Raw genomic sequence first — 72,089 nt, 5'->3', positions numbered from 1 at the left:
TGCCTTGACAAATTCAGCTGGGACTTTTTTTTTTTGGCTGCGCCCCACGGCTTGTGGGATCTTAGTTCCCTAACCAGGGATAGAATCTGGGCCTCTGGCAGCGGAAGTGAGGAGTCCTAACCACTGGACTGCCAGTGAATTTCTTCTTGAGGAAAGGTCCATTATCCGGACTTCATAGCCCTGCCACTGGATACCTAGTGAAGTCATTCAGCACTGTGTGTGGAGACAAGTTAGCTGGTTATTGAACTTGGGGAGGCAATATAGGATAAAAGTTAGGTGTAGGAATCAGACTGCTTGGCTTTTACGTTAGCTAGCTGGTTGAATTTGGGAGAGTTATATGACCTCTTTGTGCCCCAGGATTTCTACAGAAAAAAAAAAAATCAGTAATAATATTAGATCTACGTAGTGAGACTTGAAAGAGATAATCCATGTAAGTGCCTGGTATGTCAGTATGAACAAAATCAAAGTCCCCAAACCCATCCCGACCCTGCCTGCACCCACATCTTTGTTTCTGCCATTCTGCTCTTTGGGGATTCCCTGGGCCCAGTCCCCACCAGTCACAGAGGTTAACCTGTGCCTCCTGTTTCTCCATAGTTCACCTCAAACACCACTTCCTCGCAGAGAGCCTCTCGCTCGATCTCTTGTCCCATCAGCCACACAGCACTGTGTTTTTATACTTTTGTGGTATTCATCACATTTTCCCTCCGACTGTATAATGTACAAAGGACCTCAGGTTACTCGCTCTGTTTCATCTCTGTTTCCCTCTGAAGTGCCAAGTGAGAGGCTGCCTGAAAATGAAAGTTGCTCAGTCGTGCCCAACTCTGCAACCCCATGGATTATATAGTCCATGAAATTTTCCAGGCCAGAATACTAGAGTGGGTAGCCTTTCCCTTCTCCAGGGGATCTTCCCAACCCAGGGATCGAACCCAGGTCTCCTGCATTGCAGGCGGGTTCTTAACCAGCTGAGCCACAAGGGGAGTGCCAAATGAGAGGAGGCCTAGACTGAACATATTGGTGTTTCGATGTTTTCCTGTCACAAGGATTCAAAAACCCAGTTCAATTCGACTATGATGTGGAAGGATTTTTCTTTTTTTTTTTTTAGGATTTTTCTTCCTTCCACATTTTTCTTCCTTTCCATGAAATGGAAAATTCCTGAAGAAATACATTCAGGCTTCACGTGTGGTGCCATCAGAGCTCAGGCTCTGTGTCCTGGAATTCCCTCAGCTCTGGTTTCTGAGGTGTCATCTCTGTTCTCAGTACAGCCAGTAGCAACAATCTTCTCAGTTCAAGTCTAGGGAGAGAATGTATTTCTCTAAACAGCAAATGAGAGTCTTTAACTTCACTCTGGTCAGGCCAGTTTACATCAGGTACTCATCCCTTAACCCATGAGAGACAACTGAGGCAAGAGGGTGGGATCCCCCAGTCAGTCAGTTTGCCCTCAAATGAGGCGACATTCAACTCCTCTCAACTCCTGCCGCTCCACACTGGGGACACCAAACACAAGTTAGGGGCTGCGGAAGAAGGAAGAGATACTGGACAGAAAACCCTTTATTACTCACAGAGTACTCAATCCATGCAGATTAAATAAAAGAGCATGGAATAAATAGCAGTGTGTGTATATATATATATATATATATATATATATATATATATATTTATCGATCACACTTGTCTGCTGGTCTTTACAATATCTTTGTCAGGCAGTTTCTGGGTAACTTTTTAGATAACACTTAAGTGCAGCAACAACAATCATTGGCCTTGGAACATTTAGAATTCAACATACCTTATTAAAGTCCATGTCTATATCTTATTTTATTTCATCTTTCAAACCTCAGAAGTAAACATATCCTCATTATTCAGGCAAGTCTCTCCTTTATTTAGTTATTTTTAATCATGTAACAGCACTGGTCATAGCAAACACCCTCTTCCAACAACACAAGAGAAGACTCTACACATGGACATCACCAGATGGTCAACACCGAAATCAGACTGATTATATTCTTTGCAGCCAAAGATGGAGAAGCTCTATACAGTCAATAAAAACAAGACTGGGAGCTGACTGTGGCTCAGATCATGAACTCCTTATTACCAAATTCATACTTAAACTGAAGAAAGTAGGGAAAACCACTAGACCATTCAGGTATGACCTAAATCAAATCCCTTATGATTATACAGTGGAAGTGAGAAATAGATTTAAGGGCCTAGATCTGATAGACAGAGTGCCTGATGAACTATGGAATAAGGTTCGTGACATTGTACAGGAGACAGGGATCAAGACCATCCCCATGGAAAAGAAATGCAAAAAAGCAAAATGGCTGTCTGGGGAGGCCTTACAAATAGCTGTGAAAAGAACAGAAGTGAAAAGCAAAGGAGAAAAGGAAAGATATAAGCATCTGAATGCAGAATTCCAAAGAATAGCAAGAAGAGATAAGAAAGCCTTCCTCAGGGATCAATGCAAAGAAATAGAGGAAAACAACAGAATGGGAAAGACTAGAGATCTCTTCAAGAAAATCAGAGATACCAAGGGGACATTTCATGCAAAGATGGGCTTGATAAAGGACAGAAATGGTATGGACCTAACAGAAGCAGAAGATATTAAGAAGAGGTGGCAAGAATACACAGAAGAACTGTACAAAAAAGATCTTCACAACCCAGATAATCACGATGGTGTGATCACTGACCTAGAGCCAGACATCCTGGAATGTGAAGTCAAGTGGGCCTTAGAAAGCATCACTACAAACAAAGCTAGTGGAGGTGATGGAATTCCAGTTGAGCTCTTCCAAATCCTGAAAGATGATGCTGTGAAAGTGCTGCACTCAATATGCCAGCAAATTTGGAAAATTCAGCAGTGGCCACAGGACTGGAAAAGGTCAGTTTTCATTCCAATCCCAAAGAAAGGCAATGCCAAAGAATGCTCCAACTACCGCACAATTGCACTCATCTCACACGCTAGTAAAGTAATGCTCAAAATTCTCCAAGTCAGGCTTCAGCAATACGTGAACCGTGAACTTCCTGATGTTCAAGCTGGTTTTAGAAAAGGCAGAGGAACCAGAGATCAAATTGCCAAATCTGCTGGATCATGGCAAAAGCAAGAGAGTTCCAGAAAAGCATCTATTTCTGCTTTATTGACTATGTCAAAGCCTTTGACTGTGTGGAACACAATAAACTGTGGAAAATTCTGAAAGAGATGGGAATACCAGACCGCCTGACCTGCCTCTTGAGAAATCTGTATGCAGGACAGGAAGCAACAGTTAGAACTGGACGTGGAACAACAGACTGGTTCCAAATAGGAAAAAGGAGTACGTCGGGCTGTATATTATCACCCTGTTTATTTAACTTATATGCAGAGTACATCATGAGAAACACTGGAGTGGAAGAAGCACAAGCTGGAATCAAGATTGCCAGGAGAAATATCAATAACCTCAGATATGCAGATGACACCACCCTTATGGCAGAAAGTGAAGAGGAACTCAAAAGCCTCTTGATGAAAGTGAAAGTGGAGAGTGAAAAAGTTGGCTTAAAGCTCAACATTCAGAAAACGAAGATCATGGCATCTGGTCCCATCACTTCATGGGAAATAGATGGGGAAACAGTGGAAACAGTGTCAGACTTTATTTTTGGGGGCTCCAAAATCACTGCAGATGGTGACTGCAGCCATGAAATTAAAAGACGCTTACTCCTTGGAAGGAAAGTTATGACCAACCTAGATAGCATATTCAAAAGCAGAGACATTACTTTGCCAACAAAGGTTCATCTAGTCAAGGCTATGGTTTTTCCTGTGGTCGTGTATGGATGTGAGAGTTGGACTGGGAAGAAAGCTGAGCGCCGAAGAATTGATGCTTTTGAGGTGTGGTGTTGGAGAAGACTCTTGAGAGTCCCTTGGACTGCAAGGAGATCAAACCAGTCCTTTCTGAAGGAGATCAGCCCTGGGATTTCTTTGGAAGGAATGATGCTAAAGCTGAAACTCCAGTACTTTGGCCACCTCATGTTAAGAGTTGACTCATTGGAAAAGACTCTGATGCTGGGAGGGATTGGGGGCAGGAGGAGAAGGGGACGACAGAGGATGAGATGGTTGGATGGCATCACTGACTCGATGGACGTGAGTCTGAGTGAACTCTGGGAGTTGATGATGGACAGGGAGGCCTGGCGTGCTGCGATTCATGGGGTCAGGAAGAGTCAGACACGACTGAGCGACTGAGCTGAACAGCACCTATATAGCCACCCCCAAGAGACTCCTGCCTTCCTCCATCTCAAGGAAATTCATCCTGAATCCTGTGTTCTCACTTATTTGCTTGTCTTTTCATATTACTTCATTTCATCTCTATGTATTTCTACAAAGTACATTTTTATTCTAGTCATTTTTAACTGCATCAAAAGGGTCTCATCATGCATGTAATTGTTTGGAATTTATTTTTCATATATGGCTAAGATCCAACCATATTGTTACATGAGGCTGTAGTTCATGTTGTTGTAATTTCTGAATCATATTCCATTGTGGTAATAAAACAGAGCTTATCCATCTACTCTCCTTTTGATTGGCACTTGAGTTGTTTTGGGGTTTTTTGTTAGAGTGAAGAGAACAGATACTTGTAAAAGAAGATCAACAAGGAGAAACTTACTCTGTAGACAACAAAACCTATCATGAAGCTATAGTAGTGAAGCTGTGTAGTGCTGGTTCAGGGACAGACAAACTGACCAATGGAATAGAATGGGATGGTATGAAACTTCGCTGTGTGTCAGAGGTGGTATTTAAGACTAGTGGGGAAAGGAGAGGCTACTCAATAAGTAGAGTTGGATAAAATTATTATCCCAAGTGAAAAAGGATGAAGTCAAATTCCTACCTCAGAGTATAAGCAAATGTAGACATCAAATGGATCAAGATCTTAAATAAAAAAAAATTATTTTTCTCTTTCTGACTTACTTCAGTCTGTATGGCAGATTCTAGGTCCATCCATGTCTCTACATATAACCCTATTTCTTTCCTTTTAGTGGTTGAGTAATATTCCATCATATATATGTACCACATCTTCTTTATCGATTCATCTGTCATTGGACATTAGGTTGTTTCCATGTCTTGCCTGTTCTAAATAGTAATGCAATGAAAAATGGCACAGATGAACCTATTTGTAGGGTAGGAATAGAGGCACAGACATACAGAATGGACATGTGGACACAGAGGGGGAAAGGGAGGGTGGAACAAACTGGGAGATTAGGATCAACATATGTACACTATGGCCGAGAAGGCAATGGCACCCCACTCCAGTACTCTTGCCTGGAAAATCCCATGCATGGAGGAGCCTGGTAGGCTGCAGTCCATGGGGTCGCTAAGAGTTGGGCACGACTGAGCGACTTCACTTTCACTTTTCACTTTCATGCATTGGAGAAGGAAATGGCAGCCCACTCCAGTGTTCTTGCCTGGAGAATCCCAGGGACAGCAGAGCCTGGTGGGTTGCCATCTATGGGGTCGCACAGAGTCGGACACGACTGAAGCGACTTAGCAGCAGCATGTACACTATGGACAAAGCTAGTGGAGGTGATGGAATTCCAGTTGAGCTATTTCAAACCCTGAAAGATGATGCTGTGAAAGTGCTGCACTCAATATGTCAGCAAATTTGGAAAACTCAGCAGTGGCCACAGGACTGGAAAAGGTCAGTTTTCATTCCAATCCCAAAGAAAGTCAATGCCAAGGAATGCTCAAACTACCGCACAATTGCACTCATCTCACATGTCAGTAAAGTAATGCTCAAAATTCTCCAAGCCAGGCTTCAACAGTACATGAACCGTGAACTTCCAGATGTTCAAGCTGGATTTAGAAAGGCAGAGGAACCAGAGGTCAAATTGCCAACATCCATTGGATCATCAAAAAAGCAAGAGAGTTCCAGAAAAACATCTACTTCTGCTTTCTTGACTATGCCAAAGCCTTTGACTGTGTGGACCACAACAAACTCTGGAAAATTCTGAAAGAGATGGAAATACCAGACCACCTGACCTGTCTCCTGAGATATCTGTATGCAGGTCAGGAAGAAACAGTTAGAACTGGACATGGAGCAACAGACTGGTTCCAAATCGGGAAAGCAGTACGCCAAGGCTATATATTATCATCCTGCTTATTTAACTTCTATGCAGAGTACATCATGAGAAATGCTGGGCTGGATGAAGCACAAGCTGGAATCAAGATTGCCAGGAGAAATATCAATAACCTCAGGTATGCAGATAACATCACCCTTATGGCAGAAAGCAAAGAAGAACTAAAGAGCCTCTTGATGAAAGCAGAAGAGGAGAGTGAAAAAGCTGGTTTAAAACTCAACATTCACAAAATGAAGATCATGGCATCTGGTCCCATCACTTCATGGGAAATAGATGGGGAAACAGTGGAATCAGTGAGAGACTTTATGTTTTTGGGCTCCAAAATCACTGCAGATGGTGACTGCAGCCACAAAATTAAAAGACTCTTGTTCCTTGGAAGAAAAGTTATGACCAACCTAGACAGCATATTAAAAAGCAGAGACATTACTTTGCCAATAAAGGTCCATGTAGTCAAACCTATGGTTTTTCCAGTAGTCATGTATGGATGTGAGAGTTGGACTATAAAGAAAGCTGAGCACTGAAGAACTAATGCTTTTGAACTGTGGCGTTGGAGAAGACTCTTGAGAGTCCCTTGGACTGCAAGGAGATCCAAGCAGTCCATCCTAAAGGAAATCAGTCCTGAATATTCATTGGAAGGACTGATGCTGAAGCTGAAACTCCAATACTTTGGCCATCTGATGGGAAGAACTTACTCATTTGAAAAGACCCTGACACTGAGAAAGATGAAGGCAGGAGGAGAAGGGGGCGACAGAGGATGAGATGGTTGGATGGCATCACTGACTCAGTGGACATGGGTTTGGGTAGACTCCAGGAGTTGGTGATGGACAGGGAGGCCTGGCATACTGCGGTTCATGGGGTCGCAAAGAGTCGGACACAACTGAGCAACTGAACTGACTGACTGAAATATATATATGACTGAAATAAATATATACATGTTGCTGATTTACCTTGTGGTATAGCAGAAACTCACACAACTTTGAAAAGTAATTATATTCCAGTTTTTAAAAGTACATAAAAATTCTAATTAGAAAATGCGGGTGAATCTTTTAGAACTTAGAGTTGGAAAAGACTTAAGACACAAAAAGCTTTTAACTAAAAAGGAGAAGCTGATAAATTTGACTACATTCAAGGTAAGAGCATTTGTTTGCCTATAGATTTTAGGCAAACAATTGCCAGGACTAAAGATTATTCTGCTGCTTTAAACCCCACCCCCATGATAAACCTTTTATAACCTGAGATTAGATTTGAATATACATAAAATTGTAGCTGACTTCATCGTCTTAAAGAGAACCATTGTTTCCTGCAAACTGTAAATAATAGTCTTATTGGAGCCAAATGACCCTCTTCAGTGGATGTGGCTCCCCTCAACCAGGCGTTCCCCTCTTGCTTCCTGATTGCTCTCTTACTCCCACTTGAATGTGAACATCAGAGCCTTTACAGGCTTGAAATAGGGTTGGGAGGAAAAAAGATTAAAATCTGCAATATTAAAATAAATGGGATGTTATTCCTATCCCAAAGTAAAAATTTGAAGTTCCTGAAAATAAATTTACTAGGACTTTGCTGGTGGTCCAGTGGTTAAGAATCTGCCCTGCAATGCAGGGGATGTGGGTTTGATCTCTAATCAAGCAACTAAGATCTCACATGCCATGGGGGCAACTAAGCCCTCATGCCGCAATGAAGACACAGCCAAAAGGAAATAAATAAATAAAGTTTCCAACGTGAACGTGAAGTCACTCGGTCATGTCCGACTCTTTGCGACCCCATGGACTGTAGCCTACCAGGCTCCTCTGTCCATGGGATTTTCCAGGCAATAGTACTGGAGTGGATTGCCATTTTCTTCTCCAAGGGATCTTCCCAACCCAGGGATCGAACCCGGGTCTCCCGCATTGTAGACAGACACTTTACCGTCTGAGCCACCAGGGAAGTCTAGTTTCCAAAGAAGGTAATGAAAATTAATAAACTTTCCTTCTTCAAATATTTGTTGAGCACCAATGATCTGTCAGACACTGTGCTAGAAGCTACAAGTACAAAAGTAAATTAGATGCAGCCCTAACCTTAAGGAGACTACAGTCTGTCACAGTAAGACAAGGAGACAATAGGGCAACAAGCATCCTTGGTGCCGTTAGAATTGTCGTAGGGTCCAGTAGGGCACCAAGGAAGAGATGGCCCATCCTACCAGAAGGGGCAGGGAATGTGGAGGAAAAGTAAGCATAGGAGAAGCTTGAAAGACGCAATTTAAGCAAAGACATGAAGGTATGAATAATAGAGTAATTAGGCTGCTGCTAAGTCGCTTCAGTTGTGTCTGATTCTTTGCAACCCTATGGACTGCAGCCTGCCAGACTCTTCTGTCCATGGGATTCTCCAGACAAGAATACTGGAGTAGGTTGCCATTTTTTACTCCAGGAGATCTTCCTGACCCAGGTATCAAACCCTTGTCTCTAACATTGTCTCCTGCATTGGCAGGCGGATTCTTTACCACTAGGGCTACCTGGGAAATCCAAAATAATTATAGAGAAACAAAAGTAGCCAGTATGGCTAAAGCGTAGAGTCCATAGGAAGAGGTTAGATGAGACCACTGTGCAGTGTTAGGCAGAGGCCAGTGGGTGCGTGAAATTTCCCCTGGAAGCCCTAGGTTGCCACGGAAGAGTTTTGAACAGGGAGTGACATCATTAAATTTGGTTTCAGGGAGATAACCTTGGAGTGTGGGTGGAGGGACTGAGAATGGTGGCAGAGACCTCCCCCAGGACAGAGACCATAATGGCTGAAACAAGGTATTAGCATCTGGAGAGGAAGGGCTGGGAGTGGTGTGAAGAATTTGGACACTGATTTGATTTCAAAGAAAAAGTAGCGGTACTTCCAGGAGGCCACTTTTACCCTAAAATAAGTCCTCGATGGTGTCAAAATTACAGCATAGCCCCTCTTGCCTAATGGACAGCAAACAACAATTTCAATGCATAGCACAGTATATACCCAATATTACAACAATCACACAAAGGGATGTACCTTAGGGTGACAGGTGCAGCCCCAACATCTTTATCTGTATTCCATGAATATCCTAGGCATCCAGGATACTCATTTTCATTGGGGTTTTCTTTTTTTGTGGATGTATGACGCAAACACACAAGCCTTTTTCAGATTCGTGCAAATGATAAGAGAATATCATTATGAATTCATAACACAAACATTGACAGGCTGGAACCCAGATTTGTAAAAGGAAAGGCAAAGAAAAGGAATCTGGCAATAAATCTATCAAAGATAAAGACACAACAGAAATGAGTCCCTGAGTTTCCCTGCTCAGCACCCAACAGCCATCTTGAGGCAGGAAGAAGATGCTCAAGACTGACCAAACGTCTACCTGTTTCTTCCCCCACCATCAGTTCTCTTTTAGACGGTGGTTTCTCTGTGATTATTCTGTGAGCACGCCAGGTCATGGTAAACAAGCAGGGAACCAGCTATCCATTCTGCTTCCTCAGCATCTCCCACCTGTTCTCTCCTTTCTGCTTTCATACTGCCTGCAGGCCATCATTCCCTTTGACCTTGGCAAGAGCCTAACGTAGGACCTACTAGTAGGTCTTGATGCTCTGGAATCAGTGTCAGTAGGGAGACCTTCTCAATAAAGGGTGGCTCTTCTGATTGTTTATGCCTCTGATCTCTCTCCAGATTTATTTTTCTGAAATACAGATCTGATCATGTCGCTTCTGTTCAAAACTTGCTGTGGTCTCTCCTTCCTTGTAGACTGAGTTCTGGAAGTCACAGTCTGCTGTTAAAAACCCTATCAATCCCTCTAGACTTTCTCTTCTACAGTTTCTACCATTTTCCCCAGCCTCACGTGCTCTTGCCATGACTCAGACTTCTTGCCCTCCCTGAACCCTGAGCTCTCCTCCTCTGTGCCTTTCTATCAAGTGTGTGTGTGTGTGTGTGTGTGTGCGCGCGTGCGCATGCCTGTGTATTTATCTAATCAACCTATACAAATCTCTCTGTCCAGTCTTTCCCGCACTTAGAAGGTAAGAAATGGCTGTTAAGTTGAATTGAACAATTCACTCACACTGGCAGGTCTCTAAATCTCCAGTATGAGCTACGATGATACAGAGGCTCATCTTGACACAGTAAATTCCTTTGAGTTTATTGACTCTGCAAGTGGGCATGAATAGGACAAGGAATGTCATTGTGTTCACTTATTACCTTATTCCCCAAGAGGCAGAAAAAGAACTTAGCTCACCAGCATTGGTCCTAACAACTTAGAAAAAAAATACGGTGAAGCAGACTTTGATGGTGTGTGGAGAGAAAAAAAATATGTTTGTTTTTTATGAAAGAAAATGAACTTAGCTCCATAATACCCTGAGGAATTGCCTTTGTGTTCAGCGTTTCTGGTTGTTTATTTTGAATCCCCATACATTAATATCTAAGAACTCATACAATTCAATAGCAAAAAAAAAAAAAAATTCCTAAATAATCTGATTTGAAAATGGGCAAAGGATCTGAATAAACATTTTTTTCAAAGAAGATAAATGAATGGCCAGTAGGTACACAAGAAGGATTCATCACACGATCATCAGGGAAATGCAAATCAAAACCACAATGAAATATCACCTCATACCTATTAGAATGACTGTAAACAAAAAGACAAGGGAAAATAAATGCGGTGAGGATGTGGTGAAAAGGGAAACTTTGTGCATTGTTGTTTGGATTATAAACTTGTACAGCCATCATGGAAAATAGTACGGAGGTTCCTCCAAAAATTAAAAATAGAATGACCATATGATCCAGTAATTCTACTTCTGGGAGTATATCTGAAGGAAATGAAAATACCATGTTGAAGAGATAGCTGCACCCCATGTTCATAGTGGCATTATTTACAATAGCCAAGACATGGAAACAACCTAGGTGTCCATCAGTGGATGGATAAAAAAGATGTAGTATATATACAATGGAATATTATTCAGCCATGAAAAAGAAGGAAATCCTGCCATTTGCAACAAAATGATTGGACCTTGAGAGCTAAGTAAAGTAAGTCAGACAGAGAAATATAAATACTGTATGATCTCACTTATACGTAGAATTTTTTAAAAACTCAGAAAAAGAGATCAGATTTGTAGGCAGCAGAGGGGTGGGGTGAATTAGATGAAGGTGGTCAACTGGTCAAATCTCGAGTTTAAGGTAGGTAAGTACTAGGGATGTAACGTATACAACATGATGAGTAGAGTTCTCACTGTTGTGTGGTATATTTGAAAGTTGTTAAGAGAGCAGATCCTTACTAAGAGTTCTCATCATAAGGGAAAAGAAAATTTTTTTGGTATCTATATGAGTTGATGGATGTTAATTAGACTTACTGTGGTAACTGTTTCACAATATATGTGCGACAAACCATGCTGTACTTACACCTTAAACTTACATAGTGCCATGTGCTAAGTCATTTCAGTCGTGTCCAACTCTGGGTGACCCCATTGACTGCAGCCCACCAGGCTCCTCTGTCCACGGGATTCTCCAGGCAAGAATACTGGAATGGGTTGCCATGCCCTCCTCTGGGTGATTTTCCCCACATAGTGCTATAGGTCAATTATAGCTTAATAAAACTGGGTGGAGGGAGTTAGAAACCTCATAATTAGCCACACTTCAGTCTCAGCCTTTTTAAATACTAATCATAGGGCATGCTAATAGGTGAATCTAGAAAAGAAGTTCCATAGTCAAATAAGTTTGTAAGATACTGGATTAAACAAAGACAACAGAATTTCTCAGGGCTTTTATCATGTTAATGAACTTTGAATCTCTAGGAGCCAGCATATGATATTCGAGTGTTCTTAAATTTATTTGAAAATGGAATTCTTTTATAACAGTGCACTGTAGTAACCTAATATTTCATGGAACACATTTTGGGAAGCACTACTCTAATTTAATATTAATATCTGAAGACTGTATATGAGGATAAATATTTATTCATATATTTATTTATGGATGCATCTGGTCTTAGTTGTGGCACGCAGGCTCAGCAGTTGCCGCTCGAAGGCTTAGTTGTTCCATGGCATGTGGGATCTTAGTTCCCTGAACAGAGATCAAATCCATGTCCCCCGCATTGGAAGGCAGATTCTTAACCATTGGACCACCAGGGAAGTCCCTGTATATGAGTTTTTGCATCTCCTATTACTCTTCTTATAAGGTTCAGAGGATTTCAACAGTGATTACAGAAGAAATATACATTTTATAACTTTTATGAATCCTTTATCTAACCCAGATAGATGGACTGTAGATTTTTTGTAAATATTCAGAGGAAAGCTCTCTAGTAATTTATGGAAAATGAGAGAATTTTTGTATCATTTCCAACCTTATCTTTTTATCCAGAATGGCACAGATTGTCTGTCTTTCAAGGCTCTGGGTAATTAAAAGAGAAGTTATGTTTTGAAATCAATGTCATATTATAGTAACAAGGAGGAAGTTGTTTATTTGTACACAAAGCAGTCTGTCTTACCCTCTATTTGAAATATGTTAGAATACAAAAGTTGTTTGGGAAGTGAGCCTAAACAGCCAAGATTTTGACTATGTTTGGAGCTTCCAGGAAACATGCCATTCTGGATAGCTGAGTTTTCTTAATTCCTAGTATTTAACTTATATTCTCATGAGTGTTAAAAATTCTACCTTTTTGGTAGATCTTTTCTAAAATGTGTATCACGCCACCTTGTCATCTTGACTACAGTACACTCCACATAAGGCTTTCACTCTGCTGTGACATAGGAAGATCTTGGTCTATAGTGATGTGTTCCCTTGTTTGACCCATCACAAAATCTTCCCTGGTGTTAGCTTTGTCTTTTTATTTCACTCTGGCCGGCAACTACTACTTCTTGGTTCTTGTCCCCACACCAGCCTCTTGCGGCCCCCAATCTTGTCTCCTTACTTTACAGAATTTGTTGTTGTTGATAAGTCACTAAATCATGTCAGACTCTTTTGCAACCCCTATGGACTCTAACCCACCAGCCTCCCCTGTCCATGAGATTTCCCAGGCAAGAATACTGGAGTGGGTTGCCATTTCCTTCTCAGGGGATCTTCCTGACCCACGGATTGAACTCCAGTCTCCTGCCTTGGTAGGCAGATTCTTTAACATGAATCACCAGGGAAGCCCCTCATACAATTTATTTTATATTAACTTACTAATATTCCATAGCAGACCATTACCCTTCCTAGAATCCTCTTTATTTTTTATAAGATGAAATTTATTTTTTATTTTTAAATTTTATTATTTTTAATTTTGTCTGCACTGGGTCTTCATTGTGGTGCACAGGCTCTCTGGTTGTGGTGCAGGCTTAGTAGCCCCTTGGTATGTAGGATGTTAATTCCCTAACCAGGGATGGAACCCACATCCCCTGCTTTGGAAGGTGGATTCTTAACCACTGGACCAGTGGCATTCCCTTAGAATCCTTTCTAAAACTAAGAGTCTAAGGTTCTACAAGAAAAATTTAGTCTTTAGCTGTATAGAGACTTTGGGGCTTATTTTATTTTTAAAAAGTGTGTTCTTAGGTAGGTGAGTTAGCCAGACAGCTGAGTTATTAAGGAAAATCTAGTTAATTTATTTAACTTAGAAGTTTAATTCAGTTGACCAATGACCCCTGCATTTTAATTAATGAGGTACAACACCTTTCATTCAAAAACTCTCAAAGGATTTCACCATATGAACTTTGACCACACCCTGTGGTACAAACCGGAGAAGGCAATGGCACCCCACTCCAGTACTCTTGCCTGGAAAATCCCATGGATGGAGGAGCCTGGAAGGCTGCAGTCCATGGGGTCGCTGAGGGTCAGACACGACTGAGCGACTTCACTTTCACTTTTCATTTTCATGCATTGGAGAAGGAAATGGCAACCCACTCCAGTGTTCTTGCCTGGAGAATCCCAGGGATGGGGAAGCCTGGTGGGCTGCCGTCTATGGTGTCGTACAGAGTCGGACACAACTGAAGTGACTTAGCATATAGCATAGCATATGTGGTACAAAGATGTGCTTTCCTGGTGGCTCAGATGGTAAAGCATCTGCCCGCAGTGCAGGAGACCCAGCTTCAATCCCTGGGTTGGGAAGATGCCCTGGAGAAGGAAATGGCAACACACTCCAGTACTCTTGCCTGGAAAATTCCATGGACTGAGGAGCCTGGTAGGCTACAGTCCATGGGGTCACAAAAGAGTCTGACATGACTGAGCGACTTCACTTTCACTTTGTGGTACAAGATACATTCTAACAACAGTTGTTGGGTAGCTCTTCAGCCATTTAGAAGCAGATACACAAAGCAGTCAGATGCGTTTCCTGAGTTCACACAGCAAAACCTATGGGGAGTAAGAAATAACCGACCTTTTCTCAGTCAATTTGCCAAATAACATTTCCTCTTCAGGTGCAAAATAAAATAAAATTAGTGAAGTTTCTTTCTTTACTAAAGGTAACTAGTTAATGGATATGATGGTTACTGTTATGTGCCATCTTGACTGGGTCATGAGATGCCCAGACATTTGGTCAGAAGTTATTCTGGGTGTTTCTGGTTGAGATTAACATTTGAAACAGTTGACTGAGCAAAGCAGACTGCTCTCCCTTAGTATGGGTGGGCCCCATCCAATCAGTTGAAGGCCTGAATAGAGTAAAAAGCCTGACCCTCCTCTCAGTAAAGGAGGGCTCCTTTTACCTGGGCTGCCTTCAAATCAGAACATCAGCTTTGTCCTGCCTTTAGACTAGAACCAAAACCTTGGCTCACTTGCTGACCTTCAGTTGAGAACTACACCAGGCTCTCCTGGGTCTCCAGTTTGCCCACTCATCCTGCAGATCTTGTGACTTGTCAGCCTCCTTAATTGTTTGAGGTATGAGCCAATTCTTAACAATAAGTCTCTCTCTCTCTTATATAGTTGCTCTCTGTCTTTCTCTCTCTTTCTCTCTCTATATATATTCTATTCATTTTGTTTCTCTGGAGAATCCTAACACAGTGGACATACACTAATGTCAATTAATTAAAGGAAAAAAATACTTCTAAAGGCTTATCACTTCTCCAGCAGATGGAAAAGAAATGCAAAAAAGCAAAATGGCTGTCTGGGGAGGCCTTACAAATAGCTGTGAAAAGAACAGAAGCGAAAAGCAAAGGAGAAAAGGAAAGATATAAACATCTGAATGCCGAGTTCCAAAGAACAGCAAGAAGAGATAAGAAACCCTTCTTCAGCGATCAATGCAAAGAAATAGAGGAAAACAACAGAATGGGAAAGACTAGAGATCTCTTCAAGAAAATCAGAGATACCAAAGGAACATTCATGCAAAGATGGGCTCGATAAAGGACAGAAATGGTATGGACCTAACAGAAGCAGAAGATATTAAGAAGAGATGGCAAGAATACACAGAAGAACTGTACAAAAAAGATCTTCACGACCCAGATAATCACGATGATGTGATCACTGACCTAGAGCCAGACATCCTGGAATGTGAAGTCAAGTGGGCCTTAGAAAGCATCACTACGAACAAAGCTAGTGGAGGTAATGGAATTCCAGTTGAGCTCTTCCAAACCCTGAAAGATGATGCTGTGAAAGTGCTGCACTCAATATGCCAGCAAATTTGGAAAATTCAGCAGTGGCCACAGGACTGGAAAAGGTCAGTTTTCATTCAAATCCCAAAGAAAGGCAATGCCAAAGAATGCTCAAACTACTGCACAATTGCACTCATCTCACACACTAGTAAAGTAATGCTCAAAATTCTCCAAGTCAGGCTTCAGCAATACGTGAACCGTGAACTTCCTGATGTTCAAGCTGGTTTTAGAAAAGGCAGAGGAACCAGAGGTCAAATTGCCAACATCCGCTGGATCATGGAAAAAGCAAGAGAGTTCCAGAAAAATACCTATTTCTGCTTTATTGACTGTGCCAAAGCCTTTGACTGTGTGGAACACAATAAACTGTGGAAAATTCTGAAAGAGATGGGAATACCAGACCGCCTGACCTGCCTCTTGAGAAATTTGTATGCAGGTCAGGAAGCAACAGGTAGAACTGGACATGGAACAACAGGCTGGTTCCAAATAGGAAAAGGAGTACGTCAAGGCTGTATATTGTCACCCTGTTTATTTAACTTATATGCAGAGTACATCATGAGAAACACTGGAGTGGAAGAAGCACAAGCTGGAATCAAGATTGCCCAGAGAAATATCAGTAACTTCAGGTATGCAGATAACACCACCCTTATGGCAGAAAGTGAAGAGGAACTCAAAAGCCTCTTGATGAAAGTGAAAGTGGAGAGTGAAAAAGTTGGCTTAAAGCTCAACATTCAGAAAACTAAGATCATGGCATCTGGTCCCATCACTTCATGGGAAATAGATGGGGAAACAGTGGAAACAGTGTCAGACTTTATTTTTGGGGGCTCCAAAATCACTGCAGATGGTGACTGCAGCCATGAAATTAAAAGACGCTTACTCCTTGGAAGGAAAGTTATGACCAACCTAGATAGCATATTCAAAAGCAGAGACATTACTTTGCCAACAAAGGTCCGTCTAGTCAAGGCTATGGTTTTTCCTGTGGTCATGTATGGATGTGAGAGTTGGACTGTGCAGAAGGCTGAGCGCCAAAGACTTGATGCTTTTGAACTGTGGTGTTGGAGAAGACTCTTGAGAGTCCCTTGGACTGCAAGGAGATCCAACCAGTCCATTCTGAAGGAGATCAGCCCTGGGATTTCTTTGGAAGGAATGATGCTGAAGCTGAAACTCCAGTACTTTGGCCACCTCATGTGAAGAGTTGACTCATTGGAAAAAACTCTGATGCTGGGAGGGATTGGGGGCAAGAGGAGAAGGGGACGACAGAGGATGAGATGGCTGGATGGCATCACTGACTCGATGATCGTGAGTCTGAGTGAACTCTGGGAGTTGGTGATTGACAGGGAGGCCTGGCGTGCTGCGATTCATGGGGTCGCAAAGAGTCAGACACGACTGAGAGACTGATCTGATCTGAAAGGCTTGGCTATGCAAAATTCATAAAGGATTGCAGATTTCTGTTGACTAGAGAGAAATTAAATTTCAATGTTGAAAAAAATTCCAGTGGTGAGATACTAAATTTCTAGAAGATAGGTGCTGTGTAAGTTTTGCTTTATAGTTCTACTACTGTGAACAGCATGAAAGAAATTCAGCCTTTTTAATATAACAACATTATTTGATGGTGATGTAAGAATGATGATACCAAATAAGCCTTGGGAAGCCACTGTTGGCATGATATGCAAACACGGTAATATCCAGGGCAGTCAGGTGATAGAATTTACTGATCTAAGTCCACCCTGAGTGAAGATGTTTTCTTCTTGCTGATATTACAAAGAGCTAGGCTTCTACATTCAGCACTGACTGTGAGTCCAGCTTTTTATCTCTTCGCTGCGTCTCTACCATATTCTCCTCTTCTGCCCTCTCCAGATCCTTCCCAGCATCAGAGCTAAACACAAACGTCTTCTACCTCTCAACTCCACCTCATCCTTGACGTGTCCTGTTTTCTTCTGTCCAATAAAGGAAGGAGGGTGGAGCTGTGCCTTCACTGGCAGCCAAACATCTTGGGTCCTTGTTTCAGGCTCCACCTCCCACATCAACCACCACCCAGTATGGACTACACAGCTCTTACCCAGAAGCTGTTTTTCCATCCTAGGAGCTGACCTCATTGTTTCTGGGGTTGGAGCCATCTACAAGGCGACACTTGCCAACTGGGGAGTTTATAGCAGTTTTGCGTTTGTGGCTCGGGAAGACTCGGCCTGTACCATTGTCTTTTGTCTTAAGGACAGCATTAACAACCTCCATTCGTCTCCTCTGAGCATAAACATGGCTGAAAACACAGAAGGACGATTTGCATGTCACACGTGGATGTAGTCTGTGAATTCACTAGCTCAGGAGCTTTGCTGTCATTTATGAACATTGCCAGAGTGTACAGCTTTGCTTCCTGTTCTTACAGACCAGCATGATATTCTGGCTCGGTTGAGCCTCTGTCATGGGTTGCCACACAAGCATTGTCTGGTGCTGTCATTTCCTGGTAGTGAACAATTATTCCACATTGCCTCAGAACGCTCTCACAGTGTCCTTCTCGTGGTGGCTGAACCAGTCTTCAAAAAGCAAATGTATAGCTAGAGTCAATCGTTTGGAGAAGATGGGCAGACACAAAGCCCGCGTGGCTTGTTGGAAAGAACACCAAATAGAGTTCTAAGAGCACAGCTACACACTCTTAATAGGAGAGGAACTGGCCCCCACCCACTCACCATTTAGTGTCATAACCCCCCATGTGTCTTCCTGTCTCTTTTCTCCCTACAATGAGGTTGGAAAGGTGGCAGCATTTGTTTCTGTTTTTCCACAACCAGCCTGGCACATAACACCGTCTACTGGAGGCCACCACACACTCAACCATCCAGCCAATCAGCTGTCTTTCTAGATTTTTTTTTTTCCACTGATGTGCACTGTTTTCTTGGCCATAGCCCTAACTTTGGGTACCTTAATTTTCTCATTATTTAAATGTATTCAGTAATTTAATCCAAGTTGAAGCTGCATCTTCAAGAGAGAAAGTGCTCTGTTAGTGCTAACGATGGTGGCACAGTGGTAAAAAATCCACCTGCAAGTGCAAGAGATACAGGAAACGTGGGTTTAATTCCTGGGCCAGGAAGATCCCCTGGAGGAGGATTTAGCAACCCACTCCAGTATTCTTGCCTGGAAAATTCCATGGACAGAGGAGCCTGGTGGGCTAGAGTCCATGGGGTCACAAAGAGTCGGACATGACTGAGCACACACGCAGGCAGGCATGTTTCTTCAGACATGTATTGGGAATAATTAGACTGTCTACCTCAATCCCTGGGTTGGGAATATCCCCTGGAGAAGGAAATGGCAATCCACTCCAGGACTATTGCCTGGAAAACCCCATGGACAGAGGAGCCTGGTAGGCTACAGTCCATGGGGTCGCAAAGAATCCGACACGACTGAACGACTTCACTCACCTTAGTAATTCATCAAATATGCAACTAATATTTATTTAATGCCTACTTTGTGTGTGCCATGGTGCCGCATGCTAAGTGCTTATTGGGAAGATTTAACAACAGATTATATATTACTCAGGAGATTTGTCTTTGAAAAGTTAATAATATTTATTGCATATTTTAAATGACAAATGCCTTTTCAATACTTTTTTTTTAATACTTGGGATTTTTAACAATAGGAATTTAAATGCAAGAAAGGGATAAAGAAGGAACAATTTAATTTAAACTGGAGGTTTTGGAAAGGCTAGATATAATGTTAGTAAAAAACAATGTGGACTTCCCTTGTTAGAAGATAAATACTTGGTGAGACAGTTACTGACTCTGGGGTCACCATGTCACCCACTTTGCAAAACACTGGTCTCTAGCACAGTATTTTTATTATTTTGTGTAATTGTTCTTTATCTCCTGACATTCCCATGGAGGCCCTTTCTCATTTTTCTTCCTATGAAAGTGAAATAAAGACAACGGAATCTGTAACTTCAGAAGTCTTGAAATTCTGTTGTTCATACCACCCGTAAAAATGATTTCTGAATTCTTCGTTGCTTTCCCTTTAGCAGAATTTCATTTGCTAAAGATCTGAGACGCAGAGAATTCGATTCTGTGGGCTGATACAATCGTGCTTAATAGGTACAGATATCTCCTAAGAACCCTTCTATCTCGTGGCTTTTAAATTGTTCAGGATTTTATAAATACCATAACCTCAGCATATTAAAACATTAAGGGATTTCTTCAGATTCCCAGAGCCTTAAAGTTAGACTATGCAAATATGTGCGAGTGTGTTTCCATAGTGCGGAATAAAAGTTATGGCAGGGTTTTTCAGAGCAGCATCACTATAAGCGTCGCTCCTGCCACTGCCTTTCACAAGGGCCCACTTGCTGTGAAATATTTTGAAAACCGAGCTGAAGTGAAGATAACGCAGAGCGCAAACAGGCGGAAATACGAATAAACTGAGCGTGGCTGGCAGAAACCGAGGTTGGCAGTTTCCGCAAAGGAAGAGAAGGCTTGGTAAACCTGGAGGAAAAACCCGCCCAGAGCTGTTGTTTAGAAACCTCCCCACCTCCGTTTCCCTTGCCCCTAGAGTCGGGGAGCTCCCCAGAGCAGAGGAAGCAGCCCCCCAAAACCGCTTCCGCGACTGCAGCTTCCCTTCTCAGGCCCCCAGGGAGCAGCGCCTTCTCAGGCTACGATTCCCTGTGACCCAAAAATAACTACACGGATAGGAGGGAAAGGTCTGAAGCTTGAGGCACAAGGAAGTACTCAGTTACCTTCTTATCGCTTATAGCCAGAACGCTGGAAACTTAACCCCGCGCCAGCCTTTTATAGAGAGTCCCCCGAGCCCCGCCCTAGCAACTTCTCTTAGCAACGCCTCGCCCTGGTGCTCTGCCTTCTTATCGGCCTCAGCCAGGCCCTTCCTTTTCCCCTCCCCCAGTCGGCTTTGCTCGGCTGCTTCAGGTCACGTGACTATCCCCAGGGGAGGGGCGGGGCGGGCAAAAACGTGAGGGGCGGGGCGCTGGGTGAGCGAGCTTACGTCATCAAGATACGCCGGGTGGGTGGTGGTTCTTAGCGCTCCTGGGAGTGCCGAGGTTCTGCGACTGGGTGAGATGGCGGAGACGGCGGCGCTGGTGTGGCTTCGGGGCCCTGGCTTCGGGTGCAAGGCGGTGTGGTGTGGTTCGGCCCCGTGCTCCATACGAGATTTTATCCGTCGACACTGCGAAGATCAGGTGAGGTTTGTGGTTCCTGGAAAGTAGAGGACAGAGGAGGTCGGGGCAGGAATAGGTGCGGTGAGGGTGTGTCGGGGGGTCTATTCTTTGGGGTTTTCAGTTTTTGAGGTTGAGGGTTCCTCAGTTTCAAACTGATAATGAGGGCTTCCGTCGCTTTTGTTTTGTGATGGTTTTGTCTCAGAGAAGGGAGAAAAACCCTTCCGCTCACTGGCGCTATAGTCCGGCCCTCAGTCTGGACTGACAGAATACCCTATGGTATTATTCTCTTCATCCGTAAAGGAGGCATTTGGCCAAGATGATTTTTAAGGCTCACTTCTTACGTTCACTCTACGGATATGTGCATTTTTGTCCTTTGATAGCACAGCCCTGTTAGATCCAACCTAAAGAAGTATGTCATATCCAAAGGATGATTGGGAACGAAATGGATTCTTCTGGTCACTGGTCGTGGCCAAGCATTCACATAGGCCCTGTCGAGAGCATGATTCTTAGGGCCTGTCATTTAGATTATTTCATTAATCATATGATGTTCTTATTTGTCCAGGCGTATTTTTCAAAAACTTATAAAGTTACACATGTGTGGTTTACTTAATTTTGACGTAAGCAAGCTTTTACCAACTATAAGATATTACCTGTTATGTTATTTAAAGAATTAGATGCTCTCCTTGAATCTAATTTTAATTTTGACATTTGACCTCTTACTCTGTTTTTCTTTATAAGTACACCTCCTCCCTGTTTCCCTTGACTTTCTCTGGTTGTTATTTATGAGCTTAACAGATGTTAACACTGCAGTCTAAATCACATCTCTACTTAGACTGGTTCCATGAAGAAGCAATGTGTATTTGCAAATCGTGTAGTTTTTCAGTTTCCCGTTTTCCTCCTATACTTCAGTCCAGTTTAACTGCTGTCAGAACTGACAGTTTCCATCAGTTTGCCATCTGAATGGGGAAATATTTTCCAAAATAGTTGGATTTTAATATCTTTGGAAATAACTCTTATCTCATGAATACAGTTTTCAAACTCATTGACAGTTGATCCAAAGTGGGACCAGAAAAATTTAGACCTTAATTATGAGGAGTCTGGGAAAAAATTTAAAATAAGAAGAAATATGAATGAATGAATTCAGTCATATACTTAAGAAGCATGGCCATAATAAGTATGAACAAAACCACAAAACTTATAAAAGGGCATTTGATGAGATACTGGAATAAATAAAAAGAGCGCAGTTTCACAACTGTGCCTTTTAAGATAAAACTAATCTGACACATGATAAAGTTGGTGTTAGTTCTCCCTGAAGAAATGAAAAATCAGCCCAGCTGTTCATTAGGCTGGGATAACAGACATAGATAGAGCCAGCTGCAAAGTCAATAAGAAGAAACTGTTTCTCCCAAGGACATGGTGCAGTGGTGAAATGTCAAAAATGATTTCCTTGAAAGTCTACTTCTTTTTCATTGTTTTTGAAACCTTACCTTGAAAATCATAGATTATAAGAGTAAACTGCTGTTTGAAGTTGTATCAGTAAGAAGCATCCCACTCTTGCCTTGAGAATCTAAGTCTCTTTGATGTAGAGAAGTACTCTTGATTTCCGGGTGCAGAGCTTCAAATTAAGGGGTTTCTAGACACAACATTGCACATTTATCTTAACTTTGTAGTTTCCGAGGAAACAGGAGCCTGGATCTCCTTCACAGTCTAGACCTGGTATTGACCCTGATACACACAGCCCTGCTTTATTGTGAGCCTTTTAAAACATTGTTTCATTTAAATTTTACCTAAATTCCATCCTAGCCCCCAATCCTATAACTGTATGTTTTTATTTGTTGGTGAGACACCTCATGATTCCTCTGGTGTGCAGTCCCTCTCTTGTAGTGAGTCAAGAAATTTGATTTTGTTTTTCTCTAGTGCCCTTGGCTGATTGGCCCAAGACACATATAATACTTTGTGTTCGAAATGCCTTTTAAAGGTTAAAAACAGTTAAATTGATTCTAAATTTTCTTTTTTTTTCCTACTAGAAAATTGACAAGAATCTTAAGTAGAAAAATGCAATTTTGGTAATCAGTTGTCTGATTAAATAAGCAGTTCTGTTCAGAAATAAAGTATGATGTATAATCTTTGTGCCTTCATATTAAAGTTTTTGAAGTTATTTAGGATTTTAGAAATACCATACTCATTGGATATACAAAATATTAAAAGAAACTAAAGTGGCTCTTAATTTATAAACATTAAATATATAGAAGGTATATTACTTGTCTCGTTTAATTTTGCAGCTTTTTAAAGTAAACAGGATTTTATAGACAAGAATCATCCTTCATGTTAATCACATCATTGTATATGGCCTGAGTTCCCTTCCTCTCTCCTGGTACTATATTTGCCTGGGAAAATGCCAGTCAGTCTAAATCCAGCTCTCCACCTATTTTGAGTGGCATCTAGGCAGTGACCCTGGTAGGGGAACTAATCAGTCTCATGACAAATTCACATACACCAGCCTTAGTGCTGCTTGGCAATTCTACTGTAATTGCATTTGGATTAGAGAAATCCGCTGGATTGCAGGACTGCTGAGAATATTGATCCCGCTAGCCCTTGGGCAGCTGGACAGAACCTGGGGGTGCCCAGAATCTCAACCCATCCTTGGTAACTTTACTCACACTCCCCAGGGTATCATCCAGATATTATTTGTGTTTACCGTGGTATGAAAAGGATTGAGAGGCACTGCTCAGTTCATCACTCTTTCACTCTCCTGGATTACTCTCTCACATCCTCTCTCTTTAAATCTCCAAGACTTATTTCATCTCAAGGACAAACTTTGTATTCAAGCAGTAAGGACAGAATTTTCCTCTCCTCACAGCAGTGCTCTGGTAGGTACCTGCTGTATATTCAGCCTTCTTGTGTGTTACTGTGGATGAACTGTCATTATTTTACAAGTAATGTGCAGTTCTCTTCTACTTTGTAGAGTAACCCCTCCTTCTCACCTACTGAAAGACTTACTTGGCATTAGTGCTTTCTCCCCTGTATTTTCCAGTGTTTTCCCTTTTTCCTGGATCATTCCTACCAGTGTTCAAACATGAGCCCACATCCCTTCCAGCTATCGCTTTATTTTCTCTGATTTTCTTGATTAAAAAAAATATGCTTAAGCATAAAGCTCCTCTCCTTTAGAACCCACTCTAGTTCAGCTTTTCTGTTCCCATCACTTCAACAGCTCTGTGTCATGCTGGTCAGTATCTTCTGTGTGGCCGTATCCAACCATCAGTTTTCAGTTTTCATCTTGCTTGGCCTGTTGGTCTCAGTTTGCACAGTTGACCATTCCCCCCCTTAATACACTTCTCTCACTTGTGCAGAGGACACCCTCAGTTCTCTTCCATCTTGCTGGCCTCTCCTCTCCAGTCTCTCTTGCTCCTTCGTCCTCATCACCCTGAACTCTGAAGTTGGAGGAGCCCCTCCCTCATCCCAGTGGTTTCGTCCATACTCTGGGCTTTCAGTGCCATCAGTGTGCTGATAGCTTTCAAGTGTAAATCTTCAGCACAGACTTCTCCAGACTCCAGACTTGTATAGCACCTGCTCTACTCGGCATCTCCATCTGCTTGTGTAATAAACATCTCACACTAAAATATCCGAAACGAGACTTATTTTCTCTTTCAAATTTCCTTTTCTGTCTTAAAAGGTGGCAACTCTATTTTTCCATTTGTCAAACCAAATTTTTGTAATCTAGTTTCTCTGTTGAGCTCACTCCCTTCACTAGAGCGTTGGCATTTTCGTTCAGAGTGTCCTCAGAATCTCATATTTCTCTTTCACTCTGCCACTACTGCCCTGGTACACATAGAAATGTCTCACCTGGATTATCCCAATGATCTCTCTGCTTCTGTAGTCTTATCTTTACAGTTTAACAGTTTTACAGTTTAAGAGCATGACTCTGATCTCAGTTTGTTCAAAACTCTACAAATAGTTTTATTCAGAGTACCATCCAGAATCCTTAAATGGTTTTGAAGGCCTTATCACTCCCCTTTGTGTACTTCATTCCAGCCATGTTGGCTGTGTTGCTCTTACTTGAATGCTCTAAGCTCATCTCTGTTGCAGTCTTTGCATTTGCTGTTGCCTCTGGAATGCTGTTCCCCCAGACAACCATATGGCTTATTCTCTCACTTTCTTAAATTCTCTGCTTTCTCTGACTGACCATATATATTAACTAGATTACCACCTCACCTATCCACATATTTTAATCCCCTTTACCCTGCATATCACCACTTGACATAATATATAATTTGTCAATTACATAATTATATCAAACATAATATATGTTTGTTCATAATTTGTCTTCCCCCACTAGAATATAAGCATCATGAGGCAGGATTTGCATTCACTGTGGTATTCATGGTAGTATTCCAACACTTAAAAAGTACCATGCTTATAGTAGGCCGCTGAGTGAAGGAATGGGTCCCATTAAAATAGCTGTGTGATGTGCTTCAGAATGAATGTTCATAGTTTCCACTTCAGGACGTTGCCAGAAATGCCTTTTTCCTTTCTATTTGTATTTAGATCACTTTATTCTTCATGTTGCAGATTTAATTGTCAACTTTCTATATAACCTCCTATAAGTTCCATATAACTTTGGAGAATACTCCTCTGTTGTGTTATTTTATGGCATCAGAAACTTGTTTAGGGACTTCCCTGGCAGTCCAGTGGTTAAGACTCTGAGCTTCCACTGCAGAGGGTATGGGTTTGATCTCTGGTTGAGAGCCAAGATCCTACATGCCAAGTGTTGGCGCTTAAAAAAAAAAAAGAAACTTGTTTAGAAAACTTTACGGTATTTATATTTTCTTTACATCACTTGTTCTGACATAGAGTGGGTTTGGGGGGGTATGTGGGCTTCTTCAGAGATTGGCTGGAACTCAGGAAGACGCTGGCAGAAGAGATTAGTTACCAACTGCCAGCTGATTCTAAAACCGTTAAAGCTTATGTAAGTGTATTAAAAACCATATTTTTGTCTCCTCCTCTCCCCTCTTCTTATCCCTATCTACACTTTTCAAGATGTCACTTTTAAATTTTGGGCAACAGTGTTCAACTTGGTATTATTTTTAAAAGAGGAAATGGGACCGTCAGAGTTACTAGATCTGAGCCCTGACTCCTATTTCCTATTAGAGAATGAGAAAGAGCAGTTTTAATTTTCACCCAAGAGGCAGAAAGTTCTTTATATCATGATTAGGTAAGTATTAGGAAAAAGTTATACCTAGAATACATCATAAAAAATGACTTTTTTCTTTTAGTGGTTTTCATTTTTTTTCAATTCAGCAGATATTAACTTATCACATCTACTATCTCCTTGTAACTGAAATAATAAAAAATAAGCTAGGTCCCTTCCTGCAAAAAAACTCATCTCATAAACAGCATTGAAAGAACCCCTCACTGTCTCCAGGTTGTTCCAGTGGAATGCTTCTTTGTGAAGTGCAATGGATCACTCGTTAACACCAGTGACACAGTGCAGCATGGAGCTGTTTACAGTCTGGAACCCAGACTTCGTGGTGGAAAAGGAGGTAGGACGTGAATGTTGACGGCTTAGTAGTAACATATCTGCATTCTGTGGCCAGATGTATTAAATTAACAAACTCCTTGGTCTCTAGTGTACCAGCCTTGATTTGTCTTATGAAGTCCTTTGTTAATTTACCTAGTTTTGAATATTTTCTCTTTTATTCTTTTTGGGGAAGATACAGTATGATAAAATTCCCACCTTTTCCAGCCCAACCAGATCACTCTTTGGCACCCTAGGCTCTCAGTCTTTGGGGAGAATTAGATGAAGAGAGGTTATGGCTGTTCTGTCCAGTTTGCTGATGAGTGTTAGAACAATCAAATTTCCTTTGCTGTTCTCAGCATTTTGTTTGGTTATTCTAGTTCCATGGGAAGTCTGATGTCACTTTATGAAATACAACTGTTTACAGATTGAGGTAGATTAAGGTCCTGGTTGTAGTAACTCGTCTTAGAGAGAAAACAAACTAAAAGAGCAAAAACTGAATATGAACAGTTCTTGGTATTTCTCCTGATAGACTAACATATAATTCTTAGGCTTTCTCAAAATCTGTGGTGACTCGGTTTGGTTTTCAAAGAACTAACATCTCAGATTACAGTCATTCTGCTGTTTGAAATTCTGTCAATATGAAGCTTGTTGTGTCAGCCAGTGACAGATTAAAATTGTTTTATTGCAAAATCTCATCATATAATTTGTAAAATTCTTAATTGTGGAATTTTGGGATTTCTGTCACTAGGTATAGCCCTCTAAAATATCCCAGTGGTATTGCAGAAGTATAAGAGAAAGTGTGACAAGCACGAGATTGAATCACGTTTATCAGTATTCTTACCTTTGCTACCTAGGTTATAATCTTGATGTGCATTTCCTTTAAAACCGAAAAGAAAATAGAGATCACCTTTACTCTTATGATAATCTTATAATATAATAATACTCTTTTCACAAGTTTGGCTTTTGTCCATCCTTGAATACTTAAAAAAATTTTATTTACTTATTTTAATTGGAGGCTAATTACTTGACAATATTGTGGTGGTTTTTGCCATACATTGACATGAATCAGCCACGGGTATACATGTGTCCCTCGCTCCTGAACACCCGCCCTCCCATCCCCATCCCTCTGGGTTGTCCCGGTGCACTGGCTTTGAGTGCCGTCTTTCATGCATCGAACTTGGACTGGTCATCTGTTTCATATATGCTAATATACATGTTTCAATACTATTCTATCAAATCACCCCACCCTCACCTTCTCCCACAGAGTCCAAAAGTCTGTTCTTTACATCTGTGTCTCTTTTGCTGTCTCGCATATAGGGTCATCATTAACATCTTTCTAAATTCCAGATATATGTGTTAATATACTGTATTGGTGTTTTTCTTTCTGACTTACTTCACTCTATATAACAGGCTCCAGTTTCATCCACTTCATTAGAACTGACTATCCTTGAATACTTTTTAACCTGCTTTCTCCAAATACATTTGTTTAGGTTTTGGCTCAATGCTCCGAGCACTCGGTGCTCAGATTGAAAAGACAACCAATCGAGAGGCTTGCCGCGATCTCAGTGGAAGAAGATTACGAGATGTCAATCATGAAAAAGCGTAAGATGCCCCCCTGTTTTGTTTTTTAAAGAGACATAGTTTTCTGTCATTAGTGATGGCACACGAACCACACATATCAGAAATGTGAACTTAAAATACTTACGCTCTAATTTGTTGTTACCAGACTTAACCTTTTTCATGATTGAATAATTATCTTTGGGTTTTAGTCAAGTCCATAGCAGTATGCTAGTAAGCATGGCACGCCTTTCTGAGGGACTATCACAGTGTGAATAAGAGTGCAATAATTTGTATAGGTGGGGTGTTACCTATATAAAAGTACGTGTGTATAATTTAGCCATTTAGTTACATCTCCTCTTTCCCATCTCCAGAATGGCTGAATGGGTAAAACAACAAGCCGAGCGAGAAGCTGAAAAGGAGCAAAAGCGCCTGGAACGACTGCAGCGGAAGCTTGCAGAACCCAGGCACTGCTTCTCCAGCCCCGACTACCAGCAGCAGTGCCATGAGATGGCCGAGCGCCTGGAGGATTCCGTCCTCAAAGGTGAGGAGGAGGGTTCCTTAGTGCCATCCGCAGGCATCCTGGAAGCCAGCTCTTCCACACCAAGGGCAGTTCTTGACCCTTCTTAGGTTACAGACTTATGAGAATCTGATGAAGCTATGAAATTTCTCCACTCAGTAATGAACACAGTATGCCTTACTACACAGAGGGGAAAAACCCACATATCCACACAGCATTTGACATAGTTGATCCCTGAGCTCTGGGGGCTCATGGGCCCCAGGTAAGAATGCTTTTTGTGCTTCCTGGGAATAAGCTAAGTCTTCAGGAGGTACCAGGACTCCCAAATATTTGCTTTCAGTTTTAGATCCCCTTTTAATTAAATGGTTTTTAATGGGAATGATTATTCTTAGCTTTTATGTTTTAGCATCAAAAGCATTATGCTAGGACTATTGTGCATTCAGCTGGATAAGGAGGAGTCTTTTCCATCAAAAGGGAGAAGCTGAAAAGGAGCAAAAGGGGGAAAGATAGTTGTATGCAAATACAGGGATGTATAAGGGGGTGAATTGTTAGGTTTGAGGAGTGTTAGGAATGGATCTGTAAGCTTCAAAGTTACAAATTGGACATAGTGCTTTAAAAATCTGGTTCAAGAGCCAAAATGGTTATTTTAAATCTGTAAATTTAAGATTAGTCTCATTTTAACTGGATTAAATTTTGGTATGCTAAGAAATTTAAATCTAGAGCTTTAGGTTGCAGCTCTTTTTGCAATCCAGATTATTTATAAGTTCTTTAATTAAACTTAGTCCTGATAGTAGAAACTGAGTTGTTAAAATTTGTGGCTAGGCATGCAGGCTGCCTCTAGCAAGATGGTATCGGCAGAAATCGGTGAGAGTCGGAAACGGCCAAACAAATCAAAAACAGACGGAGGAGCCAGTGTAGGGAAAAGGAAATGCTTTTGGTAAGTATGTTCATTTTCATTCCAAATAGATCTTTGAGGACTGAAGAAAAATATTTTTTTCTTTCTGTTTATCCCTCTAGAATGTCTTCTTCTGAAACTTACCTTCTATATTTCTTCCTTGTCTTATCTGGTATAAACACACTTTTAAGTAAAGTCTAATGGAAGCTCAGAAATTTTCCAGAGTGTTTCAGATCAGGTTTCAGTGATTCTCACATTATACACATTAGTAATGGTTTCTGCCGTAAGTGCCCTTAATAGAATCTAAGGGACAGTTTGTTTGCCTTCAGTGAAAAATCACACAAAAAATAGCTTTACACTTGACTTACTATTAGATGTTGAAAGAGGTTAACTTTCAAAGTTCCAGGGGGAAGCCATGGCTTTAGTTTCCAAGTTGTTCTATTTTCTCTGGTTTTTCATAGTCATCACTGAGGTCTTTGGTCACCTTTCCAGACCTCTCTTCATCATTTTGCGCTTGTGGGTGAAAAGCGCAGCGGTACTTTTTTTATCCCCTTTTACTCTTAGTTCCTCCTCCCTTCCCGGCTGGTCCTCTGGTTACCAGCTTAGTTCTCTCGGGCCAAGAGTCGGATCTTGGCTTGTTTGTTGGCTTCCCCTTTGGGGATAGAAAGGTAATTGTTAACTAAACACTATTTAACTCAGTCCAGCATAGACTTTTTTGTGTTCTTTCTGAAATGGAAATTAAATGTTCCTGAGAGAAAATGTAATGGTATTTCCTGTGGGTCTCTTTTTTTAAGCCAGTTTTATTGATATATAATTTATATACAGTAAAATTCACCCTTTTTGAACAGTTCTTCAAGTTTTGAAGTTTATAATACATGATTATGTCAGCATCACCAAATCAAGCTGTAGAATATTTTTGTCAGTCTCAGAGGTTCCCTTGTGCCCTTTTGCAGTTAATTTTCCTCCCCCCACCTCTACCCTGTCAGCCACTGATCACTAGCCTCATGTTTGTTCCTGTGGTTTCTTTTTTTCTAGAATGTCATATAGCTTTTTGTGTCTCTTTCTGTTTTTTTTTTTTAATGCTTCTAAGAGCATTTGTTATCAGATCTAAACTATTAAAGTATTAGCAAGGAGGTATGTTTCCACTGAGTTACTTAACAGTGCATTCCTATAATACAGCCAAGAGATGCACACACATCAGTCAGTTCAGTCCAGTCGCTGAGTCGTGTCCGACTCTTTGTAACCCCGTGGGCTGCAGCATACCAGGTTTCCTTGTCGATCACCAACTCCTGGAGCCTACTCAAACTCATATCCATCAAATTGGTGATGCCATCCCACCATCTCATCTTCTGTCGTCCCCTTCTCCTCCTGCCTTCAACCTTTCCCAGCGTCAGGGTCTTTTCAGATGAGTCATTTCTTCCCATCAGGTGGCTAAAGTATTAGAGTTTCAGCTTCAGCATCAGTCCTTCCAATGAATATTCAGGACTGATTTCCTTTAGGATGGACTGGTTGGAGCTCCTTGTAGTCCAAGGGACTGTCAAGAGTCTTCTCCAACACCACAGTTCAAAAGCATTAGTTCTTTGGTGCTCAGCCTTCTGCACAGTCCAACTCTCACATCCATACCTGACTACTGGAAAAACCATAGGTTTGACTAGATGGGCCTTTGTTGGCAAAGTAATGTCTCTGCTTTTAAATATGCTGTCTAGGTTGGTCATAGCTTTTCTTCCAAGGAGTAAGCGTCTTTTAATTTCATGGCTGCAGTCACCATCTGCAGTGATTTTGGAGCACAAAAAAATAAAGTCTGTCACTGTTTCCATTATTTCCCCATCTATTTGCTTTGAAGTGATGGGACCAGATGTTATGATCTTAGTTTTCTGAATGTTGAGTTTTAAGGCAATTTTTTCACTCTCCTCTTTCACTTTCATCAAGAGGCTCTTTAGTTCTTCTTTACTTTCTGCCATAAGGGTGATATCATCTGCATATCTGAGGTTATTGATATTTCTCCTGGCAATCTTGATTCCAGCTTGTGGTCCACATGTCAATGGTTATCATCAAAATATAAATATGAACACATCCACATACATCCCTCCCTTCCTTCTGTTCTTGTGCTGCCATCCTAAATGAACAAGTCCTGGTGTATATTACTCAGAGACGGTTTAATCCATGTTCAAAATGTTTTTTGTTTTGTTTGTTTAATCAATTATAACAAAAATATTTACAGATTGGTTAATTCAGCAGCTCTACTTTTATCATACATTGTCACCTCTGGACATCTAGAAAGCCTCGATGTTGTAAAATAGTGTACCTTGTCTACAATAAACATAGTTCAGTTCAGTTCAGTTGCTCAGTCCTGTCCGACTCTGCGACCCCATGAATCGCAGCACGCCAGGCCTCCCTGTCCATCACCAACTCCCGGAGTTCACTCAGACTCACGTCCATCGAGTCAGTGATGCCATCCAGCCATCTCATCCTCTGTCGTCCCCTTCTCCTCCTGCCCCCAATCCCTCCCTGCATCAGAGTCTTTTCCAATGAGTCAGCTCTTCGCATGAGGTGGCCAAAGTACTGGAGTTTCAGCTTCAGCATCATTCCTTCCAAAGAACACCCAGGGCTGATCTCCTTCAGAATGGACCGGTTGGATCTCCTTGCAGTCCAAGGGACTCTCCAGAGTCTTCTCCAACACCACAGTTCAAAAGCATCAATTCTTTGGCACTCAGCCTTCTTCACAGTCCAACTCTCACATCCGTACATGACCACAGGAAAAACCATAGCCTTGACTAGACGAACCTTTGTTGGCAAAGTAATGTCTCTGCTTTTGAATATGCTATCTAGGTTGGTCATAACTTTTCTTCCAAGAAGTAAGTGTCTTTTAATTTCATGGCTGCAGTCACCATCTGCAGTGATTTTGGAGCCCCCAAAAATAAAGTCTGACACTGTTTCCACTGTTTCCCCATCTATTTCCCATGAAGTGATGGGACCGGATGCCATGATCTTCATTTTCTGAATGTTGAGTTTTAAGCCAACTTTTTCACTCTCCTCTTTCACCTTCATCAAGAGGCTTTTGAGTTCCTCTTCACTTTCTGCCATAAGGGTGGTGTCATCTACATATCTGAGGTTATTGATATTTCTCCTGGCAATCTTGATTCCAGCTTGTGCTTCTTCCACTCCAGCGTTTCTCATGATGTACTCTGCATATAAGTTAAAAAAGCAGGGTGACAATATACAGCCTTGACGCACTCCTTTTCCTATTTGGAAGCAGTCTGTTTTTCCATGTCCAGTAAACATAGGTACCTTACAAAAATGCACATACAGACCCATGGTTGTAACTTAAAACTGTCTTCTAGATAATGGAGATATTAGCCAAGAGCCCTTCCTCTCACCCTGCCTCTTACTCCTGTCTTCAGCATTTCAGTGACAAAGTAGCAGATTACATTTAGTTCCAAGAGGTGGATTAACATACACAGTCCCAGAAGACACAGCCCTTCATTATTATAGGAAGGGCTGGGCCTTCTTTTTTCACTTAGCATAATGCTTTTGAGACCAATAGGTGGTGTTATATGTATAGATAGTTCATTCCTTTCTATTGCCAAGTGTTGTTGCCTGGTATGGCTGTACCACAACCTGTTTATCCATTCTTTAGTTGTTAGGCATTTGGGTAGTTTCCAGTCTGGGGCAGTTATGAGTAAAACTGGATTTTCTTTTAACTGTTCACTTTTTTATCTAATTTCCAACAGTTAAAATTCATACAATATTAGGAAAAAGGCTTTAAGCAAAATCAATTAAAGAGAGTCACATATTTTAAAGAGCGATCTTTAGGATCTTTGGAATGTTGTTCTCAGTCTCACTGAAATGTTTTTTTGCTTCTGTTTATACCTTTGGGATATCTTGTTCTGAAACTTACCTACTCTCCATCTCCATCTCAAATAGCAGGTATCCTTATTCAGAGTCTGTTTCCTGGACTAACTGCAGCTCTCTCTTTTAATTTTTTTTTGAAGTTGAAGCTGTAAATGGCATTAAATCTTTCTATTACTTTCTGATAGGATGGGCATGGAAGGACTAGGGACCTCAGAGGGGTCCAGCTCTGAGAACTCTGACGATGACAGTGAAGAAGCACCTGGTACTTCTGGAATGAGCTTTCATGTTTCTCAAAATGGCTGTGATGGTGTTGACACGGCAGCTGAAATTCCGAGTAGTTCTCAGCAGGCAAGAGTATTGAATACAGACTGTAGATCACCAGAAAAACTACAGAGCCCTTTGACTGACTCTGGGAACAGTATTTCAGAAGACTTGTGTGCTGAGCTGGGGGAGACACCTACCCAGGAGTACATGGAGAGGAAGAGGGCTGTAGAAACAGAGAACACCCGGGAGAAAAAGGAGGCAGAGGGTAGAGAGCCCTTAGAAAAGGAAGCAGCTGGAGGTGGGCAGAATACAGAGCAGGAAACAAAAGAAATGACTGATGGGGAGCGAGCTGCCAAGGGAGCACCTGGAGAAGATAGGCAAAACATTGCCGTTGCCAAGCTGGAGGCCAGCCAGTTAGGAAACACGGTAAGTAAATTTTAGGAGTCGATGTCTAAAGCCAAGTCAGTTTTTTTCCTTTAAACCTTTTATTTTGTATTGGGGTATACTCGATTAACAGTTTTTGATAAATTCAGGAAGCAACAAAGGGACTCAACCATACATATACATGTATGCATTCCCCCCCAACCCCCCTGATATCCAGGCTGCCACATAACACTGAGCAGAGTTCCATGTTAAAGCCAAGTCAATTTAATCTCTGCAGTAGGTCATTAAAATGAAAACATGTGCTTTTCCCCATCAGCTGCTTAGTAGAAGGGCTTGTTTAATAATCAGAAGTAGATGATAGTGAAGCTTGTCGTGTCTCCCCCCGACCCTATCCCCCAAAAGAAAAATCCCTGGATTTTTTTGTTTTTAATCTGTGGAATTGGTATTATTTTGCCACTAGGTGGTGTCCTTGGTTCTATATTTCATCTATTCTAGGATGCACATTTTTCACATTTTAGTGTCTCTGAGTTTGGATATATATCACATTACAGTTTGCTTGGTATGATCTATTCTTTCTTAATAATACAGGCAGTAGTAAGGCATATTATGATAGATGTCACTTTTAGATTTGATGAAATGTACCCATTTTCCTATCACTACATTTCTTGTTAGTTTTTCTTTCTCAGGTGAGTTACTGTTTGAACACAGTTGTCAGTTGGATGTGAACACCTTTCCTGCAGAAGAGGAGCAGTTCCTTTTAAATTTATCATTAAATCTTAAGCCCTACACTCAGCTTTTTAAAAACTCATTTTCATTATGCATGCTTTCCCTTAAATAGTTATTTGCTATCGTCAATGGACTGACTTCAGCAAAAATCTTTAACGTTTATTTTTCAGTCTAATGATTTCTTTTTTAGGACAGATGAAACCTGACTTGGCTTCCTTTGATAAACACAAAGCTTACCATTATTTATTTAAAGCATCTTCCCTACTCCCAGGAAATAAGCAGAAATGCATATATTGCTCTTTCTAGGGGAGATAGTGAAATTTTTTGAGCTAAGGGCTTTAAATTGACCCTCACACCATCTCTGGAGTTATAACAATATTCAGCTTTTACGTAACTCATATATGCTAGGAGTTTATCCTGAGCAAAGTCTTAGAAAAATGAAAAAGGAAAATAGAATAAAACCTGATTTGACTTTTAATCTTTGAGCTTTTAACTGTGGAAATTTTGTTCTTGATGTAGTTGTAGCTGTTGTATTCATAATAACTCTGTGCAGCCATGTGTGATTCTCCAGAGACACATGGTGGGTTAGGATTTGGCCATATATAAAGAAGTCAAGATGCACTCTAGAAATCTAACAAAATAACGTTAAAAAAACAGATCAACTAGAAAGATAATCTATCTGTAGACTTGTTCAATATTTTTTTATTTTATTATTATTTTTTTTAATTTTATTTTTTAACTTTACAATATTGTATTGGTTTTGCCATATATCAGCATGAATCTGCCACAGGTATACACGTGTTCCCCATCCCGAACCCTCCTCTCTCCTCCCTGTCCCAATATTTTTTTAAAAACAACTTAACTTTGAGAGAATTATTATCCTTTGAATATGCCGACAAAGGTCTGTCTAGTCAAAGCTGTGGTTTTTCCAGTAGTCATGTATGGATGTGAGAGTTGGACCATAAAGAAAGCTGAGCACCGAAGAACTGATGCTTTTGAACTGTGGTGTTGGAGAAGGCTCTTGAGAATTCCTTGGACTGCAAGGAGATCCAACCAGTCAATCCTAAAGGAAATCAGTCCTGAATATTCACTGGAAGGACTGATGCTGAAGCTGAAGCTCCAATACTTTGGCCACCTGATGGGAAGAACTGACTCATTTGAAAAGACCCTGATGCTGGGAAAGATTGAAGGCGGGAGAAGGGGACGACAGAGGATGAGATGGTTGGATGGCATCACCGATTTGATGGATATGAGTTTGAGCAAGCTCCGGGAGTTGGTGATGGACAGGGAAGCCTGGCATGCTGCAGTCCATTGGGTTGCAAAGAGTCAGACATGACTGAGTGACTGAACTGAACTGAATATGTTTTTTAAAAAACTAAAAAAACAAACAAACTCCTAGGTGAGGGACTTCCCTGGTGGTCCAGTGGTTAAGAATCCCCCTTCCAATGCAGGGGACGTGGGTTCAGTCCCTGGTTGGGGAACTAAGAACCCACATGCCTGGGGGCAACTAAGCCCTTGGCACCACAACTGGAGAAAGCTGATGGGCTGCAACAAAGACCCAGTGCAGCAAAACAAAAACAAAAACAAAAAAACCCTAGATGAACACTCGCATTCTTGGCAGAGCATCCGGCATTAGAAGTATTTAATTTTGTGTAAGTCTATAAAGTTACTTGGTTGATAGAACATTTACAGGTCTTTTGAACAGCATTTAAATTTGTCAAGTGAGAACTTTGACAATCATGATTATTTGATTAGAATAGAAAGCTTAAGATTATGGGGTTAGGGAACTTCCCCTGGTGGTTCAGTGGCTAAGACTCCACGCTCCCAGGGCAGGGGCCTGGATTCCATCCCTGGTCAGGGAACTAGATCCCTCACGCCACAATGATGAAGGTCCCATGTGTGACAACCAAGACTTGATACAGCCAAATAAATATTTTTTAAAAAGATGATGGGGTTAATATCAGTAGAGTCATAGGCATAGGATTCTCATTAAAATGAACCTTTATAGTATGCTGCTTTTTCCTCCAGTCATAGTGCAAAGGGTAGGCGAGGTAGGTGAAGTATGTTTTGCTGTTTGAATTTTTACTAGATAAGTCAAAAAAGAAAAGTTATGTTCATACATATTAAGATTTATCTGTTTAGGAATCTTACCACTTATGTTGTTATTCTGAATACCTGTTTCTAAGTATATAGATTAAAAATTAATGTTTACTTGAATTGAGAACATGTATAGAATAACATGATTATTAGGATTCAGTAGTAAGATATGGCATATTAAATAAAAATTTCTTGAAAAATAGGATGTCAGTGACAGTTGAAGAAAGTTTTAATTAGAGACAAAAGAATGGATGACTTACTTAAAATTTCTGTCTTTTTTTTTCTTTTTCTCAGGATATCAGTCAGGAAACTTTCGATTTACTGGCAATCAGTTCTGTTGCAGAAATGGAGTTGCTGGGCTTGGAGAAGCTCAAGTGTGAACTCATGGCCCGGGGACTGAAGTGTGGGGGCACTCTCCAGGAGCGGGCAGCGAGGCTCTTCTCTGTCAGAGGACTGGCAAAGGAGCAGATAGATCCAGCTTTATTTGCCAAGCCTTCAAAAGGGAAGAAGAAGTGAATTTCATCAGAGCTGATTTTCTGTTTCTTTATAGTCTAGTGCTTATAACCTGTATAATGTTGACTCTTGAACGTTATTCCTTTTGCTATTAAAGGTGACTTTTTAATAATACAGTTCTAACTATCCTCTTTTTCATTATTAGATTTATGGAATTAATTTGTGAAACCATCTGAGCCTGAAGATTTTTTTTGTGGGAAGCTTTTTTATAGCTCATTTCTTTAATAAATATAGGGCTATTCAGAGTTTGGGTTTCATTTTGTGTCTTTTAGATAAGTTGTACTTTAAAAGATTTGTGGACATAAGATTATTCATAATATAGTCTTTTCTATCCTGTAATATCTGTAGGAGCTGTAGTGGTAATTTCTTTTTAATTCTCATACTGGTAATTTCTGTTTTTCTTGATCAGTCTAGGTAGAAGTTTATTGTTTGTTGATCTGTTCTCAAAGAACCACCTTTTGGCTTTGTTGCTTTTTCTTAATTGTTTTTAATTTCACTGATTTCTACTCTTTATCCTTTCTTCTAGTTTGCTTGGGTTTACTTTTCTCTTTTTTGTTTTTCTTCTTAAGGTATGTGCCCAGTCACTGATTAGACTTTGTCTAGTATAAATATTTAAAGCTGTGAGTTTTTCTTTAAGCACTATTTTGACTCCATCTCAGAATTTTTAATATATTTTCATTTTCATTCAGTTTAAAATATTTTCTAACTTTCTTATGAAGTCTTCTTTGACCTATGGATTATCTAGAAGTATGTTGTCTAATTAGCAAATTTTAAAACTTCAATTTATTTAAACTAAAAAAAATAGTTTACCCATTTCTCCCATCCTGTACTCCCTGCCTCTGACAACCACCAATCATTTCTCTGTAGCCATGAAGTTGGGGTTAGATTCCACATGTAAGAGAGGTCATACAGTATTTGTCTGTATCTTACTTAATTCACTGAGCAAAGTGCCCTCAGGATCCATTCATATTCTGAAAATGGCAAAATTTAATTCTTTGTTAACGGCTGAATAATACTGCATCGTGAATATTGTTCATTTGTCATCCATTTATGTGTACTTAGGTTGTTTTCATATCTTGGCTATTATAAATAATGCTGCAGTTAGTATTGGAGTGTACATAGCTTTTCAAGTTTTTGTTTTCCGTTTTTATCATTATTTATTTATTTACTTTTGGCTGTGGCTCATGGCTTGTAGGAGCTTAGTTCCCAGACCAGGGATTGAAACCCAGGTCCTCAGCAGTGAAAGTGCAGAATCCAAATCATGGGACTGCCAGAGAATTGCCTTTTTTTTTTTTTTTAGTAAAGAGTGGGTGGATGGTGCACTTTCTGAACCCTCACATATCTGGCAGTGTTTTTCTGTTACTTTTGCATATATGATAACCTTGACTGGATATCAAATCCTAGTTTGCAGTCTTCTTTAAAAACAATAGATATTTGCTCTTGTTTTCTGGGATATAATATTGCAGTAGAGAAGCTTTTGATTCTGATTTTGAGTTTCTTAATGTGAATTTTTTTCCTTGAATAGATACTGCTTTTTCTTTATGCTTTAAATTTTAAAATGTCACCATGTTATTTCTAGGTATGGTCTCTTCCTTAATATTTCTTAGTATTAGGTGACTTTTTTCCAGTCTAAAGACTGGCCTTTTAATTTTACACCATTATTTTCCTATTATTTGATTGTTGCCTTTATTCTTTGTTTCCATGGAACATGATTTTTGCCATATCCAATCTGCTGTTTACCACTCTTGTATTGGTAAACAATTAGGCTTTTCCCTTAGAAAATCTTTATTATTTTCAGATTAGTCCATGCTTACTTGCTTCTGTTTTTAAATATGTTCTCTTGGAACTTGGTATGCAAATGCTTTGGGGTCTTCTGTGTTTTCTGTTTCTCTTTGATAAGGGCACCTTTCCTCGAATTCCTCAAATTGATTTCCTTATAATTTTTAGGCTTTTAGTGTGTCTGCATGTGCATACATTTAGATCTTCTAGGATAGGATTAGCTATACAAGAGATTTATTGGGGGCTGGGAACTGGTGTAGGAGAAGGCAGGGGAGAAGCTTCAGGTGTCGGTTTGATACCATAGAAGGAGAGGGAACAAAGGAGGGTTAGGAAGAATCTCGGACTCCAGTCCAAGGAAGGTTGGGCCAAGCACATGGGGAGTTCTCAAGCCACAGTCATCTGTGGAATCCAGCATCTCGCTGAACAGGCCTGCCTTACTAATCCCACTGCACCCATCGGCTAGAAAAGAGTCCCCTGGAAGTGAAGGTTGGGTGGATCTGTGGATCCAGAGGGGCAGCCAATGGGACCATTGGTCAATGATGTTCTCCACCAGGGGATCTGAAGGGTATTTATTCATGGTTGCTTAGGATTATTTTTTTGGCTCAGGTAGTTGAAATCAGTTTTCTTCAAATTATATGGGTACTTGTGCAAATATATATTTTTAATATTTATCTGACTGTGACCGGGTTTTAGTTGTGACAATTTGATCTTTGTTGTGGTATGCAGGCATGTGGGATCTTACCTGACCAAGGATCCAACTCAGGCCTCCTGCATTGGGAGTGTGGATTCTTAGCCACTGGACCACTAGGGAAGTCCCCTTTGCAAATCTTAAAAAGCACACTCAAAAGGGAAAGGGGAGAGTTTAGATTTAGTGGAAGATTTACTTTGTCAGATTAGAGGTTCTTGTATGTGTGTGAGATTTGGGCAGCCATGTCCAGAGACTTTCTTTTCTGTTGTGGCAACATGAAGTTGGCTGCTCAGTGCCCCTTTCCTGATTGGCATGGCTGTGCCCTTCAGTTGCCAGTTCAAGCTGTGCTCTGCTTCATTTAGTGTGGAAGTGTGAGCAGCCCTCACCCTGCTCCCCACAGCAAGTAGACCTTCACTGGCAAAGTAAAAAAACCCCATAATTCTGAAATTGTCCCTTGGAGCATTAAAGGAAGTAAGGAGGTTCACAACGCACAGAGACTGTCTTGAGATCATCATTTGTGGCTGTGGTTTGTCCAGCTTTCACTGGTGCACATGTGGGATGGTAATGGGCTTCTGTTGGGGTTCATTTCAATGGCTTAATCTTTCCCCCCCCTGCTTGATTGAGAAATAATTGACATACATCACTGTTTAAGTTGAAGACATACAGCATGATGATTTGATGTACATATTTTGTGAAATGATGGCCATGATAGTTTTAACTAACATCTGTCTTCCCAAATATATACAATAAAAAGAAAAGAAAAAAAAGGAAAAATACTCTCGTGATGAGAGCTCTTAGGATTTACTCTCTTAACTTTCCTACGTACCACACAGCTGTGTGGAGTAAGAGGTGATTTAAATGTGTTTCGAGTGTACAGCAAAGAGATTCAATTATACATACACATATATTCATTCTTTTTTAGATTTTTTTCTTACATAGGTTATCACAGCCTAGTACTTTTTAATCCTAAAAGTATGTACCTTTTAACTATCTTCCTCCAGTTCTCCCTTCCCCACCCTCCACCTCTGGTAACCTCTCTTTTTTAATGAGTTTGATTTTCTTTGTAGGGTTCCACATATAAGTGAGATTATGAATTTGCCTTTCTCTGACTCAGTTTTACTTACTTGCTCACAGTTTGATTTTGAGGTGCTAACCTTTCCCCTCATTCCTAGTACTGCTACAGAGCTTCCTTGTATTCCTTTACTCACTTCAGTGGGGGTTGGCAGGAAGGGGTTCAGTGTGCGTCCTCAGCTGACCATCCTGCACCAGTCCCTGTTAGTGGATTTTCTAAATCAAAAGTGCCTCCCAGAAAGTTCAATGACTTAGTAGCAGATGTTAACAACTCTAGGCTGGCTCTGATCAAAATCAGTAAGGTGCCAACTGTTCAACTTCATGACACCCCTTGTGTGTCTGAACTAGCACATGGAGGAGGTGGCACTGTGTCACATGGGCCCTCGCGCTCAGCCATCTGTCGACCTGTTTCTGGGGAGAAGTCTGGTTCAGGTCTACTTTCCTTCACAAGTAGTAAGGAAAAGAAGTGAGGAATTAGGAGTGTAGACAAATAATGAAAACAGGCATTCAGTACTGAGAAGGCCCCCAGGGCTGGATATCTCAGTTTACAACTAGATCACTTGCTACACTTCCAGCATAGGGAGGCTTGTCAGGTCTCTGCCTGTTGAAGTTCTCATCTTTCCAGACAGCTCACATTACCTCCTGCAACTGTGAGTCTCTGTGAAAGGAAACAGTGGGCTGATCTTAAGGGTTTATTCTACAGACCTACAGTTTCTGAACATTGTTAATTGTGCATGTCTATCAGTAAAACTTTTGGGGTGTACACCTCAGATGATATCACTCATTTATTTAGAGCTCCATTGGCCTTTGACTAAAAAGCCCAAGGGCTGGCTTACTATCCCTGGCAACCCCTTCACAGTCTACGCCCTCATCCGGTTCTGACCTTGTCTGCTCCTGCCTCACTCCATCTCAGCCAAGGCAGCCTCCTTGCTATTGCTTGGGTAAACCGAATCCACCAAAGGCACTCTGCTTCCACAGTTCTGCACTCACTTCCTTCTCTCTGGAAGATTCCATCTCTGGTTGTCCACAGGTGTGCCTCTCACTTCTCTAATTTAAAATAGCAGCTACTCCTCTCCCCATAGACATCCCTATCTTTCTTTCCTGCCTGTTGTTTTTCATAGTACCAATTTCATGCTATATATTTTCTTGTTTATTATATGTTGTTCCCCGCCCTCCCCACTACTTACCATAGAGATAACCTCCATCAGGGCAGAAATATTTGTTTTGCTAAAGCTTGGTACATAGAAGCTGCTCAAAAAACATTTACTGAATGAATGAATGTACTGCTGTCCTAATATGATGTGTTTTATGAAACAATAAGCAATTCCAAGTATATTTGCCATCCATCCATGTATTGCATGGCATATCCCATGGTGTACCTTTGAAACCTTTGCTTGTAGACTTAGGGTGCCTTTGAAGGTCGTTGTGGAAAATGATTGGAACTGAATATTTTATCAAAATAAAATATTTTTATATTTTATCAAATATTTTGAATAGTTGAAGTCAGGGCAGGAAGGGCAACCCTACAGAAAGGGATTCTATTGCTCAGCACCTGCCGGGCAACAAAACGCTGCCAATTTGTGGAGGAAGAAAGACTTTTCCTGTTGCCAGTAGAGGGCGCTGGTCACCAACGAATGTGAGCAGGAGCAGAGGCAGGAAGGGAATCTGCTCCGAGGTGAGGTGACACAGATGCTGGCCTGATTTGACCAGACTCTGTCCTTTCTGATCCTGGGATTCCCATATTTCACTTCAGCTTTCACTCTACCAGGTGTGAATAAATCATGTATGAAGTGAAGTGAAGTCGCTCAGTCGTGTCCGACTCTTTCCGAGTCCATGGACTGTAGCCTACCAGGCTCCTCCCTCCATGGGATTCTCCAGGCAACAGTACTGGAGTGGGTTGCCATTTCCTTCTCCAGGGGATCTTCCCGATCCAGGGATCAAACCCGGGTCTCCCGCATTCCAGGCAGACTCTTGAACCTCTGAGCCACGAGGGAAGCCCTGGTTAAATCATGTATAGGCTTGCTGAATGAGGGCTTCGCCAGTGACTCGGTGGTAAAAAATCTGCCTGGCAAAGGAGACACGAGTTCAATCCCTGGGTGGGGAAGAACCGCTGACGAAGGAAATGGCAACCCACTCCAGTATTCTTGCCTGGAGAATTCCGTGGACAGAGGAGCCTGGCAGTTTACAGTCCAAGGGATCGCAACGAGTTGAACACGAATGAGCGATCGATCACTTGTGCACAAGGCTTGCTGAATATCCCAGAAAACTGTTACTTTTCAACAAACAGCTCTTTCCTAATCACTTGCTGCTGTTTTCTGATGGAGGAATTTGAGTATCTAATTTGAGTAACAACCGCTTTGTTTTTGTGTTATAAAAAAATTAGGAGGACTTTTCTGACGATCCGGTGGTTAAGAGACCGCACCCCCGATTCAAGGGCACGGTTTGATCCCTGGAGGGGGAACAGATCCTGCATGCTAAGCGGCGGAGCCTAAAATAAAAATAAAAAATAGGAGAGGCGGGTACAGCTGTATTTTGTACACCTCTGCCATATTTATTTCTGCTGGCGTCCTCAGGTCACTTTAGTGGGAACTGTGTGCTCTGCTCTTACACCAGCCGGCAGAAGAGGCCTCTGCCCATAGTCCGTCTCCGTCCCCAAACACAGAGACACGAGGAAATATACCATCTTCTCTTCCTTCTCTCTGCAGAAAGGTTGCAAGGAGATTCGACCACAGACTAAGAGCAGACAGCAAAATGAGGACAACAAGGAGACCTCAGGCTGAGAGTCAGGGGGGACAAAACCCCCTCCTCCGCCCTGGAAAATCAGAGATAAGTGGCTACTTCTGTTTAAAGTCAGTCCCCCAACTCACCCTAAGTAGTGTCTAGGCAGACGGGGGTCCCTTAGAGACGCCACTTCCCTCGGCTCACTTGATGGAATTAGGGAGGCTCCTTGGAGAAGGAAGTGGCAACCCACTCCAGTATTCTTGCCTGGAGAATCTCACGGTCAGAAAATCCTGGCAGGCATAGTCCATGGGGTCGGAAGAGTCGGACACGACTTAGCGACTATACCACCACCACCTGGGACTGCCTGGAAATCCAGAGTGGGCACAGCTAGGCATGGGAAGGGAAACCCAACAGGCAGGCTCCTGGGGAGCTGGCGAGTCTGTCCCCTTTTCTCTGTGAAGCCACCACAGAATGCCTGGATGTTCAGGGTGCTGTGATTCTGTGGCTCCTCAGGGGTAATACATCCCTAGGCCCCAGTTTTGTCTTCATCTAAATTGACTTAGTGTGCATGTCAACTGATGTTATCAAAAACAAATACCAGGCCTTTGACTTCGAAAGCAATTTTATTTGAATAAAATACTATCTCTTCGTATATTGAAGTTCTACATAAGATTCAATTTATAAAAACAAGGTTTCTTGATAAAGCAATTTTGAAAGCTTCGAGGCATTAATTCTTTATATTGGTATTTTGGAAATATCATTTTTGGAAAAATGGATAGTCCGGAACAGAATAAAGTGGGGGAAAAAAACAATGAAAAATAACCTTGCAATGTAAGAATGAAATATTGTAACTGTTATAATGTTGAAAGAGACCAGACATAAAAATGGCATTTACAGATTACAAGATTATTATGTAATTTTTGATTTATAATAATGTAAACACAGCTTATCTAGGAAAAAAACGACTGGCAGGAAATACAGGTTAATGTTTACCAACATGATCACTGGAGGCTGTGAAAACAGATTACTCCCTGCTTCTCCCCAGTCTCATAAATTTCCCAAATATTCTATGATCTATGATCAGGTTACTTTTGTTGGGGGGACTACCCACCTGTTCTCTGTATCTATGAGTCATTATTTTGTTTTGTTAGATTCCATGTATAAGAGAGATCATACAGTACTTGTATTTCTCTGATTTATTTCACTTAGCACAATGCCATCAAGGTCCATCCATGTTGTCAAAAATGGCAGGATTTCCTTCTTTTATTGGTTGAATAATATTCCATTGTGTGTATATGTATATACTTTTTATAATAATGAAACATGTTCTGAGTCTTTGCTGGAATATGTCACTGTCTTGATTTTGTTCAAAGAGTACTGGTTGAGCACCTGCCTTGCACTCTGCTCCTGGGATACCTTTCTCATAGAGCTTAAATCCAGCAGCCGCAGTGAATGTTTACAATGTGGTTACAGCAGTTTTCTATGGAGAACGTGCAATAATAAAGCATATTCATGGGCGACGTGGCACGAAAAAGGAGGAATCATTCCATCTGGCAGAGTGAGTCAGGGTCACTGGGGAGACAACTGGGAGCCTGGGCTTTAAAGATAATCCTCTATCCCAGACCAAAAAATGGATATAAACTGAGGGAATTCTTAATAAGAAGTAGTATTTGCAGGCCACACATGATTCAAAAAGTCCTTCCCAGTCCCTTGGCGATGCCAAGGCTGGTGGTGGTGGGGAAGCTTAGCTGTTGCCTTCTGCCCTCCATAACAGAGCCTCCCAGGCCTTCCCAAATAAACAGACAAATCTATGTTGAAAACAATGCTCAAATACTTTATCTAATTTGCTCCTCATCACAACCCTTCCAAGTAGATATTGTTATCATCCTCTTTGCACACAGGAAACTAGAGCTTACAAATAGGAAATGACCAGCCCCAGAGCACACAGCTCTGGAGGGCTGAGCTGGGGATGAAGCTGAGGACTTTGAACCTACACGCTTTCCATCCACCTTCGGGCCTTGTCCACTGACCTTCCCCGAGCCCAGCCTGATAGGGGGATGCCCTGGAGGACCCTTGAGGCCAGGGCGGCACAGCTTCTCCAGACACACTCGTCAGAGGAGACCCAGGCCCTCAGGACCCCTGATTCCTATCTTTCCCCACTGGGCCCAGAGCATTTCAGGATGAGACCCCTTTCACACCTCTTTCTTTCTTTGCTGTGAGGTAGCTCAGTGTCCATCCCCTCTGCCTTGCCTTCAGAATCCACTGGGAATTCCCTGGCTGTCCAAGGTCTGGGACTCCGCACTCCCCATGCAGAGGACCCAACTTCGATCCCTGGTCCAGGATCTGGGTCCCACAGGCCACAACTAAGAGTTCACAACTGAAGATCCTGCAAGCCTCAACTAAAAATAAAAAAGGATTCCTCATGCCTCAACTAAAGTGATCCTGCATGTGGCGACTAAGACCCACCCAGCCAAATAAATAAGTAAATAAATATTAAAATGAAAAAGAACCCACCATGGGCTACTGGGAGATAGTTGCATTTGCCTGGTGGGCAGGGCCCATTCTGCCAGCTGTAGGCAGCAGAGATTCACAGCTTAATCAACCTCTGAAAGGCTCACCATGTCTCTTATTTGTAAAATAGGGACCGTAGTCCCTGCCCCATACAATGATCTCCAGGATTCAATAAGATCACTTTCCTGAAGCACCCATCAGGGTGCCTAGTGCTTTCCAGTGCTCAGAACAGGACTTATTCCCCTCTATTGTCAGGTGAGAGTGGGCAGTCAGCTCCTGAATCAAACCCACTGGAACACAGCCCTGTGGACGGGGGTCTGATGCAGCATCCTGCAAGCTCAGACAGGCTGGACTTGGAGCTGTAAGTGGCCTTCTGTGTGGGTTTTAAGACCTTGCTGGGAAAAAAAAAAAAAAAAAAGATGTATAAATACAACAATGTTAAAGACAATTCTGAAAATGAAAACGTGGACTACTACCCTAGCACAACTTATTTTGCAATGCTTTCTAGTTACTCCATTTCTTATTCTGTTACTGTCACTTGTTAGGTCTCAAACATACTGACCTGTCCCTCCCCTTCTCCCCAGTCCAATCCACGGCCAAGTCCTGAATGATTGGCTGCCCTCAATACTTCAGTCTTCAAAGGTCTCTGAGCTTCCTCTCTGAAGCCCCAGCCCTGCTATTCATCTTTCACAGCAGGCAGAATTATCTTTAAAATGTTTTTCTTTTATTGTGGTAAAGTATATACAACATAAAATTTACTATTTTTAACATTTTAAGTGTACACTTCGGTGGCATTAATTACATGCACATTATTGTGTAACCGTCTACACAGTCTGTCTCCAGAACTTTTTCATCTTCCCAAATGGAAACTCTGAACACTTTGAAGAATAACTCCCCATCTCCCTCCCTTTCCAGCCCCTGGCAACCACCATTCTATTTTCTGTCTCTACTAACTTGAGTACTCTGGGTACCTCCGGTAAGTGGATTCACACAGTAGTTGTCCTTTTGTGACTGGCTTATTTCATTTAGCATAATATCCTCAAAGGTTATAGCTTGTGTTAGAATTTCCACTTTTTTTAAGGCTGAATAATATCCCATTGTACGTGCATGCCACACTTGGTTTATCTGTTAGACTATCTTTTAAAATACAAGTTAGATCATGTCCCTTTTTTGCTTAAAACCCCTCAGTGGCTTCCTGTGGCTCTCAGTCAGAGCCTTCTCACGGCTGGGACCCCCTCTTCCAGCCCTGCACCCTTTGCTCTGGCCACCTGGCCCCTTCCTGATCCCAGAAGAAGCCCTTCCCCGCCCCAAACTCACATCACCCTCTGCCTGGAGCCATCTTCCTGGCTCCCTCTCGCACTGGCTTAGTCTCACTCCAGATGTTGCCTCCCTCCCAGGTGGGGCCTCCCCAGCCATTCTCTCTTCCCTCTCCCTGTTTACTTCCTTCACACTATCTGGCTTCTTTGGTGGCTTGTTTATTGTCTGTCTCCTCTCTTTGGAATAGGAGCTTCACAAGCCGCAGGCCCGGCTGTCTGGGGTGCTGCCGTGGGCTCAGTAAAGATGCTCTGAGAAGTGCCTCATTGACTGGGGGCTGGGGGGCTGTCTGCAGGGGGTGTGGCCTGCTGTGATGTAGTGTCACTTGTTCTAAATACTCATTTATAAAAATATCATACTGATGTTAGGAGGTGGTTATGACCTTGGAAGGGGCTGAACTGGATGGTTAGGAATCCAGGTTTTATCCCTCTCTTCCATGCTGCTGCTGCTAAGTCACTTCAGTCGTGTCCGACTCTGTGCGACCCCATAGACGGCAGCCCAGCATGCTCCCCTGTCCCTGGGATTCTCCAGGCAAGAACACTGGGTATCCAAACCCCTCAATCATGTAGCTGGACTGAAGGTCTCAGTTTCTTCTTAAATCAAACCATGGTGGGGGATGCGGAAAGCACGAATCTCCTGGGTTTCCAGCATGTTGTGATAATGTAAAGAGACAGAGAAATGAAGAATATTGGGTAAACATAAGAGTTTTTTAAAGAAATATATCAAATCCTTCAACCAGAGAAAAAAAGGAACCAAGAGGAACATAAATAATTTGAAAAATTCCCCCAGAGAAAGAGCAGAATTTCCACTCATTTGCATTAAAAAGTTTGTTAATGAGGGAAAATCTGTTCAATAAATAAAAAAAGTAATTTATTTTCAAATTGTACATATCTATAGAAACACATAAAAATGCATAGTTAGAGGAGGAGGAAGAGATTTTAAAAGGCAAAGCCCTTAATTTAGCATGCAAGCAAAGAGCTAAGTGATATATGTACTGGCATATTTTTTCTGTGTTGCAAATATCTCCTCCTACTCTCAGCTTGCCTTTTCATTAACGGTGTCTTAAATATATTACTGAATATAACATGCATACATACAGAAGAGTGACTACATCATACAGTACAATATGAACATTTTTTACACATGAACTGTGTGACCAGCATCCGGATTGAGAACTGACATCACCAGCACCCCAAAGCCCCTTTATGCCTCCTCTGGCCACCATGCTCCAAGGTAACCACTGTCCTGACTTACACACATGGGAGATGAAGTATGTTCTCTTTGGTGTGTGTTTGCATGTGGCATGCAGCACACTGATTTGGGCAGTTGTCATTCACTCATGTTTGTTGCATTGTAGCCGTCTATTACATGACGGTTTATCCGTCGTATGACTGATGGACATTTGGATGGTTTCCAGTTCAGAGGCACTCCAAGTAGTGCTGCTGTGAATGTTCTCATATGTGCATTTGATGAGCACGTATACATGTTTCTATTGGGTATACGCCTATGCTGGTCATATGTATATTATATATATATAATATAGGTGTTTATATTCCGCTTTAGGAGACATTGAGGGAAATATGCCAACACCTGGTTCTTTTTGTCTTTCCATGATATTGATTCTTTTTCATTACAATTGGAGGATGCTCGTATTGTATTATGTTTTATTTTGCATTTCCCTGATGATGAATTAAGCATCTCTTCATATGTTTATTGGCCATCTGGATAGCCTCTTCTGTGACACATCTGTTCTAGTTTATTGCCCATTTTTCTGTTAGATTGTCTGTTCTTGTCTCATTGTCCTTTTTTTATTGACTTTTGGGAAATCTTTATATATCCTGAATACAAGTCCTTTGTTAAAGTATATCTTCTCCCAATCTCTGGCTTAAGTTTACACTCTTTTTTCAAAAATTAAAAAAAAAATTTTCACTCTTAATGGTGGCTTTTGAGGAACAGAAGTCTTAAATTTATCATTTTTTTCCCTTTATGGTTAACATTTCTATTTCTGTTAAATTAAAGTATCTTTGATAAGTAGATATCTCTGATTTTAATATAGTCAAATTGAGAAGTCTTTTATGACATTTTTTAAATTAAAAAATGTATTTATTTATTTTATTTTGGCTGCGCTGGGTCTTTGTCGTGGTGCGTAGTCCCTACAGCGCTTGTGCTCAGTACCTGTGGCACGCAGGCTCCCTAGTGGTGGTGCATGGGCTTAGGTGCCCCGCCCGGCGTGTGGGATGTTAGTCCCTGAGCAGGGGTCAGACCCGAGTCCCCTGCACTGGAAGGCAGATTCTTAATCACTGAACCTCCAGGGAAGTCCCCATGACAGTTATGTGTCCAAGGAACCTTGCCGTACCCTGTGTTCATTAAGATATAAACCCTCTATTCTCTCCTAAAATTTTTTTAGCTGTGCCTCACACATTTAGGTCCATAATCCACCAAGAATTGATTTGAGGGACGGGTGAGGGGAAGGATGGACTGGGAATTGGGGATTGCTGCTGCTGCTGCTAAGTTGCTTCAGTCGTGTCCGACTCTGTGCGACCCCATAGATGGCAGCCCACTAGGCTCCTCTGTCCCCGGGATTCTCCAGGCAAGAACACTGGAGTGGGTTGCCATTGCCTTCTCCAATGCACGAAAGTGAAAAGTGAAAGTGAAGTCGCTCAGTCATGTCCGACTCTTAGCGACCCCATGGACTGCAGCCTACCAGGCTCCCCCATCCATGGGATTTTCCAGGCAAGAGTATTAGCAGATGCAAACTATCACATATAAAATGGATAGACAACAAGGTCCTACTGTATGGCACAGGGAACTATATTCAATATCCTGAGATAAACCATCATGGAAAGAAATATAAAGAAAGAATGTGTGTGTATATATATATATATACACACACACACAAATAAAGAATGTATATATATATAATATACATTCATATATAAATATGAATCTGCTGTACAGCAGAAATTAACACAACATGGTAATTCAATTATACTTCAATTAAAAAAAAGAATTGATTTGTATGATGTGAGATAGGGGTCCGATTTTACTTTTTTCCATATAGATACTTCAAGGAGCACTACTTGTTGAAAAGACCATTCTTTCTTTATTACAATGTTGTACATTTTTAAAATGCATAAATAAATACATAAAATGCATAGATAAATAAATACATAAAAATAAATGTACAAATGCTGTACATTTGTGATAAATCAAGTATTCATACATTCATGGGTCTGTTTTTGACTCTCTCTCTTGTTCTATCGGTGTACCTGTCTTTCCTACCAATACCACATTGTCTTAATTCCATGAACCCTTGCCCCCTGCACTGGAAGCATGATGACTTAACCACTGGACCACCAGGGAAGTTCATACTGTTTTTGTTACTATAGGTTTATGGTGTGGTCTGAGGTCAGGGAGTCTGATTCCTCCAGCTCCATTTTTCTTTCTCAGGATGGATATTTTCTGCAACTGATGTCTAAAATTACCCTTTTTCAACATAATAGAGTCTAGAAGAAATAAAACCCTAAATATGCAAACTAAAATTATAAGGAAGGGCAACTTAAACAATAGTGAGCTGCTAGATTATCAATAGCTACTCAAGAAATCTAGTTTGAAAATTCCCAAAATTTTGGGAAACAGATGCAGTCATTTCATTGCTAGAGACTTAGAAAATGTGAACATTCCTTTTGGAGTGCAAACAGAGCTGCAAAAGGGCCCGTACCACCTGTAAATCTACCCCTACCTCCTCCAGGTCAAAAGAAGAAAAGCGCTGCATGCGTAGAGATGTTTATAATAGCAGGGCTTCCAGTAGTGAAAACGAAACACACTATGGTGTCCCACCTGATGAAACACAGAGCAATCCAAATGAGGTGTATAGTAACTGTGTAAAACAGGGAAGGGTGTGGAATTCTTCTAAGTTAAAAACAAATTCCATCAAACAAGTATAGATTATCTACTAAAATTTGTAAGGGAAAAAAATACTAAAAGTTGTAAGGGAATAAAAGGAGGAATGAAAATTGTAGGATTATAGGCACCGCACCCCATCTTTAAGTTTCAAAATGATCATGAAAAATCTGGCTGTTTGGGTGTTTTCAACTTAAAAGTAAGAGCAGGGAGCAGTGAGTCACCAGACTGGAGCAGTTTACCACTCTTTCCACCACTCTGCCTGGCTGAATCCAGCTCATTCTCCGCATATCATATTAAATGTTAGCTCATCACAGAGACCTGACTCATTGCCCTAAAGTAGAACCCAGATATGCACTTTCATTTTCTCTTAGTGTGCTCTATAATTCACACTTTGCACACTTCTTCCTTCCGTCCAGATGGCTTGAGTTTAAACCTCAAACCCCAAATTACTAACAAGCTACCACTCTGTGCCGCAGGTTCCTCATCTGCGAAATGGGGGCAATGACAGCCCTTCCTGGTGAGGAGTTGGTGAACCGGTGCTTGTAAAATTCACTGTGTTCTGGGTTCACAGTAAGTGCAGCTGTGGATGGAATTGCATCCCCTCAAAATTCATATATGTGAGTCCTAACCCCCAACGTGATGGAATTATGAATTGGGGGTCTTTAGGGATTAATTAGGTTTAGATGAGGTAATGAAGATGAGGCCTTCATAGTGGAATTAATGCGGTTATAAAAGAGGAAGCTGCAACAGAACTCTCTCTCTGCCATGTGAGCACACAGCAAGAAGACAGCCACCTGCAAACCAGGAAGTGGGCTCTCACCAGGGACCAAATCAGCTGGCACCTTGACCTTGAGCCTCCCAACCTCCAGAAGTGTGAGATGATAAGTGTCTGTTGTTTCCACCATCTAGTCTGTGGTATTTTGTTATGCAAGCCTGAGTTAACAAAACCATGTTATAAAAGTGTTGGCTATGATTATTATTTAACTGTGTAGTCATTAAAAATCATGTTTTTGAAGACTTTTATTCCATGCTATAACAACACTAAGTAGAGAACAGGATAAAAATATACAAACACCAACACCTTAAATTTTGAAATAGCATGGAAGAAAACATACCAATATGTGGTAATAGAGGTTAATATCTAGGAGGTATGATTATAGATAACTTAAATATTCTTTTTTATAGTTTTCTGTATTTTCAAATGTTTTCTACATGAGCAATAGGAAAAGTTTAAAAAGCAATGAATTTTTGTAAAATTTTTTTTATGCATTTGACAAGCTCATGTGCTACCCTTTCCTCTCTTACTTTGGGCCTTGTGGCCACTGCCTAAATCCTGCTTGGCTTGAAGTTAGAGCCACAGGTGTTCTCCCCTTGGTGACCCTGGACAAGTTGTGTGACCTCTCTGGTCTTGGTTTCTTCATTTGAGAGGACCCTGTGATCTCACGGGGTTTTAGAGAAGAGAAGACGACCACTGAGCCAAAGTACCTTGGAGATGCTTTGGATGGGCAGGGTAACCCTGTGACTCCCATAACATCAGGTATTCTGCGTCCCTCCTCTACCCGCCAGCAGCCAGCCCAGTCTCAGTGGCAGGGTCAGAGTCAGGAAAAGCTCCCACCACTCCCCTACCTCTGTACTGCCCAGGAGGGCACTGCTCAGAGCTGGGTCAGGGGCTGGTGGGGGTGGGGGTGGGGGGTGGAAAATACAGAAAAATCATAAAGATGACACCAAAAATCACCCAGATTTCTTCAACTCAGTAATGATCAGTGTTGACACACTTGTTAATTTCCTTTTTTCCCCCTTTAGTGTGTTGACTGAAATCATACATTTTATTTTTTCATATTCTTTTCCATTATGGTTTATTATGTGATATGAATATAATTCCCTATGCTATACATTAGGGTCTTGGCATTTATTCGTTCTATGTATAATGGTTTGCATCTGCTAATCCCAAACTCCCAGTCCAACCCTTCTCTGTCCCCACCCCCTAGGCAACCATAAGTCTGTTCTCTATGTCTATGAGTCTGTTTCTATTTCTGTTTTATAGATAAGTTCATTTGTGTTATGTTTTAGATTCCATATGTAAGTGATATTATATGATATTTGTCTTTCTCTGATTTACTTCACTTAGTATGATAATTAGAGAAGGAAATGGCAACCCACTCCAGTGTTCTTGCCTGGAGAATCCCAGGGACAGGGGAGCCTCGTGGGCTGCCCTCTATGGGGTCACACAGAGTTGGACACGACTGAAGTGACTTAGCAGCAGCAGCAACGGTATGATAATCACTAGGTCTATCCATGTTGCTGCAAATGGCATTATTTTATTCTTTTCGGTGGCGGAATAATATTCCATTGTGTATATATATATGTACCACATCTTCTTTATCCATTCATCTGTCAATGGACATTTAGTTTGTTTCCATGTCCTGGCTATTGTGAATAGTGCTGCTATGAATATTGGGGTGCATGTGTCTTTTTGAATTATAGTTTTCTCTGGATATATACCCAGGAGTAGAATTTCAGGATCGTATGGTAGCTCTATTTTTATTTTTTGAGGAAACTCCATACTGTTTTTCACAGTGGTTGTACCAATTTACATTCCCAACAACAGTGCTACCTTTCTGTTGATTACCCCTGTCCTCTTTCAACTGCTCCATGGATGGGATCTTGGCTGAAGGCAGGGGAACCAGTTAAATAGCTTCTTGAATCCTTTCTCTACTTTTTTAAAAAAGGTCTTCCATAGTGTTTTCCAAGTCCTGAAAACTGTTTAAGTGCTTAATAAATAGTGATTCAAACGACCCTACAATGAAAGCTCTATTATCATTCTCCTCATTCAGTAAATGTGGAAACTAAGTCACGGGGAGCAGCCCAAGGCTGCTTTGACAAGATGAGCTGGACTTGGGCCCACTCAGAAGCAGGGAGGGGTTCCTGATGCGTGAAGAAGCCAGCACCTCCTATTTGGGTCTTAGCCACACCTTTCCTGACTCATAACACTTCTTTCTTTTAGGCCTCATCTTATTTCTTCAGGTGCCCTGAGCACTGGTAACAGGCAGACTGGCCAGGGTCCTTGGGGCGCCAAGGATGACACTTTCTTTGCAGTCAAAGTTGTGGCACAAGAAAGTTTGGAAGGGATCACAGGCATGATCACCGTGCCCGGGGCCTTCCCCAACCCTAGAGCTCAGGGCTGCCTCTGCTAGTCAGCACGGAAGGGTCACACCAGGGAAATTTGACATGGACTGCTCCCTGGGAAGCTAGTGAGAATCCACATCAGCCTCTCTTCAGCCCAGCCACACTTATCACCCCGAGTAGCTGTCTGTTTACTAAGGGTGGGCTTCCTCCTGGCTGGGACTCTGTCTTTGTTTCCCCAGCTCTGAGGTGTCTGGTGATTGATCAGTGCTCAGCGAATGTTGATTGAATGAATGAACTGCGGATGGGATTAGCTGGCTGCCCAGAGATAGCCCATCTACTGAGACTGGGAGACTGTTTACCCATGAGATTAAGGTGCTGTGGGTGCAGCCTACACTGGTCAAGAGGCCTGTGTTCAAATCCCAGTGGGGTCCCTGACATTCAGACTCATGGCCTTGGACGATATTGTGTTTTGTGAATGGCGTTGTGTGTTTCAGCCTCGATTTTCCTTCTCAAAGTCCCCCATTGCTGTGGGGGTACAAATGGAATGTATGTGACTGCAAGGAGCCCCAGGTACGCAGAACGATGGGTGCTGAGCCTTCGGACTTAGATCATGGAGCCGTGATCTTCTCTTACCCTTGCTCCTTCTCAGCGAAGGCAACACACTCAGGGCTCCAGGGTTGCCTTCCTGTTGTTGTTCAGTCACTAAGTCATGCCTGACTCTATGCGACCCCATGGACTGCAGCAGTCCAGGCTTCTCTGTCCTCCACTGCCTCCTGTAGTTTGCTCAAATTCATGTCCAGTGAGTTAGTTGGTGATGTTATCTAATCATCTCATCCTCTGACTTTCCTGCCCTCCTTGAAAATGCTTTTCCTGAAGAGAGGGCTCTGCACTCCTGACAGGGCTTCAGCCTCTGGGAGGCAGGAAGCTGATGTGCAAAGACATCTGGAGTCTGGTTGGGCACATCTCACACTGGCTGAGGCTGGACTCCAAGAAGTTCTAAACCTTCCTCCCATCGTTAACATTTAAGAAGCAACCGGGTGATGTGGCGAAGGCAGAGGAAGAGGGTGTCAGAGAAGCAAGGGCCCATCTCCACGGCATCCTTCCTGACGCTCCTCTCATCACCCTTCCCCTTTCTCTCTTTTCGGTCATTCATTCTTCCACAGAGCCCCAAGCGGATGTCAGGGGCTCAGCCTCCCTCCTCTGGCCTCCATCAGAGGGAGATGGCTCCTCGTTCTGAGACAGAGCAAACAAGTCCTTGGGACTGTGAGACCCACCTGAGAGCCTTTGCCTAAAGGTCCTGTCCTCAGACCATCTTGCAGATGGAGCTAGAGCTGTCCTTGTTTTTTTGTTTTAAATTATTTATTTATTTTTGGCTGTGCTGGGTCTTCATTGCCTTTTAGCAGGCTTTCTCTAGTTGCGGAGAGTGGGGGCTACGCTTGGTTGCAGAGCGCGGGCTCTAGAGCACAGGCTCAGTACTTGTGGCTTCACTGCTCCACTGCATGTGGGATCCCTGTGGATCAGGGATCGAACTCGTGCCCCCTGCATTGGCAGGCAGATTCTTATCCACTGTACCACCAGGGAAGTCCTATAGCCCTCCTTCTTGTAAGGACTCTGTTTTGAAAAAAAAAATAATATTCTATTAAAAGCGTATGTAGGCAGAAACGTAATATTGATAAAAGGTTGCATTACTGGGGCCAGTTGCAATCCGAACATTTTTGAAGTCATCCCTGAGGACACAGTGATCTATGGTGCAGACTGGCTTTGTTAGGTGGAGACCAAGTAGCCACAGCCCCAGACACAGCAGCTGGATTTCCTGATGAAAATCTTGCCAAACTACCATCACTTAAAGAAGACTATGTATGAAAGGAAGCTCAGCTAAGAAAACATATGACATCAAGATAAAATTTGTCTTCTGAAAGAGTCACAGCGTTTATATTCTTTTGTGACATATTTGTATTGTATGTATTTATATTATTATATATTTGTATATAATAGCATTTACCAAACTAAATAAAAATGTTAATGACAGGACTTTTAGTCAATATACTTTAATCATTTTTTCTACTTGCATTGACTTTTTCAAATAACTCTTTTGATTTTAACTGTGCACTAGCTATATATTGGAGAAGGAAATGGCAACCCACTCCAATATTCTTGCCTGGAGAATCCCAGGGACCGGGGAGCCTGGTGGGCTGCCGTCTCTGGGGTCGCACAGAGTCGGATACGACTGAAACGACTTAGCAGCAGTAGCAGCAGCAGCTATATATTAAAAGTAATGGGTTTACCTTTTCCTTTTGCCGATTTGTAGCTGTTTAAAATTTCAATAGGTGTTGAATTAATTTCAACTTCATTTTGTTCCCAAGATTTCTTTTTTTTTTTTTAGTAAAATAGAAGTAAACAGGGAAAGATTGATTCAGTAGCATACCAAGTCAAAAAGAATGGTGTCTAATGAAAAGGACAAGTAAATGACTGTTGAGTGGTATTCTTAGGTTTCTGAGGACAATGAAAGTAGAAGAGATTTCAATATATTCATAAATATGTGAAATTATTTTGGCATATTGCCAGGCACTAATTGTTGACTTTGTCATAATTCTATTTACCTAAGTACATAATGGGCAAAATACTGACAATTTTATTGTAATTTCAAGTTTTAAAAAAAAATTCAGATGCATAAATTTAATGGGACATACTTTTTAACTTTTGAATCAGTAGATGTTAATACTAAGACATTAAAATGCTAAAATATTTTCTCTTGAAACTTAACTTTTTAAAATTGAGGTGTAATTCATTTACAGTGTTGTGTCAATTTTGGGTGTATAGCAAGATGATTCAGTTATATGTATACATTTTCATTTTCAGATTCTTTTCCACTATAAGTTATTACAAGATTAATTTTTAACTTTGGATAGTTAAAGACTACTTTTGAATTTGTGAAACTGATGGGTACAAACTAGCCTTTGTTCCAAAGGTGAATGACTTGATTTTGGTAAGACTATTCATGACTCAAGTTAGAAAACTGTACTACTACATATGGGTTTCCCAGGTGGTTCAGTGGGTAAAGAATCTGCCTGTAATGCTGGAGATATAGAAGATGTGGGTTCAATCTTTGAATCAGCAAGATCCCCTGGAGGAAGGCATGACAGCTCAATCCAGTTCTCGCCTGGAGAATCCCATGGACAGAGGAGCATGGCTACATTCCGTAAGGTTGCAAAGAGTAGGACACAACTAAAGCTACTAAGCACCCAAGCACTACTACACACAGTGGTTTGAAAAAGAACATCACATAAATGTCCTATTTTTGATAGCTGCTTTCTATTCATTTTTAACACCTGGTGATCAGCTTCAGATTTTATTGATCATGAAAATTTCTAGATAAAAAGGCAGAAATTACAAAACTGCCCTTGAAATGCTGTGCTGGTTCTGAATATCATCTCTGAACAACCTCTGATATGCTAATAAATGCTCTGTGCTCTAAAAAAAAAAAGTGTTATTCTGTTTAGAGATACCCTGTAACAGGCAATATTAACATACAGCAATAGCAAGGTTTTCCTCTGAGAGGCTGTCTGCTGCAGGTGCTTGCGTGAGAGCTAAAGAGCAGGGGCTGCACTGTCCCTTTCTTTATTTGCAAATAGCATGTCAGTTTCAGCTCAAATATCATTGCCTCTTAGGCTTCTGTGGGGCATGATGGTTGCTTTCCTTCTGCAAGCTTTTGGGCAAATTGTTGGTTTCCTGCACTCTAGTCCTTCAATTTGTCTTCCTCAGAGGCTTCTCTGGGCTCTGGGGACAGGGGTGGTGGTGGTGGGGGGCTCCTTTTCTTGGAGAAGTCTTCCTTAGGAAAGAGAGGAGAGGTTGCACGGTTCTGTGGTTAGTGCCTCTAGAGGATCCTAGAAGATGCTCTTGGACAAGGGATTTGGGTGACTTCCAGGGATATCTCTTTCGTTCACAGAACCTCCCATTGCAGATAAGGCTGAAATGCACGCATCTTCCTACAAGGAGCAAGCTGACCTTTTATTCACAATGGGCAGACATGGTCTCAGGTCTTTGCCAAAGAAGAGGTTTTGATAGTGAACACTCACAGTCCTATTTTCTCCAAAGAAATAGGTGAGTCTCTTTGAAGGATTGACTCTAGAGCAAATGAGTATTATTTGGGAACATTAAATGCTCAAATATTACAATTAGAATTCTCAGAATGATTTTTAATTGAAGTATATAGTTGATTTGCAATATTGTATTAGTTTCAGCTATAAAGAAAAGTGACTCAGATATATATATTTATTTTTTCCAGTTCTTTTTCATTATAGGTTATTATAAAGTATTGAATATATTTCCCTATGCTGTACAGTAGGTAGGTCCTTGTTTAATTATTTTATATATAGTGGTGTATATCTATTAATTCCATACTCCTAATTTATCCCTCCCCCTGTATGTAGATTGCTTTTAGTTTTGTTTACAGTTTCCTTTGCTGTTCTAAAATAAACTTTTTATTTAAAATAACAAACAGCAACAGAAGGGCTAGGCTATAAAGTCATGAATGTTTCAGAATGTGAAGCCATGGGCACAAACAATAAATATCAGTACACATAAACAAGTGAAATGTGCAATGTAGAGGTTCAACCAGGTCTACATACAGAAAACAGAGACCTTGGAGAGAGGGTGGACAGGGTTGGGAGGCTGAAATTTTATTAAGAGAAAAAAGAAGAGGAAGAGAGATGAGAATCAGAACAGATAAGAAGGGTCCACATATCTTAAAGAAGGCATTCTTTTTTTATTATTATTTTTTATTGAAGTATAGTTGTTGTGTGCACCACTATACATAAAATAGTTCAACAAGGACCTATCTATCAATATATATAAGGGCTTCCCTGGTGGCTCAGATGGTATAGAATCTGCCTGCAATGTGGGAGACCTGGGTTTGATCCCTGGGTTGGGAAAATTCCCTGGAGGAGGGCATGGCAACCCACTCCAGTATTCTTGCCTGGAGAATCCCCATGGACTTCATCTCCAGTCCATGAGATGGCAAAGAGTCGGATACAGCTGAGCGACTATACATAACATATATATATAAATTCTTTCTCATATTCTTTCCATTATGGTTTATTACAGGATGTTGAATACAGTTCCCTGTGCTATAAAATAAGACCTTGTTTAAATATAATATAGCGTAGTCTGCATCTGCTAGTCCCAAACTCCCAATCCAGTCCTCTCCTGCCCCCGTTCCCCCGGCAACTACAAGTCTGTTCTCCATCTGTGAGTCTGTTTCTGTTTCGTGGATAAACTCATTTGTGTTGTATTTTAGATTCTGCATATAGGTGAGCATTATGGTATTTGTCTTTTTCTGACCGACTTTGCTTAGTATGAGTGGTCCAGGGTTTATTTTGGACTCTGCTTTTTATTGGCCCTACAATAAAGAATATTTACATAATAATGGTAACATAATTGTCACTTATCAGTTTTCAGCATTTAAAATCAACTTTTAAACAAAGGACTAAGTAGAATATTATGTTTACCAACCTTGATATTAAAAACGCCAGGGTGTAACTGGTACAGGGTTAGGAGACCAGAGCGGATGAGGAGGTGGAAGACACGGCTGCTTCATAGTCTTATTTTATGTGAAGCAATATTAAAACACTGTCTGCAGCTCAAGGAGTGAGAAATAGAGGTTTTCGTACATTGATGAAATTCACAAAAGTGTTGAGAAGAACTAAAATTACCAACACATTTATTAAAAATCTGAGAGGAGGATGGAATCCAGATTGAGGAGGAAAGGAGCTAAATCCTTGTGTTTTGTAGCGAAGAGTCGACAGATACAGGAAAGTTAAGGAGTCAAGCTTACTGTTTATGGTTTGGGAGGTAAACTGTCAGAAGTGCTGTTTGAGGACCGGGGAAGGATGCAGTGGGAGGCTATTACTTTTCATTCTAAATCTTTCTTTGCTATTTGATGCAACACCACAGATATATCTTTGAACACACACACACACACATACACAAAAGGCTCTTCAGAAAACTCATCCGCTCCCACCAGGAACCCCTCAGAGCTCCAAGAGCAAGCAGCAGGCCAAATGCTCTAAGGACAGCTTAGAGCTGCATAGAAGAGGAAGCAAAAAGTGTTTCCAGGAGGTGTGGGGGCTGCCTGGTGGCTGGAGTGTCACATCCCCTAATGAACATGCAGGAAGTGGGTGAAACACGCCAGAGTGGATGGCAAAAGCTCGTTTCCTTTCCATGATAGATGCAGTGCTGAGCTATTGACAAAATGCTGAAGTATGTGGGAAAAGGATCTGGCCCAACAGGACGGTGCTAATCCTAGGGATTTCCCAAATGACTCTATGCTCGTTGTTATGTATTTTGTTTACTCAGGCCACCTTTCCAATTACCTGTCAGAGGGGCAAATCCTTCCTCCCTGCTTTATCAGGTGTGAGAGGTAAAGAACCGGGTAAATAAGAGGGTAATGAGAATACCATAATAATGATTCTGATACCACATATCAATTAATGATAACAAATATCAATACCACTGCCCTCCATTAACACTTCTCCCCTGGATTGGGTAGAACTCTGGCTCCACAGGAATGAAATCAGTACTGACAGCCTAGAAAAATATGCTCTGATACAGACCTTCCAGAATTTTCCATCTAGAACAAGTTGATCCTAAAGAAAAAGTCAAAGGAGCTCGCCTGCACCCCTTGGCCTTGCCACTCTTCTCTGCTTCCTCTGCCCATTCAAGCTGGGTAGGGGCATGAGCAGGCCTAACAGCAGTGGCGAGTGAGGTGCCTGAAGCCAGCTTCTGCTCCTCCTCCAACCCCTCTGCGGGAACACTGGTTGTGGTCATCATGTCTGCTGCAACTCCTGAGACTCCAAACTCAACCATCTCCAGAGGCCAGCACCCAGTGTTCATCAGCTATGACCCGCCAAGGCTATTTTTTCCAGAGGGTAAAGTCATGCCAAATATCCTTTTTTTTTGCCGGTGGAATTGATGTTAGGATGGACACAACCGAAATCAGAGGTTCCTTTACTAGGTATTCAGGTTCCATCCCTGGGTTGGGAAGATCTCCTGGAGAAGGAAATGGCAACCTACTCCAGTATTCTTGCCTGGAGAATCCCATGGACAGAAGAGCCTCGCAGGCTACAGTCCATGGAGTCACAAAGAGTCGGACGTGGCTGAGCAATGAACACTTTTGCTTTACTAGATATGTTTCAGTAAAAGAAGTGAAGATAATCACAGATTGAACTGATGTGTCCAAAGGCTATGGATTGTTGCATTTTACAATGATGTGAATGGGCAGAAGATAGTAGAATCACAGATACATTTCCCTAATAAAAAGCTGAAATTGAGCTCTGCACTCAGGAAACAAAATTTACGTGCTTATCATGTATAGCCTTGTCCTTTGGTTTTTAATATTCTTCCTCGACCACAGTTTCAGAGTGTCTGGAGTAACTCAAACACTGAAACTTACAGGCAGCCTCTAACCATGATGAATCCTATAATTCAGTATGTTCAGGTTTATCCTCCATATCCAACTTCACTGGTCTAGAATATCACTGGATATCAGCTGCCTGTTTATAATTATCAGATGCTACCGCCGTGTCCTGCTGAGGAACAACAGAGTTACGTTATTTCTCTGGCTTATACAGCTGTTAACTGCCACTCTGATGAAGTCCTTACAAATAGCTGTGAAAAGAAGAGAAGCGAAAAGCAAAGGAGAAAAGGAAAGATATAAACATCTGAATGCAGAGTTCCAAAGAATAGCAAGAAGAGATAAGAAAGCCTTCAGCGATAAATGCAAAAAAATAGAGGAAAACAACAGAATGGGAAAGACTAGAGATCTCTTCAAGAAAATCAGAGATACCAAGGGAACATTTCATGCAAAGATGGGCTCGATAAAGGACAGAAATGGTATGGACCTAACAGAAGCAGAAGATATTAAGAAGAGATGGCAAGAATATACAGAAGAACTGTACAAAAAAGATCTTCATGACCCAGATAATCACAATGGTGTGATCACTGACCTAGAGCCAGACATCCTGGAATGTGAAGTCAAGTGGGCCTTAGAAAGCATCACTATGAACAAAGCTAGTGGAGGTGATGGAATTCCAGTTGAGCTCTACCAAATCCTGAAAGATGATGCTGTGAAAGTGCTGCACTCAATATGCCAGCAAATTTGGAAAACTCAGCAGTGGCCACAGGACTGGAAAAGGTCTATTTTCATTCCAATCCCAAAGAAAGGCAATGCCAAAGAATGCTCAAACTACTGCCCAATTGCACTCATCTCACACGCTAGTAAAGTGATGCTCAAAATTCTCCAAGCCAGGCTTCAGCAATACGTGAACCGTGAACTTCCTAATGTTCAAGCTGGTTTTAGAAAAGGTAGAGGAACCAGAGATCAAATTGCCAACATCCGCTGGATCATGGAAAAAGCAAGAGAGTTCCAGAAAAGCATCTATTTCTGCTTTATTGACTATGCCAAAGCCTTTGACTGTGTGGATCACAATCAACTGTGGAAAATTCTGAAAGAGATGGGAATACCAGACCACCTGATCTGCCTCTTGAGAAATTTGTATGCAGGTCAGGAAGCAACAGTTAGAACTGGACATGGAACAACAGACTGGTTCCAAACAGGAAAAGGAGTACATGAAGGCTGTATATTGTCACCCTGTTTATTTAACTTATATGCAGAGTACATCATGAGAAACACTGGACTGGAAGAAACACAAGCTGGAATCAAGATTGCCTGGAGAAATGTCAATAACCTCAGATATGCAGATGACACCACCCTTATGGCAGAAAGTGAAGAGGAACTCAAAAGCCTCTTGATGAAAGTGAAAGTGGAGAGTGAAAAAGTTGGCTTAAAGCTCAACATTCAGAAAACGAAGATCATGGCATCTGATCCCATCACTTCATTGGAAATAGATGGGGAAACAGTGGAAACAGTGTCAGACTTTATTTTTCTGGGCTCCAAAATCACTGCAGATGGTGACTGCAGCCATGAAATTAAAAGACACTTACTCCTTGGAAGGAAAGTTATGACCAACCTAGATAGCATATTGAAAAGCAGAGACATTACTTTGCCAACAAAGGTCCATCTAGTCAAGGCTATGGTTTTTCCTGTGGTCATGTATGGATGTGAGAGTTGGACTGTGAAGAAGGCTGAGCGCCGAAGAATTGATGCTTTTGAGGTGTGGTGTTAGAGAAGACTCTTGAGAGTCCCTTGGACTGCAAGGAGATCCAACCAGTCCATTCTGAAAGAGATCAGCCCTGGGATTTCTTTGGAAGGAATGATGCTAAAGCTGAAACTCCAGTACTTTGGCCACCTCATGCGAAGAGTTGACTCATTGGAAAAGACTCTGATGCTGGGAGGGATTGGGGGCAAGAGGAGAAGGGGACGACAGAGGATGAGATGGCTGGATGGCATCACTGACTCGATGGACGTTGAGTCTGAGTGAACTCTGGGAGTTGGTGATGGACAGGGAGGCCTGGCGTGCTGCGATTCATGGGGTCGCAAAGAGTCGGACACGACTGAGCAACTGATCTGATCTGATCTGATGAAGTTGATCCAGGAGCTGAAGTTTTGCCAAGTGAATGCTCAGTTCATGAAGCTACATCATCCTCTGGAAATGGCCCACAAAAGAAATCTGTTAACGAAGTATAGGGACAGTGGTATCTTGACTATTTAATCCAGAGAACAGACTGAGAAATTCCCTTGTTAATCAAGATGACTACTGCCAGGATAAAAGAGTTCATCGCTTTAGAAGTCAGCCATTGCTTAAGTCTGTTTGATCCTCTTTGCTAACTTTCTAGTCTCATAGGAAGTTGCACGTTTTGAATAATAAGAAACTGAAAGTTTTCCCACTATTATAGAAATTTAATCCTGAATTTTGATAAATTGCACTCAGAGTTTCTATGCAAGTCATATTGGATTGCTTAGTTTTATTTTACATTGAAATTGTTTTTCATTAGACATTTACTTAGAAAATGATTCTGTGTTGAATATAGTTAAAAGTGAAAAAATAATTGAGACTGAAAGGAATAACTTTTTGTTTATCTATAACTTCTCATTTATGTGTAAGGACTTTTTAATTGACATTTTATGCATTTGAAAGCAAATGCTGATTTTCTTAAAAAAAAACTATTGTATTAGAAAAACCTATTTTAAAAGGTCAGAATTTTTTTTAACATAATCTCAATAGTAGAAGATGTTTATCAGTTTTCAAAATCAGTTGCTAGACAAAAAATAAAAGATAGTTACAATTGCAAGCCATAATGGGAACATGATTAACCTAACAACATGAAATCATTACATACAGTTTGGGGGAGTTCAAGCAGAATGATGTGGTAAATGGAAGTGCATTCATGGACATGTTTTTGAAAGGTCAGAATTTTGATAGTTTAAACACAAGCACTTTACTTCCCCAACAAGTACCTATGAACAGTACAATATCTATAATATTATGCTTTTATGATTTGTCTAGAAATTTGCCACACAAGCAGAGCTTTTAAAATGGCATTTTCAATCAGTGAACCTCAGTATAAAGTTGGCTTTATTGAAGTTTTCCTTATCCAAACCCAGTAAAACAGATTCGAAACAAACAGTCCAGTCATCAGTGGGTTTTACATTTATTATGTGCATGTGTGCTCAGTCCCTCAGGAGACTCTTGGCATATCTGACTCCTTGTGACCCCATAGACTATTGCACGCCAGGCGCCTCTGTCCATGGAATTTTCCAGGCAAGAATACGGGAGCAGGTTGCCATTTCCTACTCCAGGGGATCTTCTTGACCCAGCGATTGAAACCCAGTCTCTTGCATCTCCTTCATTAGCAGGCAGACTCTTTACCACTAGTGCCACCTGGGAAGCCCACAAAATATTTTATCTTTTATCTAGAATCCATACATTGAGATATCCAATTTGAATGGTAATTAGGATAACTAAAATTCCAGGCCTAATTTTTTTTAAAGAATCCAAACCAAACTGAATCATAAGCTTCTCAATGAGTTACTATTCTCCTTTTTTTCCATTTACTTTTTTTTCCTTGAAATGCTAACCTCAATGGCTGTATTTTAAATTATGCAAAATATTAAAGTATTAAAGAAGATATTAAAGAGGCTGAAACTTTTTTATGTCACTTAAAAGTTAGAGTATCTGAAAGAAATTGCATTTTACAAAAAAACATAAAAATGTTAATTATTTGTTATAGAACAGATAGATTTTTATTTTTGTGTTTTTTTTTTTTCCTATTGTATTTCCTTTTTAAAGTAAAATATGTCCAGGAGAGTCAAGGTTGTTTTTGCGGTTCTAAACCACGTAAGTTGTTTAGTAATATCCTCAAAATACACTAAAGTCAGCATTAACAATCCATTTTAAACTTAAATTTAAGTTTAAGATTAATTTTTAAAACAGATTTAAGAATCTGTTTTACTAGATTCCTCGTTAGACATTGCGAATCGTGACAAACAGCTAGAGATCCAGAGTCCCTTTGCTGTACCCATGGTCTGGCTTTTCCAGTCTGTTACCACCATGCGTTCAAGGGGTTTGCTCCTAGAACAGGTGATGGAAAGAAGAGAAGTAGCAGTGCAAGCAGTCTGAGGGCTAAGCCTTGGAAAGGTAACAATGGGGTAATAGTCTTTCTAACGGAGAAGGCAATGGCACCCCACTCCAGTACTCTTGCCTGGAAAATCCTATGGACAGAGGAGCCTGGTAGGCTGCAGTCCATGGGGTCGCTGAGGGTCGGACACGACTGAGAGACTTCCCTTTCACTTTTCACTTTCATGCATTGGAAAAGGAAATGGCAACCCACTCCAGTGTTCTTGCCTGAAGAATCCCAGGGATCGGGGAGCCTGGTGGGCTGCCGTCTATGGGGTCGCACAGAGTTGGACACGACTGAAGTGACTTAGCAGCAGCAGCAGTCTTTCTAAGGGAAACACTCGTATCAGCATCATTTGACCTGCCATGGACATGAGTTTAAAGTGGCTTCCTGGCTTTTGTTTCATTCGCCAGCCCCTTCACTAAAACATGGAAACTCCGTTTATGCCTATCCTATTGAAGCTTCCAGGGCTTCCCCGGTGGCGCACTGGTAAAGAATCCACCTGCCAAAGCACGAGACACAGGTTTGATCCGTGGGTTGGGAAGATCCCCTGGAGAAGGAAATGGCAAACTATTCCAGTATTCTTGCCTGAGAAATCCCATGGACAAAGGAGCCTGGCAGGCTATAGTCCACAGGGGTTGCAGAAAGAGTTGGGCACGACTTAGTGACCGAACAACAACAACATAGCTTCCAAGGGCCACATCATCAGTGCCCACTGTCTTACAATTTCTACTAATCTCCACTCTACTCTGAAGGGAGGAGTCTTTTAGCTTAAGGATCCCCAGAAGGGCTTTCTTATGGCTCAGAATTCGAAAGTGCGCTGAGATTTGTTCATTCTATTATTAAAATTCTCTGTTCTTTTCTGTGTGTGTGTGCTATAACCTTCTTACCTGTATTATTCTGTGGTTAAATCTCCAGGTTACTATAAATGATACCAAAATTCTAAAGAACCAATTTTAATTATCTCAGTATGACCTTAAGAAAAGTAAAGGAATAAACTTTTCATTTGTCTGTTATTTTGAGAAAAGTAAGGGAATAAACTTTTCATTTGTTATTTTGTTGAACTGACATATTTAAAAGAGTAAGGTAGAAAGAAGAGACAAAATCCTGAACTTTTCAAAATGGAATTTTAAACTTAAAAGTGTGTTCCTATTACCTATGCTGATACTGTCTTAGCATGAATGAATAGAAATAAACTATTTTTTCAAAAATATTTTGACTCACTTTTCATGTCATATTATCTTAAAAAAAAAAAAAAGAAGGTAGAGCTTTGGGTGGGTAGTATGTGACAAGATTCAGATCCTTGAAATTCAAAAGTATAAATATTGATCAGTTTCTTAATCTGACCAAGTAGTTTATAAAAGCAAATTTGGGTACTCTGAAAAAAAAAAAGAAAGAAAAGGCCTAGGGAATCATGTGAGGTCAGGAAAGCCACGACCAAACAGTGATGACTCCTGGCTGTGTCTCCAGGGAGGCGGCAAAGGACATGCTGCCAGGTGAAAACAAGAGAACACATTCCCACATTGATGATACCACACACCTGGGCTTGTGCAGGTCCAGACATTCCAAAAACTCATACAGGACTCAGCATTGTTTTGAGGGAAGCTGAGCAGAGGTCAGGTGTTAACATAGGAGATGCTTCTCATTGTCTGTCCATCTGCCAAGTTTGTCAACTTTAAAGATTTATGTGTTGAAGACTTCCCTTGTGGTTCAGTGGTCAAGACTCCATGCTCCCAATGCAGGGAGCCCGGGACTGATCCCTGGTCAGGGAACTAGAACCTATGTGTCACAACAAAGATCCTGAGTGCTGCAACTAAGACCCAGCATAGCAAAAAAAAAAAAAAAAAAAAAAAAGGTTGGATATGTTGGTTATTAGTTTATTGCAAAATTCAGACTTAAATTGAAGAAAGTAGGAAAAACCACTAGACCATTCAGGTATGACCTACATCAAATCCCTTATGATTATACAGTGGACGTGAGAAATAGATTCAAGGGATTAGATCTGATAGAATGCCTGAAGAACTATGGACAGAGGTTCATTGTATAGGAGGCAGTGATCAAGACCATCCCCAAGAAAAAGAAATGCAAAAAGGCAAAATGGTTGTCTGAGGAGGCCTTACAAACAGCTGAGAAAAGAAGAGAAGGTAAAAGGCAAAGGAGAAAAGGAAAGATATAAGCATCTGAATGCAGAGTTCCAAAGAATAGCAAGGAGAGATAAGAAAGCCTTCCTCGGTGATCAACGCAAAGAAATAGAGGAAAACAATAGAATGGGAAAGACCAGAGATCTCTTTAAGAAAATTAGTGATACCAAGGAAACATTTCATGCCAAAATAAGCACAATAAAGGACAGAAATGTATGGACCTAACAGAAGCAGAAGATATTAAGAAGAGGTGGCAAGAATACACAGAAGAACTATACAAAAGAGATCTTCATGTTCCAGATAATATGATGGTGTGATCACTCATCTAGAGCCAGACATCCTGGAGTCCGACATCAAGTGGGCCTTAGGAAGTATGAACAAAGCTAGTGGAGGTGATGGAATTTCAGTTGAGCTATTTCAAATCCTAAAAGATGATGCTGTGAAAGTGCTGCACTCAATATGCCAGCAAATTTGGAAAACTCAGCAGTGGCCACAGGACTGGAAAAGGTCTATTTTCATTCCAGTCCCAAAGAAAGACAATGCCAAAGAATGCTCAAACTACTGCACAATTGCACTCATCTCACACACTAGCAAAGAAATGCTCAAAATTCTCCAAGCTAGGCTTCAACAGTATATGAACCAAGAACTTTCTGATGTTCAAGCTGGATTTAGAAAAGACAGAGGAACCAGAGATCAAATTGCCAACATCCGCTGGATCATAGAAAAAGTAAGACAGTTCCAGAAAAACATCTACTTCTGCTTCACTGACTATGCTAAAGCCTTTGACTGTGAAGATCACAACAAACTGTGGAAAAGTCTGAAAGAGATGGGAATACCAGACTACCTGACCTGCCACCTGAGAAATCTGTATGCAGGTCAAGAAGCAACAGTTAGAACAGGACATGGAACAACAGACTGGTTCCAAATTGGGAAAGGAGTACCATCAAGGCTGTATATTGTCACCTTGATTATTTAACATCTATGCAGAGTACATCATGAGAAATGCAGGGCTGGATGAAGCACAAGCTGGAATCAAGATTGCTGGGAGAAATATCAATAACCTCAGATATGCAGATGACACCACCCTTATGGCAGAAAGTGAAGAAGAACTAAAGAGCCTCTTGATGAAAGTGAAAGAGGAGAGTGAAAAAGCTGGTTTAAAACTCAACATTCACAAAACGAAGATCATGGCATCTGGTCCCATCACTTCATGGCAAATAGATGGGGAAACAATGGAAACAGGGATAGACTTTAATTTGGGGGGCTCCAAAATCACTGCAGATGTTGACTGCAGCCATGAAATTAAAAGACCCTTACTCCTTGGAAGAAAAGCTATGACCAACCTCGACAGCGTATTAAAAAGCAGAGACATTGCTTTGCCAACAAAGGTCCATTTAGTCAAGGCTATGGTTTTCTAGTAGCCATGTATGAATGTGAGAGTTGGACTAAAAAGAAAGCTGAGTGCCAAAGAATTGATGCTTTCGAGGTGTGGTGTTGGAGAAGACTCTTGAGAGTCCCTTGGACTGTAAGGAGATCCAACCAGTCAATCCTGAAGGAAGTCAGTCCTGAATATTCATTGGAAAGACTGATGCTGAAGCTGAAGCTCCAATAATTTGGCCACCTGATGCAAAGAACTGACTCACTGCAAAAGACCCTGATGCTGGAAAAGATTTAAGGCAGGAGGAGAAGGGGAAAACAAGGGATGAGATGGTTGGATGGCATCACCAACTCGATAGACCTGAGTTTGAGCAAGCTCTGGAAGTTGGTGATGGACAGGGAAGCCTGGCGTGCTGCAGCCCATGGGGTCGCGAAGAGTCGGACACGACTGAGCGACTGAACTGAACTGAAATCAGTAGTGGCCTTAATCTGGACTAAGGTTTCTTGTATCTAGTTTCCATCCATTCACTCTTTTCTTTCCCCTGTCCTCTACCCCCTGCCTCACTCTCTCTCTTTTAGCAAGTGCACTTCAAGTACAAATTATCTTCTGGAAACGTGTCAAGTGTGATTACAAGGTGGACCTGGGGGGTGTCCATCCCTTGCTGAGCTGGTACTCTGTCAGGAGAGCTGTACCCCTGTCTCTTTCCAGAATGCCACAGGGACTATCACCCCCCCTGTTTTCACAAGGGACCAAGTGCATCCAGAGAATATAGTGGTGAGCTGGGCAAGGAGAGATGGGGGTGGGTGGTCAGAACATTAGGAAGGGTGTTCATAAAGGAAGTGAAACGTATGCTGAGGTTTGCAGATAAGAACATTTCAAAGATAAAAAAACAGATGAAGAATGAAGAATGAAGATGAAGAATGAAGATGAAGATGACCCTCCGGGGGTGTTCTCTGAGAGGTCAGAATGCTGAGTGGAGGGGGTGGCTGTGAGGGGCAGGACGCAGGGCTGGGAACCCTGAACCTCAGAGGAGAGGGACCTCTGTCTGGGCTCTGTGTGGCCACGGGAGTGACAAGTTAGGGGTCACCTGCGCAGAGAATCACGGTTCAGAAATAGTACCTTGGGCTACTGCATCCTGTGTCATGGTTCTTGAATATGAAAATATTCAGAAGCTGTAAAGAAAGACACAAAAAGAGTTTTTTGCCTGAAGGAGAGAAAAATCCTTTCTCTTTGCCTTCTCTTACTCTCAAATTCTCAGGGCAAGCCCAGAAAAGACCTCAGGACTTTCTGGTCACTTTCTTCCCTCTCATCACAGGGAATCAGGAAGCTGAGGAATCGTCTGGAACAGGCTGGGTTATAGTTCTCCTTAATGGTAGGATGAGATATCTTCACAAGACTGCCACCCAGCCCCACCAGGCCAGAGACAGCTGCTGTAGGAGCCATGGACCCTGGTCTGGGGAAGGCAGAGCCAGGCTGCCAGGCTGGGTTACCCTAGAGCAGCGGTTTCCAACCTTTTTGGCACCGGGGACCAGTTTCATGGAAGATGATTTTTCCACAGACTCAGGGGCAGGGGGGGTGGCTGTGAGGGGAATGGTTTTGGGATGATTCAACTGCATTACATTTATGGTGCATTTCATTTCCATTATTACTACACTGTGATATATCATGAAATGATTATACAAATCACCATAATGCAGAATCAGTGGGAGCCATGAGCTTTTTTTCCTACAACTAGATGGTCCCATCTGGAGGCGATGGGAGGGCAGTGGAGAACAGCTGTAAATACAGATGAAGCTTCACTCACTCACCCGCTGCTCACCTCCTCCTGTACAACCTGATTCCCAGCAGTCCTAAACAGGTACCCCATGGCCTGGGGGTTGGGGACCCCTGAACTAAAGGCCACCTGAGTAGGAGGAGACTATGTAAGTGTCCCCAGTCCTAATGCCTGTTCATGCCAACAAAACAGAGGGGAGTGAAGTAATTGCATGCTTGTATAGCATTCACGCGATTGCACTTAGAACATTCACTACAGTATCTCTGGGGGAAAAACAAAAAATCTTCAAAAACTTTTCAGACCCTTAACAATACTGATTCATAAACGGTATGGACTCCTTCCACCTTGCCTTGGGGGACAGAGGCCTGATTTAGACAGCTTTGTAAGTAGTCTCCCTTCCCACAAGATCAGAAGAGGCTATTTTGCAATTTTTCCACTTTTCAAACCCAACGTGACCCTACAGACGGCTGACCAGACTCTCCCCGAAACCCAGATCCACAGTCAGAGGGAAGGCCTGGTTCCCAACTCTGCATGACAAAGGGCAGCTGCTCTTCCTCCAGGCAACTGATGGGTCCCTTGAAAAAAGTCTCCCAATCCACATTCACCACTAGCTAATTGCCCAATTATTTTATTTCCCCAGCAGAACTCTTCAGTCCGCCTGGAATCCACATTCAGCACCAGCAGCCTGTGTCCAGGAAGCCTCAGGAGTCTGGGGGACTTGCCCTCTGTCTGCCCCCACTTCCTCCCCTGCCACCCCTGCCCCGCCCCTGAGTTGACTGAGTCCCCAGTTGGCCTGGGGCTGATGGATGCGCCCTGCAGGCTTCAGGAGGTCAGGCAGGACTGTGCACTGGACATAGTACGAAGGTTTGGAAATCAGGCTGGAAATCAGAAGACCTGACTTCATGCAGGCATTGATCATTAACTATGTGAGCTTGGTGATGCTGTCACCTCTCTGAGCTTTGATTTTCTTAGCTCTAAAAACCACAGGGCAGGAGAATGGACCTGACAGTCCATTTC

The 72,089-nt window shown here is 41.6% G+C and overlaps 1 protein-coding gene and 1 pseudogene across 1 annotated transcript; both read left to right on the top strand.

The window, feature by feature from the left end:
• Nucleotides 1-20,595: 20,595 nt before the first annotated feature.
• Nucleotides 20,596-37,205, top strand: SDE2 (SDE2 telomere maintenance homolog). Its single transcript, XM_055582014.1, has 7 exons — nucleotides 20,596-20,784; nucleotides 26,186-26,303; nucleotides 27,772-27,883; nucleotides 28,213-28,382; nucleotides 29,181-29,295; nucleotides 33,291-33,795; nucleotides 36,871-37,205. The coding sequence occupies exons 1-7, from the start codon at nucleotides 20,665-20,667 to the stop codon at nucleotides 37,090-37,092; spliced, it is 1,362 nt and encodes a 453-aa protein (XP_055437989.1). The 5' UTR covers nucleotides 20,596-20,664; the 3' UTR covers nucleotides 37,093-37,205.
• A 23,826-nt stretch (nucleotides 37,206-61,031) lies between these two features.
• Nucleotides 61,032-63,976, top strand: LOC129653958 (deleted in azoospermia-like; annotated as a pseudogene).
• Nucleotides 63,977-72,089: the final 8,113 nt, after the last annotated feature.

The sequence above is a fragment of the Bubalus kerabau genome, chromosome 5 (assembly GCF_029407905.1).
Source record: "Bubalus kerabau isolate K-KA32 ecotype Philippines breed swamp buffalo chromosome 5, PCC_UOA_SB_1v2, whole genome shotgun sequence".
In the NCBI taxonomy this organism is placed as follows: domain Eukaryota; kingdom Metazoa; phylum Chordata; class Mammalia; order Artiodactyla; family Bovidae; genus Bubalus; species Bubalus kerabau.
This window is presented reverse-complemented; position numbering and strand designations above follow the sequence as displayed.

Coding starts and splice junctions, on each gene's coding strand:
- SDE2 (XM_055582014.1), top strand. CDS start 20,665: ATGGCGGAGACGGCGGCGCTGGTGTGGCTTCGGGGCCCTGGCTTCGGG. Junction 20,785..26,185: donor GTCGACACTGCGAAGATCAG/GTGAGGTTTGTG, acceptor CACTGTCTCCAG/GTTGTTCCAGTGGAATGCTT. Junction 26,304..27,771: donor ACTTCGTGGTGGAAAAGGAG/GTAGGACGTGAA, acceptor ACATTTGTTTAG/GTTTTGGCTCAATGCTCCGA.